This window comes from Anser cygnoides, chromosome 1 (assembly GCF_040182565.1).
Source record: "Anser cygnoides isolate HZ-2024a breed goose chromosome 1, Taihu_goose_T2T_genome, whole genome shotgun sequence".
NCBI classification, from domain to species: domain Eukaryota; kingdom Metazoa; phylum Chordata; class Aves; order Anseriformes; family Anatidae; genus Anser; species Anser cygnoides.
This window is the reverse complement of record NC_089873.1, coordinates 169,268,868-169,340,956: the sequence shown is the minus strand read 5'-3', so window position 1 is coordinate 169,340,956 and position 72,089 is coordinate 169,268,868. Positions and strand designations below refer to the sequence as shown.

Here is a 72,089-nt window from a genome sequence, read left to right as displayed (position 1 = left end):
TACTGAGACCTTCAATGGCCCAGTTGTAGCATGTGCTGCTGCTAGGATTAGTGCCATTTTAATACTTCCATTGTGAATTTTGGAGTAAACTGAGTATTGCCAGTAGAACAAAAATAATCTGTCCAGGAAAGTTGCTGTACTATTCTTCCAAGCAGAGGAAGCCATTTCTTCTTATCTGTTCCATCCAAATGCTGAATGGAACTATCTGATCAAAAGCATGATTTGAATGAGGAATAGTGCAGTTGAACTTTTTTTAAAAAATGAGACAACTAAGGCAACAGATAAATTCGAAGGAAAAGCTGAGTCAAATCAAATGCTGTTTTTTTGCAATCAAAAAGTCTTTGCAGAAGAAAAATAATTCAAGAATAAAAATTGCAACCTGATAAATTTGTTAAAATAAAGTAATTTGAATATCCAAAAATTCCCTTATTGCAAAATGGAGTATCCTTCATCTCACTTGTGAGGCTTTTCATCCTGTAACTTTATTTATTTCTTCAGCAAATTCAGTTCTGCACTTGCAAGCTTACACTGAAGAAATCCATCTAGTTGCACTGTAGAATGAGTACCAGTCTCAAAATCACAAGGGATGGTATTTTTGGTTTTCTTAACAATAGATAGCAAAGTATTTTGCTAAAATATTCTGTATATAAGAGTAAAAACCTATTATTATTCCAAATGTCTCTAGCCCAGTGGAATTCATGTTTTATAAATGAAATGTTAGATCTTATTTCTTTATTGACTGGCAAACGCCAGGTAAAATCCCAGAAGAATACCCAGAGTACATCTTTTCTGACATGGGGCAATTGGCTGTTTCATTACAGGGAAATCAGAGGTAACTTGATTCTTTATTACCTTCTTGTAGGGCAGAAATGGATCAATCTTTGGAAACCAGTATGGACAATAATTTAGATGATGACTTGAAGACAATATTTTAGTGGGGAAGGCCAGATTAAAAAAATATATATATATAATAAATTCTGCTTTAGAATATTTAAAAATTAGAGAAAGTCACTGCTGCATACTTTCAAGCATTTAACATTTAGGAACACTTTCTCAATACTTCTTAAATAAAATTTTACAACATTTTATTTCATTACAACTTCTATAGCACTTTATGGGGGGAGGACAGGGAAATATTTCATGTTGCAAACAGGGATGTTATCTCATGGGTAAATTAATGTGGTTTTCATTCATGTTTAGTCAATATGACAATATATCCCCATATCCCTTTTTTGGGGGGACTTAGGGTCTTATTCTCAGCTGTCTCCTAGCTGTCAAAAATAAACTGCTAAAGAAGGTTCCATCTATAGTCAGTGTGATGTGTTCCCCCTCCACCTCCTAATCCAAACTTCATACATTTGATCTGGCCATTGCCTTGCTCAAACACTGGCCATTGCACACAAGGCCTTGCTCAGGCAGATAGCAACCGCAATATCAACTCAAGTTGGGTGCTGGAGAAACTGACAGATATATTCCTTAGCAGCTGAGGGCCAATGGAGAATGCACTAACTAAAATAAACTATATGACTATTAGTCCATCATCTTACCCCATAAATAGTGAGCAGGCCAAGAGCCCTTTGAACTCTTCCACATGGCAGATGGCTGTATGACAATATTTCCCCTTGAGTAGAGACACTTCTCAAAGTCACACCTGCTGTAGAGATCCCCTACTCCTTGTGAGAGATTCCTTGCTGCAACAGATCCTCAAGCGTTTTATAGCTTGCTAAACTTTGTAAGCTTCACTAAGATTATATCTATGTGCACATATAATCCTCAAACTTTTAGACATAAACAGATGACGAAGTCTGGGACTAGGAGTGGATTCAGCCACACCTAGGCTCCTTACCTCTTCAATTCAAGGAGTCTGGAAAGGAAGAGGGCCCACTCTGAACCTTGTGACTCCACGGGAGGGTCTTCTTGACATGTCTAACTTGCCCTCTCCTCTATGCAATAAATAATCTAGTGTACCTTGCCATCTCAAATCTTGTTAAGTCGCTGCGTTATTTACGACTAAGCTTTGTTAGATCACTACATTATATCAATAAATATGTTGCTGCTTCTCTCTTATGAGTGAAATACATAATTTCATCCACGACAGTCAGTCAAGAGCAATAGGATTTCAAGATGGTGATTCAACCCATATGTTTTAGATGTAATTCTAAGGATGGAATGAATCATGCTTTGGAGACCTTCCTTTCCCCTAACCCTTATTTGGTTACCTAAATTACAAGTGCTTAAGTCTACAGCTCAGCTTGAAATTGGACCATATAACTAACTTGAAATCAGACTATATAACTAACTTGAAATAGTTAAATTAGATGAGAACTATGTAAAAAATACATGGCAAAACCAAAGTGATATCTACTATGTAAAGACTGATATGACACTGAGCAATATTCAAGTAAAATGTGACATATGAGCAATTGTATTAGGTGAAGAGGTTTAATTATTATTAAAACATGCCAAACTTTCCTGACAGAAGTCTCATGAAGTTCAACAAAGGTAAATGAAAAGTCTTACACTGGGGAGGAATAACCCTATGCACCAGTACCATATGACTACCAGCTGGACTACTGCAGCTTCTCTGCATCTTAGCAGAGGAGGACCTAAAGCTCCTGGTGGACACCAGTTGACTATTAACCACTAATGTGCCTTTGCAGCAAATAAGACCAGCAACGTCCCAGGCTGCATTAAGTAAAGTGGTGCCAGCAGGTTAAAGGAGGTGAGACACCTGAGTATTGTATCTGGTCCTGGGCTCCCCAGTAAAACAGAGACATGGACTTACAAGACTAAATCCAGAAAAGGGTCACAAATATAATGTTTTGGAGCATGGATTGGAGCATCTAACATATGCATAGAAACAGAGGGCTGGGGCTGTTCTCCCTGCAGAACAGAAGGCTCAGGTGGAAACTTATCAGTGTGCATAACAAATACGTGATGGAGGCAAGAAAAGAATCACAGAATCACAGAATTGTAGTGGTTGGAAGGGACCTCAAGAGATCATCGGGTCCAACCCCCCTGCCAAAGCAGGTTCCATAGAGCAGGCTGCCCAGTTATGCATCCAGACGGGCCTTGAATATCTCCAGAGAAGGAGACTCCAAAACCTCCCTGGGCAGCCTGTTCCAGTGCTCCGTCACCCTCACCGTGAAGAAGTTCTTTCTCATGTTGGTACGGAACTTCCTGTGCTCCATTTTGTGGCCATTACCCCTTGTCCTGTCCCCACAAACCACTGAAAAGAGGTTGGCCAAATCCCTCTGTCTCCCACATCTCAGGTATTTATACACATTGATGAGATCCCCTCTCAGTCTTCTTTTCTCCAGGCTGAACAGACCCATGTCTCTCAGTCTTTCTTCATAGGGAAGATGCTCCAGGCCCCGTATCATCTTTGTGGCCCTCCGCTGGACTCTTTCCAGGAGATCCCTGTCTTTTTTGTACTGGGGAGCCCAGAACTGGACACAGTACTCCAGGTGAGGCCTGACCAGGGCAGAGTAGAGGGGGAGGATCACTTCCCTTGACCTGCTGGCCACGCTCCTTTTAATGCACACCAGGATCCCATTGGCCCTCTTGGCCACCAGGGCACACTGCTCTGTTGTCACTGCTCATCATCAAAGAAGATGGAGCCACTCTTCTCAGTGGTATCTAGTGAAACAACAAGAAGCAATGGACACAAACTGAAGTGTAGAAAATTCCACTTAAACACAAGACAAAAAATTTTTTTACCATGAGTGTGGTCAAATATTGGAACAAGATGCCCAGAAAGCTTGTGGAGTCTCCATGCTTGGAGATATTCATAATCAGGCTATACACAGTCCTGGATAACCTGCTCTAGTTGATACTGCTTCCCCAGGAAGGCTGGTCTAGATTGTCATCGGAGGTGCCTTCCAACCTTGGCCATTCTGTGATTCTGTTTTATAAAACCTGAGGGTACTCATTTTCTTCAGTGACATGCAAAAATGTGAAACGGCCCCAAGTCATAGCAAAAATCAAAAAGGAGCAGTGTCTCTCATTAAACAGCCCTGTCTCTATACATGATGACCCATGTGAAATTGCAGTCTGTGGACTTAAGTAGAGCTGTTATTAAATACATATCTTACATATTATTGTCAGATCTCTTACTATCTCAAAAAGAGTAAAGTAGTATAGAGTAAGAGTAAAGAAGTCCATCAGTTGAGCAAGAGGTTTGATAACAACTCACTAAATAAAGTTATTAAAAAATACCAAATGCTACAAACTTGTGAAATTAATGAAAGAAACAACGTGAACTAGAAAATATCATTAAACACAAGACAAGTAGGAACCAGAAATTCACACAGTCCTTTCTTTTCCTCTGAAACAAATTCAAGATCATATTTACCAGAAGCCTATTTAATTTGATCTTAAAAATATCCAGGTAGGGGGAATCCAAAGCACTGGTATATAGCCTGTTACACACAGTTTCACTGTTCTTGTAGCTAGAAAGTTTTTTCCTGATACTTCTCTTTATTTGATCAATGAGCAAGGAGAGCTGATCGTCTTTACAGTAATCTTATTTATTGGAAAACTATTATAGAATCATAGAATGGCCTGGGTTGAAAAGGACCTTAAAGGTCATCTAGTTTCAACCCCCCTGCTCTGGGCAGGGTTGCCAACCACTAGAGCAGGCTGCCCAGAGCTGCATCCAGAGTGGCCTTGAATGTCTCCAGGGATGGGGCATCCACAACCTCTCTGGACAACCTGTTCCAGTGCCTCACCACCCTCTGAGTGAAAAATTTTCTCCTAATATCTAAACTAAATCGCCCCTGTCTTAGTTTAAAACCATTCCCCCTTGTCCTATCATTATCAACACATATAAACAAGCATTCCCCCTCCTGTTTCTATGCTCCCTTCAAGTACTGGAAGGCCACAATGAGGTCTCCCCGTAGCCTTCTCTTCTCCAAGCTAAACAAGCCCAGTTCCCTCAACCTTTCTTCATAGGAGAGGTGCTCTGGCCCTCTGATCATATTAGTGGCCCTCCTCTGGACCCGTTCCAAGAGCTCCACTTCCTTCTTGTGCTGGGGGCCCCAGGCCTGGATGCAGTATTCCAGGTGGGGTCCTACAAGAGCAGAGTAGAGGGGGACAATCACCTCCCTCTCTCTGCTGGCCACCCCTTTTTTAATGCAGCCCAGGACATAGTTGGCCTTCCGGGCTGCAAGCACACACTGCCGGATCATGTCCAGCTTCTTGTCCATCAGGACCCCCAAGTCCTTCTCCACCGGGCTGCTCTCATGTTCTTCTCCCAGTCTATATAAATACCTGGGATTGCCCCAGCCCAAGTGCAACACCTTGCACTTGGCTTTGTTAAACCTCATTAGGTTCTCATGGGCCCACTTCTCCAGCCTGTTCAGATCCCTCTGGATGGCATCCCTTCCCTCTGTTGTATCGACTGCACTGCTCAGCTTTGTGTCATCTGCAAGCTTGCTGAGGGTGCACTCGATTCCATCATCTGTCATCGATAAAGATGTTGAAGAGCACCGGTCCCAAGACCGACCCCTGAGGGACACCACTTGTGACCAGCCTCCACCCAGACGCAGAACTGTTGACCACAACCCTTTGGCTGCGACCTGCCAAGCAATTCTTTATCCACCTAACCGTCCATCCTTCAAATCCGTACCTCTCAAATTTAGAGAGAAGATGTGGTGAGGGACCATATCAAAGGCTTTGCTCAAGTCCAGGTAGATGATATCCATCTCCCTTCCTTTATCCTTATGGAGTGGATGCTGTCACTCCATCATAGAAGGCCACCAGATTGGTTAGGCAAGATCTGCCTTTGGTGAAGCCATGCTGGCTGTCTTGGATTATGATAGATGTAACCACTCAGTAGTCTTCTTTTCTCTTTCAAAGAGAAAGAAAGAGAGAAAGAGAGAAAGAAAGAGAGAAAGAGAGAAAGAAAGAGAGAAAGAGAGAAAGAGAGAGAGAAAGAGAGAAAGAAAGAAAGAGAGAAAGAGAGAAAGAGAGAAAGAGAGAAAGAGAAAGGGAAGGGGAAAGGGAAGGGGAAAGGGAAGGGGAAAGGGAAAGGGAAAGGGAAAGGGAAAGGGAAAGGGAAAGGGAAAGGGAAAGGGAAAGGGAAAGAGAAAGAGAAAGAGAAAGAGAAAGAGAAAGAGAAAGAGAAAGAGAAAGAGAAAGAGAAAAGAGAAAGAGAAAGAGAAAGAGAAAGAGAAAGAGAAAGAGAAAGAGAAAGAGAAAGAGAAAAGAGAAAGAGAAAGAGAAAGAGAAAGAGAAAGAGAAAGAGAAAGAGAAAGAGAAAGAGAAAGAAAGAGAAAGAGAAAGAAAGAGAAAGAGAAAAGAAAGAGAAAGAGAAAGAGAAAGAGAAAGAGAAAGAGAAAGAGAAAGAGAAAGAGAAAGAGAAAGAGAAAGAGAAAGAGAAAGAGAAAGAGAAAGAGAAAGAGAAAGAGAAAGAGAAAGAGAAAGAGAAAGAGAAAGAGAAAGAAGAGAAAGAAGAGGAAGAAGAGGAAGAAGAGGAAGAAGAGGAAGAGGAAGAGGAAGAGAGAAGGAAAGAGAAAGAGAGAAAGAAAGAGAAAAAGAAAAAGGGGAAGGGGAAAAGAGGAGAGGGAGAGGGAGAGGGGAGGGAGAGGGAGAGGGAGAGGGAGAGGGAGGGAAGGGGAAGGGGAAGGGGAAGGGGAAGGGGAAGGGAAGGGAAGGGGAAGGGGAAGGGGAAGGGGAAGGGGAAGGGGAAGGGGAAGGGGAAGGGGAAGGGGAAGGGGAAGGGGAAGGGGGGGGAAGGGGAAGGGGAAGGGGAAGGGGAAGGGGGGAAGAGGGGGAGGGGGAGGGGAAGGGGAAGGGGAAAGGGGGCGGGGAAGGGGAAGGGGAAGAGGGGGAGGGGGAGGGGGAGGGGGAGGAGGAGGAGGAGGAGGAGGAGGAGGAAGAGAGAAAGAAAGAGAAAGAGAGAGAGGGAAAGAGGGAAAGAAAATAAAGAAAAGAGAGAAAGAAGAAAGACAGAAAGACAGACAGACAGAAAGAAAGAAAGAAAGAAAGAAAGAAAGAAAGAAAGAAAGAAAGAAAGAAAGAAAGAAAGAAAGAATGGAAGAAAGATCAAAAAGCAACAACAACATTTTCCCCTATATTGTTTTACTAGATCCATGATCCTGTGACCAGTCATTCTTCTGGCAGTCTATGGTATCCCAGACGTCATGTATGTATGTCTTACATATAGCAACAAGAAAGGGAGACAAAGGAGGATTGACTGCTATGTCCCAGAAAGGGCTGTGAATTCATTGGTATGCAGTGTTAAGGACAGAATCAGCACACCTGAAAGGAGCAAGAACAAATTTTACTGAATGAAGAGGCAATTTCAGGTATTTTTTAATGTGCATTATGGCTCAGTAATTGCAAACACAAGATCTAAAATCTGTCATAATGCTGATTTTTTCCTAGTTATGGTATATTTAAGCTTTCACTACACCTTTTCTAGTAGCTAAAGGTCATCCAAGATGTCTGCCCAAATATAAAGTTCTTTTATCCTGTGCTGTTAAAACAAACAGTAGCTAATACAGGTAGGCTCTGTATGTCTTTTCATTTTCAGTTCATTTAACAGAAGTCATGAATCCCATCTAAAATACACAAAACCAAAAAAAAAAAAAAAAAAAAGCTTCTGTTTTGTGAATACAGAGTAACATTAGAAGCAACAGTAGACTTCAATATTTAAAAAAATGAATTTTCCAGCAAAGTTCTTAACAGGTAGTTCATTCAGTCTTTTATACATGGAAAGTTTTCATTATAAGTAGGATATAGGTATGACTTTTATGTCTAAATTTACACAAGAAACTCATGTATTTTCAGTATACTTTTTAACAAATCACAATGAAAATGAAGTTGACATTTTGGTAATTGTTGTAAACACAAAAAGGAGAATTTTTTTCTCTATAACATTTTTTTTTTTCTGGGATCAGAAATCTCATATTCTCTCTGTCAGCATGAAAACCCTTGATGTGATATTGAATTAATAGTTACCTTTTGACAGCCATCTTCATGTAATATTCAAACCCCTTTTCATGATCACGTGTACAGTATAAGCCTGAGATCTTTGCTTGAAGAAGATGGAGAAGTTGATTCATTCCTTTGTCATCTCTAGGTTGGGCTACTGCAATTTATTATTTTAGCTAAGTCAAGCTAAAATGCCTGCTTCAGCATCTCCACTTTTGTCAAAACATCAATTGCTACAAATCTCCCTCAACTCAATATTGTTTATCAACCCACTTATTTAAGTGTTTCCATTTACTTCTGGTAAAATATCACATTTATTTTAAAGGAAAGCTTTCAGCTGGAGAACCATACTAGTCTTGCTAATTTGCAGGTTTATTTAATAGACTAAATTTCTAAGGAGCTTTCAAGTATGTAGGCATAAGCATTCACACATGTAAGTAATAGAGTTTATGCTTGCAAAGCCCATTTTGACAAAAGAGATTTGCTTCAGAAAATTCTATCCCGTGTGTAGGTAAGTGCTAGATCCATCACACACATGCAGAGATGACAATGTTTTTAAAATATATGAACAATTTTTCCCATGAGGAGAAAGTTATGTGCACACCCATCGAGTCAGGCCTTTAAGAATTTGGCCTAGATTCAAAGTAGATTTTCTATTAGAGGTGCCATTGTTAAGGTAGCAAATGAATGACAATATCGTCACAGCTCACTTTCTGTTTAGAATTTCTGAGGGAAGCAGTTTAGTAGTTTACACCACTGTCTCATTTTTTTCATCATAAGCTTAATTAGCAGAAATAGCTAAAATCAGATGTTGAAACAGTGCTAATCTAAATTAATATTTTGCAAGAAAACTGTAAATTTCTAGTCCTTATTTGTGTGTGTAATCTAACAAAGTGTTATTGAAATAGTTTTATTTTTCTTTGACAGATATCTGACATTGATAAAAGGACTTCAAGTGATGGGGCATTCACCATATTTTTCACTAGTCCATCGCAAAGCTGATTGCCCTCACTGTTATAAATGTGTATCTTGCATCTACTCTTTCAGCTGAAATCCCCTGCAATTGCGTGTTGGTTCAAGTAAGATGCCATGACTTTTGTAAGAGCTTAATACATCAATGACTGTTCCAAGCGCTGACAACACAAAATGAGTGAGCTTTCCCTATCCATCAGATCACATACAATAATCTAGTTACAGAATATTTATGTTTAAATTCAAATTTATAAAGCATTGCACAGGATGCTAACCATGCTATTTCATTGACCATAATGGAAATTTTCTGACTGCACGCCCTACAAGCTGCTGATAAAATGTATGTATTAGACACTAAGGGCAAGATATATGAAATGAACTGGGCACTGCTGTGCTGGGATTTGTAATGAAACTTTTAAGATGTTTGACTTCCCTTCTGCTATAGAGATCCTGGATTAGAAGGCCAAGACTCAGAGGAAACAGTATAAATCAGTAGAAGCACATAGTTGCATCACAGCAGACAACAAGTTATTTAGGAAGCCCCTTTATTCTAGCTGTTATAAAGCTTTAGCTATTGCTAAAGAGGAAATATGTATTAACTTACAATTCTGTCCATGGTTTAGCAGTTTACCCTGCAATTAGAAGGCATCAAAGATGCCTTTTGTAATTCAAAATAATGTGTCTAAGAGTTAGCGATACTTATCCCCTTCTGAGTGAGGGGAAGAGGCAGGGGAAACACTTCAAGAGAAGGGAGTAAACGATTCTTTTAATGTAGGGTTCCTACGTTGTCATCTTTCCAGTATGTGTGAAATCAGCAATCAGTATCTTCTTCTACCAGAAGTACATATATTCCACAACCCTCCACAGGGGTGGCCTTTGTGAGAAGAGTCCAGAAGCTGCCCCATGCAGGACAGGAACAGTTATAGCCGCCTCCAAAGGGACCCGCTGCTGCCCAGAGCTGAGCCAATAAGCGATATTGTTTGAGCCTCTGACAGTGCAAACTGAAGAAAGGGAAAAAAAAAAACTGCTGTGCAACAGCAGCTGGGAGAGTGAGGAGTGAGAACTAGCCCTGCAGACCCCAAGATCAGTGCAGAAGTTCCCCTGCGGCCTGTGCAGAGGCCCCTGGTGGAGCAGGCTGTCCCCCTGCAGCCCACGGGTCCCACACGGAGCAGATCTCCACGCTGCAGCCCGTGGAGGAGCCCCCGGTGGAGCAGGTGGATGTGGCCTGGAGGAGGCTGCGGCCCATGGAGAGCCCCCGCAGGAGCAGGCCCCGGGCCGGAGCTGCAGCCCGTGGAGAGGAGCCCACGCAGGAGCAGGGGTCTGGGGGGAGCTGCCCTCCTTGAGGACCCATGTTGGAGCAGTTTGCTCCTGGGGGATGGACCCCGTGGTACGGACCCATATGGGAAGAGTTCTTGAAAAGCTGCTGCCTGTACTCATGCAGGATCAGTTCAAGAAGGTGTGGTGGTTTTACTCGGGTGGGCAGCCGAGCTCCACCACAACAGCTCTCTCACTCCCCCTCTTCAAAGAGGAACGGGGAGAAAATAAGATGAAAAGGGCTCAAGGGTTGAGATGAGGACGAGGAGATCGCACAGTAATTATCATGACAGGCAAAACAGACTCAGCATAGAGAGATAGTAAGATTTATTACCTATTACTAACAAGCTAGAGAAGTGAGAAACAAATGAAAGAAACCAAAAGCACCTTCCCCCCCATCCACCCTCTTCCACCTCCTCCCCCCGAGCGGCGCAGGGGAACGGGGGAACAGGGGTTATGGTCAGTCTATAGTGCTTCTTCTCTGCCGCTCCTTCTCGGTCACTCTCGTCCCCTGTGCTGTGGGGTCCCTCCCACGGGATGCAGTCCTTGCTGAACTGATCCGGCATGGGCTGCGCACAGGCAGCAGCCCTTCAAGAACTGCTCCAGATATGGGTCCGTACCATGGGGTCCATCCCTCAGGAGCAAACTGCTTCAACCTGGGTCCCCCACGGGCAGCAGCTCCTGCCAGCTCACCTGCTCCTGCGTGGGCTCCTCTCCACGGGCTACAGGTCCAGCCCAGAATCTGCTCCGGCAGGGGTCTTCCACAGGCCGCAGCCTCCGTCGGTGCAGGTCCACCTGCTCCACCGTGGTCTCCTCCACGGGCTGCAGGGTGGAACCCTGCTCCACCGTGGTACTCCATGGGCTGCAGGGGGACAGCCTGCTTCACCATGGTCCTCACCACAGGCCTCAGGGGACTTCTGCTCCGGCGCCTGGAGCACCTCTCCCCCTCCTTCTTCACTGACCTTGGCACCTGCAAGGCTGTTCCTCACTCCTCTCACTCTCCCAGCTGCTGTGTGGCACAGCGTTTTTTTTTTTTTTTCCCCCATCTTAACCATGCTCTCACAGAGACACAAAACAACATCACTTATTGGCTCAACTCTGGTCAGCAGTGGGGCCCTTATCAAACATGGGGCAGCTTCTAGATCCTTCTCACAGAGGCCACCCCTATGGCCCCCCTGCTACCAAAACCTTGCCACGTAAACCGACTACAGAAGGACGGCATCCCGTGGCAGGGACCCCACATGGAGCAGGGGCAGAGAGTGACCGTGAAGGAGCGGCAGAGACGAAGCATCAGGGACTGACCGCATTCCCCATTCCCTGTTCCCCTGTGCCACTGAGGAGGAAGATGTAGAAGAGGGTGGATGGGGGAAGGGATTTTTTTAGTTTGCTTTTAGTTTCTCACTGCTCTAGCTTGCTAGTAATAGGTAATAAATTTTATTAATCTCCCTATGCTGAGTCTGTTTTGCCCGTGATTATAATTGTACAGTGATGTCCCTTTCCTTATCTCAACCCTTGAGCCTTTTCCATTGTATTTTCTCCCCCTTTTCCTTTGAGGGGTGGGGGAGTGAGAGAGCAGTAGTGAAGCTCAGCTATCCAGCTGAGTAAAAACACCACATCCCTTCATCATCTTCATGGCCCTTCACTGGACTCTCTCCAGTATGGGCATGTGTCTCTTACACATGGAGGATGAAGCAGCACAGGACAATGTACTCCAGGTATGGCCTCACCAGTGTTGAGTAGAGGGGAAGAATCATCTCCCTCAACCTGCTGGCAACACTCAACCTAATGCAGCTCAGGATACTATCAGCCTTCTTTGTGACAAGGGCACGTTGCTGACTCATGTTCAGTTTGGTGTCCACCAGGACCCCCAGGTCCTTTTCTGTCAGGCTGCTTTCCTTCCAGGTGGCCACCAGCAGTTTTTCTCTGTTGTTTTCATACTTCTCATTTTTCAAACTCCTGCTACACTAATATGCAGGATGTGTCTGGTTCTATGATACTGGTTGCCCATAGCCTTACTTTCGAGCTGTGTGGACTTCTATTTCCAGGAAGCAGTGGCAGTACCAAAACACCCCCCATTCTGATGAGGCAAGGGAAAATAGGGAAAAAAACTGAGACAAGGGGAAGGTAAGAATAATAAGAATGATAATCTAGAACACATTGCTAGACTGTTGGACAGGGAAACACAACTTATGCAGTTTACTTAATACATCACTGGGATTACAAGTCACTTCACATTCAGGTATAAGAGCCCTGACCACTAAATACAACAACTCTCTTCAGTTTTATCTTCTTCCTTTGCTGGCCAAATTAATCCCAGATAATTCTATACAAAAGAACCTTTTAGAATATACTTCAGAAAATAGTTCAGGAGTTTATATGCATTTCTTAGCAAGCAGATCTTGTTTTAAAAAAATCAGATAAACATCCCTGAAATATTTATCAATGTAGGTAGCAAAAACTATGTTTACTGCTTTCACAGTTGCCACTCAAAAAGAGGGTAACATGTTCGAGAAGAAGAAATTATCTGTACTAACCAACTGTATAATATCAACCGGGTGTAAAAGGATATTTCAAGGTATGAATCACCCAAAGGTAAATAATTACAGTCCTGAGACTGAGGCAGAGTTTCAAGTCCCTTGTCCCATGCCCTGAGTATCTTGTTTAGTATTACAGATATAAAATTAGTCACACAGTGAAATTATAGTTCAAAAGTGTGATCTAGTTTGAAGGAACCAGAGCAGAAGTTAGAAGACTTATGTACTATTTCAAATTCCATAATTTCTTTCCAAGTGAGCAATCCTATAACGTCTGTATCTTAGAATTAGAATTATGTATATCTCTTTTTATTAATAAAATAGATGTTGCATGGTCCTTAATTTACTAATTATAAATATTGTTGGTATGAGCAAGAAAGCAAGGCATATCCTGACTGCGTGATTTACATTTTGTGATAATCCTTAGAATGACTTCATTGTATTGAGTGTTTAACAAAGAAGTATTCATAGTCCATTACAACGTACAAGGCTATAGTTTATGACCTGCTGGAATGAACTGAATATCTTATATAACACTGATCTAAAATACTATAGATGTGTGCTTTAAACATGAGTTTGCAGGCTGTTCTGATAGATCCATGACTGGAGCCCTGGAAGTTTTTACACAAATCTCATCACCATATTAGAGATCATTGCTGTTATATACAGAAACTTATATTATTCTTTCTGCAGCTAAGAAGAAAGGTTGAAATATGTTCGCTTTTCTTGCCCTCATTATGTCTGGAATGTGGCATTCACCCTTGCAAGTCAGCAAGGGGATTCAGTTAATGTTTAGCTCTAGGTAACATTACCAATTCTCTTACCATGCTTAACATGAAAAAAACCTTCCTGTTGTTCACTCAGGGCATTGATATATGCTGATGACAGAGAGGTACCTTCTAAGGTATGTGGATTTCAGAATGGCTGCACTTTATTTTACACAATCCTGAGATTCTAAAAAGTCCTCATGGGATATGGCTAAGGCAAAATTAAAGATTCCTGAAGTAACTCTGTAAAACTAAGTATACTAGAAACTTAATAAATCATGTGGACTGCACTTTGGAGCAAAAATCTCTAACATCTCAGGAGCAAGGGACCTCAAATAGCACCTCCAAAACCTATCACTAAGCTCAGTTTTATATTATTGCATTACATTCCATCTGAGGGAACTCTCTCTCCCTGTTTTTTTAATAATCGAACAAAGCATTTTTGTGTCTTTCAGCATTTAAAATTCAATTTGTTAAATGTCACTGAAGAAAAATAAAATGAATAAGACATCAGTTAATAACGTACTCTTTAATGTTTCATCATCCCGTGACTCTCTGTTTCGCCATGTTGACCTAATTTGCCATGACAGGAACATGGTCCTTGTTTCAGAATATTCCAAGTGTAGAAATGACTAAATCTTAGTGAGAATTGTATGCTACCTTAGCAAACAGAGTCAGCTTTATTGACATTATTTTAACTGTTCGTGGTAAAGAAGACATAAATAAACTAAGTAGAACATGATTTATTCAGGTACCTAATATTTTAATCACCACAGTTAGAGACCGATCCTTCCTCATACAGCACTCTGACACTCTTCGCATCATACCTTATTATAGTTTATTTAGGATCTTTCCGGATTAGGCAAAATCGTTCTGTAAATCTAAATGTCTTTAGGACTGTCTGATACTCTAAATGAATATCACAATATAAATCCTTCAACTGGAATTGAACATGTAGAACAGGAGTTTAAACAATAGTATGCTTTCCATTTGGTCATATGTTTAAATCCATCTATATCTGTTATTGATGAAAATCCTTATGATTAACTGCAGTAGCTACTGCAGGACTTTCAGTCACAGTGTATAGAAGTTCACATCACAAAACTGTAAGTTGAAGCAATGTGATATTATAGCACTTAAAGTTCTTAAATAAGAACTGAAAGGCTGCTAAAATTAAGCGGCTCTTTCACCTTTTGGATAGCCTTCCCAAAGCAAGACTGAGGCATTCTGGCCTTACTGTGAGTAAGGTTCTATTTCTCTATTTAATTATCCTGTGAATACAAAAAAGCCTATCCTAGTTGTTACTATTAGGCACTAAATGACAAATACAAGAATTCAGAAAACTGGAGGAGAAGGATGAGCAAAGTGGTGACGACTTAGGTTAGATGTCAGACTGGAACATTCTGCTGAAATTATTGTAAAATACTTGCTGGCAGAATGAATAGTAAATCTGGTGAACCACATTTATTTAAAGTATTCTGTATGCTTTATTTATTTACAAATAATCATCTTCCAGATATTTAAGTATTAGACAGACTGTTTTTCCATAGAAACCTAATTAACTTACCTGTCCCAGTATAACCCATTTATCCAATTTATCTTCTTTTTCATTCTACAAGCTACCTGTAATTTGTACTGTCACATTAATATATAGTGATTCCAGTGCACTTAATCAGGACAACTCTAAAATGAAAAAATTGCAAGGAAATGCATAAACATTTACAAGGTCATCTGCTAACACATCATTTTTGCGAATGAAAGTATCCTATAAGGCACACTTCAGCCTTAAAAGACAAGGCCAAAATGAGTATAATTTTTATATATTTCCAGATGCATAGGTTTCACATGTACTGCTTAGTATCTACCATTCCTGTGGGATAACTATTCTGAAAATTGTTAGCTCTAAATACAGCCCCACAAAGAGAGTAACTCAGATAAACATTTGGTCTTCCATATTTGCAGCTAGTTTCACACATGTTCCTCCTTTATGATCCCAAATTAGTTTTGGCAGCTCCCCATGATTACCATATAGTCTCACTTATGGACATATATTGATTCAGAAAAATGGTTTAATTCCCATTAGTTGAGTTCTCAGAAGCTTGGAAATCACTTCAGATATGCTTTCTACAGCATTCCTTTTTCTTCTGGTTCACACATATGATGGAACTTAAAAGGAGTTCAAGTTACAGATGTCTGATCTGCCGATGTTCCAGAAACCTTTCACAGTAAGGGGCATTTCCTGAGGGAACACACACACAAAAAATGATTTAGCAGTGAAAACACAGGTTTTCTTTGAATGAAAGCACCTCTGGGAAAAAAAGAAAAAAGAAAAAAGAAAAAAAAAAAAACCAAGAAATTAGTTTAAACATAGCACGTGCAGATAACTGTGTTTCTAAATGTAAGGAAGTAAATCCATTTCTTTTGACAAAAATTATAGGTGAGAAAAAAGTAGCCAAAAGAGGAAAAAATTCATAACAATTTATGAAGAACAGGATTTGTTTTCATATACTTGGGTTCCTGCCTATGACACTATTATCCTAAACATAACATTAAGATGTAGCCTGAAGTCCAGGTATCTGCCTTTTCCAGATGACAATGGACCATAGGTAAGAGTGCATCAGTGAAGTATGATTTTCATCAGTGCCTTCTCAGTGTCAAACAAGATGACATCTCTACACTCGAAGGAACTTTAGTCTAGATTCCAATTACAGACAACAGAGATCAACAGACTCTTCTAGGATGCAGTTCATTATTTTAGATATCTATTTTGGATTAGCTCAATCATATCTTGAAAATTCATAGTACCCAAGAGCATATAAGGGCATCTAGACAATTAATTCACATGCAGACAACGTAGATGTCCATATTTGGTCAAAGACCATGCTATGTTTCTGAACACTTTAGTATATGCTTTTCAAAAAGTCAGTGAGGAACCTTGTGAGCATTTAACTCCTCTAATACCTGCATTCCACAAGATGCTCAATCAGTTTGATGATTTATAATATCAGATATTTTGTTATCCAAATGTCTGTTTGTTGTTAGATCAACATCAATAGGCAATACCGTGTCAGAAAAGGCCAGCTGCCTTTTCTGCTGAAGCATTACATCAGAGTTATGCCTCATCAAAGCTTTCACCAGGTCTCTGTTTTCTGAGGGATATTATATTACAGCACTGGAGCCCCTCTGCTCTGAGCACATATTCAGTTAGACTACCACAGGCTCTGGTTTCTTCCTTTTTTTTGATGACAACACAGAAAACTTCCAAGAAAGCCCTTGCCATTGAATATCCAAATCCAAGATACTGGCAATATGCAGGTCCCCATCTTCATTTTCTAAATCTGCAAGTGCATTTAAACAATGAGCAGAGCAATGTGTGTATTGATGGCCTCAAAGAAAGAAGTGACAGAAACTAAGATCAATATTTAAGGAAAATAATTATGATAAGTAAAAATAAGAAAGAATGAATGGCCTTGGAATAGTAGCCACACCTGTTAGTGACTGGGGTTTTTATCGTAAGGCATATCCTTAGACTTCAGCTTCTTCAAGGGTTATTCAGTTTCACTTTCAGCCAAAGCAGGTCTTTTGAATAAACACTTTTACTTAAGATGTTTCCATCTTAGTTCTTTAGTTAAGACTAATGCCTTGCTGTAGTAATCCAAGGCTTCAACACTTCCAAATTAAGTCATGGTATACTCAGAACTACCCAAAAAGGCAGAATTTGGTAGGCCTGCTTTAAGCAACGTATCTGAAAGAGCACATGAACCTTGGCTGCACTAGTTGTAAAATGATCAAAGTTTACAGTTTGCACTTGGAATTACAAAACTGCAAATAGACCTGTTTCTGATTGTGCAGGAGACCCTGTTCCTCACTCTGTGCTAACACTGTCAAATCTAACCAAAGGTGTTTTGTGTATACACTTCTGTTCTATTAACAACAGCAACATTTTCTCATGGGAGTTAATCTACATTTGACTTTCTCTAACTGTTACTATGCTATCAGCTAACATTTCTAATTAATAAAAATATCTCATTAACATAGACTTTTGCTCCTCTGCCTATTCTAGGCTACAGCGGAGACATTAGCATGGCATGGAACACACTTCTGTTCTAGGCAAATTTTCTGATTGTTTTCATTAAAAGTGAAAATGCAGCTATACCTTGAGATCTACTGTGTTCTGGGACCTTCTTTCTCTGTTGATCAGACTGGATCATGTTATCTTTACCCATATCCTAGACTTTTTAAACAGCTCACAGCTCATGAAACTGTGATTGTTTAGTGGGAAGCAACTAAAATATATTTTGATGTTAAAAGGGTTCACAGGTGTTCCCCTTTCCAATGCTTTTACATGTATTTCTGTAACATATCATTTTAAAATTATGTATTACATTTGGAGTGTGGGGAATGTTTATATGGAAAACTCTTTAATATATAAATAGGTAAATGTATATCCTATGAAAGCTACTTAATTCTGTAGCTCCATGTATGAGTTTCATGTCACGGATGCAGTCCAGCTAGTTAGCCGCTTGTAGTATAATAATATAATTACTATAATTTACAATTTCCATTTTTAACTAAAGTTAGCTTTTAAAATTTCCTTACAGCTATAAAGAAAACTTTGATATTTACAATGAAGTCTATTCATGGTACATTTCATCCCCTCTTGACCTGTCAGTCAATGCCTAATGTAGTGTTAGTCTAATTATATACATACAATGCAATTATATTGTAAGAATAAATCCTCCTATTAATATAGCAATGCTTTAGAGATGGGTAGACTAAAGAAACAATGCTTTACAGAGTTGTGTACAGTGATTCTTATCTAAACAAAGAGCTGAAATGACATATGAACATGGAGCACAATGATTGATATGTCATTTTTTGTACTAGTTATATCATATACCATCTGATTACTTTACAATACACTCTCAATACAGAAACTTTGTGTCATAATGCTGTTTAAATATATATTTCTGTTGTTAATTTGACCTGTTTAAATTAGACTATTGTTTTCAATGAAGGCTTATAATGCTTATTAGATGAGTGACATTTTCTTTTTAGCTTTAGTCCTTTATGGAAGAAAAGATGAAGCAGAGAGAGCATCAGATCTAGGAAGCACATGCATCAGCTGTTATTCACCTAGCTCATACTTGTCTCATTAATGTGGCTTCAGAAGAAGGTCAGACCTCCAGCAGCATTACCCAGGTGACTACAAGAACATCAGCAATGATGCATATCACTCACAGAAGCAAAACCTCCCCACTTAGGCCATTGCTACCCAGTCAGGATACCATTACTGTGATTTCAAAATTGTTACATATTTTATTGTCTCCTAAGTGTGTATAAGAGAGAACTGCTATCAGTACTTCCTTCAGACCTACAGCATAGATCTCCTCAGATGTAGACAAAGGAAAATTTTGTACAGGGAAAACATGTTTGTATTCTCTAAGTATGTCATACCATGTGGGTATGTCAAGACTTACAAGACCGGTGCTTTCCCAAATTGTGAAGTAGACAACAAAAGAATGCAGTGGATCAACAAACCCAAGAGTTATTCAGTCTAGGCTACAAAAACTAATCTAAGTGTCTAAATGTCAGTACCTATATTTCTAAGTTCCCTTTGCGGTCAACTGAATGTTAGTTGATACAAGCAAGAGAGCTGTATGCATGATTAAATGTCATTAGCTACTTTGGGGTGATCATAAGAACTCTCCAGAAGCTATTAATTGTATTGATTAGATGGAAGCCTAAATATCTAAGTCAGATGTTGGTGTTTGCATTTACAAACTTAAATTTAGATTTTTGAACTTTGAAGGTAAGTGTCAGCCCTGGGCTGTATTTCTAACCAAGAACAAATGATAATTCTGTGAACACAAGAATCAAAAGTAGAGAGAAATTCTTTCTTGTTAGCTGTTCAGGATGAGCTCAGTACATAAATGCAAACCACAAGACTTAATATCTTGTAGTCAAGGACAGTTTTGAGTACAATCAGTTACAGGATTTTTTGGGATCTCCCTCTTCTCCATTTGTCTGGTCCACCTACTATATTTTTGAGTTATCACACAGCTCTAATGTGTCTGGCAGTCATCTAGGTCTTGCTTCATGACACATTAAAGGTAGTTTGTTCATCTTTTATGAAAGAATTGAATAACCTCAAACTGTCATGTGTTCTGGAGGAATAAAGAACCTATACATAAGTTATCATGAAGCAAATGGGCTGGTATGACTTGCTTCTGTGTGCACCAGTAACCCACTTCTCCCAGACTTATTTGACTGTACCCTTTGAGGAAACTGAGCCCATAGTGTGCCTAGAACTGTTGTGTGAGAATGCAGGACAGACCACAGAAGCTAAGAGGGCAAGAAAATAAGGCTATAGAGGTGGGAATATGTGATAGCAATTTCACTTGGGAAGGCTTGCAAGGCTTCAGTGGCTAAAAGACATATGAACTTGCTTTTCACATTTTAAAATAACTAAATCCCAATAACAATAATCCCAACCTGAACTTCTGCAGAAGCCAAAGTCAACTTATTTGTGAGTTTCAGAAAAGACTACAATTGACTCAATATATTACTACTTAAAACATTTATTCTTTCCATCATTTGCATCTCTCAAAATCTTTGAAACAGTCTTGAATACACCTGGGAATTTTCAGATCTTTCATTTTTTTTAAATATAGGGATACTTGGGATTTTGTTGTCAGACACCTTAATATCTGTGGCATATTTGACATACAAGATGAGGCAAAGAGAGATGGGACTGTTCAGCCTAGAGAAGAGAAGGCCCGGGGTGAATCTTATCAGTGTGCATAACAAATACCTGATGGAGGCAAGTAAAGAAGATGGAGCCAGATTCTTCTCAGTGGTATCCAGTGAAAGGACAAGAAGCAATGGACACAAACAAAAAGGAAATTCCACTCAAATTCCACTTAAACACAGGAATCTTTTTTTTTTTCTGTGAAGGTGGTCAAACATTGGAACAGGCTGCCCAGACAGGTTGTAGAGTCTCCATGCTTGGAGATATTCAATATCTTACTGGACACCACCCTGAGCAACCAGTCATATCTGACCCTGGCATGAGCAGGTGGTTGGACTACATGATCTCCAGAGGTTTCTTGCTTCCTCAGCTATATTCTGTGATCCTGTGATTTCTCAGTTTCATATGCCTGGCCAGCAGAAAGTTATGAAACAGTAAAGGATTTTGAAGAACTATGTCAAACTTCCCAAAATTTTGGAATCAGTATTGTATCCACTTATTACACAAGACTACTTAGAAATTTGCATGGCATCAGATGTTTAGAATAAACACAACTTTGTTTAACCTTTTAATAAGCAAAAATGAAAGGTTTAAAACACTGGTGACTTTCATATTCATTGTTCCCTTTTTGTTTTTCTCTTCAAGCTTTAATTTCCTAGCTCTGATATTTTTTGTATTTTTTTTCCATTGATTTCAAAGAGCGTGTTTGAGATAAGAAACCAAATCCCTTTGCATGTTCCGTGGTTGCCAGCTGATAGTGACTAGAATGGAGATAATCCATTAGTGGTTACCTTTATCTACAAGTTTGATGTACTTTTTTCACAGACAAAACGCACTCAGGAAGCCGTGATCTCTTATAACCCAATCATGCAAAGCTTTGAGCATCAGCTGAAGTGCAGTCCCTGCCCTCTGCTTTCATTTATATCCCCAGCTCTCTGCCTCCTTTGAGGGCATGTAGCATCTCTTGGAGGTGCATCTTGGTGCATCTTGAGACAAGTCCCCATGGAGTAGTGTTAGTCCACTGAGCCAAAACTGATCATCCCCCTTTCAGCTGCACAAAATGTGGCTTGTGTCAAAATCATTCACTGAATATATTGAAGTATTGCTTTGAAAATGTATCCCTGTATTTTCAAAGAGAGGTGAATTTCCGTGTTCAGCAGAAACAAGATTTAGAGAAGATCAATGAAGCCTCTCATAGCTGATACAAAAAAAAAAATAAAAATAAAATAAAAATAAAAAAGATCGTGTAGACTTTAGAATAATCAAAGATTTAATCTAGTTTCATACCTACATAATTAAAACTCACTGGTAGGCTTTTATTATGTTAATTTTCCAAACTTGCAAAGCAAAAACTCAGTAAACTGAAAGTAACCAAAGGGGCTGTTTGGTAGAGACAGAAATGAACTGTGTCTTTTGAAGTGTTCCAGAGAAAATGTGTTCAGAATATTTAAGTCTCAAGTGAGTTACCAAAGGTTATTCATTCACAAGTGAGATAAATTCATACCTGTCAAATTGTCTGGATTCTCTGTGTGATCACTAGGGCCTCAAATCATTTACTTTTTTCCCCAGTGAAAGTTCAATATTTTCATGTATCCAAATTTAGTAGCATTTCCTCTGTCTGAAAATAAATTAATTCATTTTCCTTTCATCTCACTTTCCACTTTTATTAGACTAGTGTGGAGAAAAAAATAAATAAATACAGGTTGGCTTACTTACATTGTTTTTAAATACAATTTCACCATCCAAACTGCCTGCAGCCTTGTTACAACAGATACTATATTTCCAAACAGTCTTTTTCATAAAATCCTACAGCTATCATTGATTTAAAGTGAGTGTATAAAATACTATTTCGAACTAATTCAAGATCTGCTTAACTCTTGAACTCTTTTCCACTGTGTAAGCTCTCTTATGTGCAAAAGAAGGATATATGAACCCAAAAACTTTCCTTCTTTTCCTTTATTTTTGCTACTTGACCCAGACAGAATAGTTATCTGCAGCCTAAACCTGCCTTGTTGTAATAAAATGAAACATATTTTTCACCATGCAAAGCATGGACTGAGTTGAAATCAGCCCAGTGGAGTGATGTGATGTTCTATGAAGTAGGGTTAAAAAAGGAACTGAGGGACAAGCAAGAACAGCAGAAACCTTACATTATGTAAGAAAAAAAGAGATTGTCAGGGCAAACAGCAGAGAAACAGTTTGCTCATGAAATTAGAACAGTAAAAATGGTGGACAAAAGCACTCACCAAGAGTCAATTCACTGTGAGAAACAAAGACTCATCCTGTGGACTTTCACTGTATTTTCAGTAAATGTACATAACACCAATTTAGATTGTGAGTAGATTCATGGTCATAGCCACTGCATATCCAAGTTTTTGTAAAAAAATGTTACAAAAGATTTTTTTTTTAATGTTTTTAACTGCATTGCAAATATCTTAATTTTATTTGCTTTCATGAAGAATGAAAAGGAGGAAACAAGTTTCATATATCTTTTACATGTTTAAAGGAGGGAATGAGTTCCATATATATTTCATGTTTTAGGCTGATTAGGTTGGCATAAAAGAAAAAAACAAGAAAATGAAGAATGTAGTTTCTCAGATAACACTAACTTTTTGCATTCTGTACTTTTTCTATTTTTGGTGAAGTACCCTTTGCTTTGTTGCATTTCATATCACAGTGCAGTGGAGGGGGATGGAATTTTGAATAATGCAGTACAACAAAATTTGGAAAATTTGGAAAATTTCTGTATGCTTTCTCCTTCCTATATAAGTAATTTCAGAATTCCTATTTCACCATAAATCATCATTCAATATCACAAATATATCTTTCATTGTTTAAAATCTATATTTTTCTGGATAAAACTGTAAATTCTGTTACTCAATCACATAGATGGGGTAGGATTTTTTTGTGTTTTTTTTTTTTTAAGGAAAATCCATGCATAATTTTTATGTTGAAATCTATGCAGTACTCCTCAAAATTCCACTATGATATGTTGGTTCTGAAAAATGCATCTAACAATACCTACTGATTTGATGATGCCTGATTCGTGATAGAGAATCACTGTCAGAGGAGAGTTAAAACAATGAAATATTTGATCAAAATAAAAATGAAATATTCAGTCTCCTAAGAGCCAAAGACTACCTTTGGATAAGATTTTTTATATTTGCATGTGTAGATTAGAATGTCTGTACAAATGAAATATAAAATGTAATTCTGTTAATATTAATATTACATAGGAAGTTATTCTTTATCTGACCTTATTTTATTATACTAGAATGCTCTGGCTACAGTACAAAACAAAAATAAAAATAAAAGTCCATAAATTAACATTTAATTTGCCGGGCTGTAATAGTACTAATGGTATTCTATCTACACTATTGTAATCCAAGAGCAGCTCCATAAAATTTACAGACCTGACATACTCTGATCCTGCCGATGGGAGAATCTGGCCCAATGGGGTCAAAGAAAAATGTAACAAATATGTATACTGTATGCATACAAACCAAATAGATCACAAAGTACTCAGAAAAATCACAGCTATTTTCATTCTTAAAGGGCTTAGATTTCCAGCCCTTTTAGAAATTAGGAAATGAAGAATAACAAAAAAACAACCCCCCATTATTATCCAAGCACAAGTGGTATAAGATCATTTATCTTGATGGATGTCACCTTAGAGCACATATTATCCCTATCTCTCAAAGTGTTTTTTCCCCCTTATTTCATCTCTGACATTCATTGTAAATTTAATGATCCACATACGATTTGCTGGTGTCTCAGTCTGGTGTTTTGAATCATGAAACTAGTGCTAAATTTATGGCACTGCAGTACCACTTAGTGAATCATTAAGCAGTACAGTGATTTTAATGATTTGGATCATACTGGACCTCATCACTGTATAATGAGGTTCCATTTAGTGTAAATTTTATGTAAAAATTCAATTTGCAAACCAACAACATGAAACTACAACATTTTTTCTAACCTGACGTATTTATTTATTGTGATTTCCGCTAGTGTTTCACATGGGGAAAGAAAATGCTAGCTCATTACAAAAATAATTCTTTACAGTCCTTGCACCTCTGAAAAATATGCACGTTCAGAATGGAATTTTTGTAGAAGTCTGTAAACCTCTACAGGGCTCAGATATGATTATCAGAGTATGCTGTTGATTGGGATATTACTGATTGAGCTAACTACCCAGAGATGTGATTGTCCAAAGGGCTCCCAGAGTCCTTCTATGCTGTCCTAGAGGATCCATGAACCCAGAGAATGTTCATTACTGTCCAGTGTGGAAGAACTGGGTCACTCCATTGCTGTTTCTATTACAAACTCTGTTTCTCAAGCTGAAGGCTTTCCAAACCAAATGTTCATTAACTTTCTTCTCTAAAATCAGTTTAAAGAGGTAATTAATGCTAGCAAACCAAATACAGATCACTTTGGAGAGGTTTATACCACAGAAGGTGTAATAAGCATAGGAGTCGTTGTCTTGGTAGAATAACTAGTAGTTTCATAGCACTTAAAACTCAGAGGACTGGCTGATACACCAGAGGGTTGTGCTGCCGTTCAGAGGGACCTCAACAGGCTGAAGGGATGGGCCAAGAGGAACCTCATGAAATTCAACAAGGGCAAGTGCAGGGTCCTGCACCTAGGGAGGAATAACCCCAAGCACCAGTACAGGCTGAGGGCATGACATGCTGGAGTGCAGCTCTGCAGAGAGACCTGGGACCTGGGAGTCCTGGTGGACAGCAGGCTGACCAGGAGTCAGCAATGTGCCCTTGAGGCCAAGAAGGCCAACGGTATTGTGGGCTGCATTCAGAAGAGTGTTGCCAGCAGGTCAAGGGAGGTGATCCTGCCCCTCTACTCAGCCCTGGTGAGGCCACACCTGGAGCATTGTGTCCAGTTCTGGGCTCCCCAGTACAAGAGGGACAGAGAACTACTGGACCGAGTCCAGAGGAGGCCTACTGAGATGATTAGAGGACTGGAGCACCTGTCGTACAAGGACAGGCTGAGAGAACTAGGCCTGTTTAGCCTGGAAAAGAGAAGACTGAGGGGAGACCTCATTAACGTATAAAAATATCTGAGGGGAGGGTGTCGAGAGGATGGAGCTGGTCTCTTTTCATTTGTGCCCAGTGGCAGGACAAGAGGAAACAGGCACAAACTGAAGCACGGGAGGTTCCACCTGAATATGAGGGGGCACTTCTTTCCTGTTAGGGTGACAGAGCACTGGAACAGGCTGACCAGAGAGGTTGTGGAGTTACCTTCTCTGGAGACATTAAAAACCCACCTGCATGCTATCCCGAGCAACATGTTCTAGGTGATCCTGCTCAGCAGGGCGCTTGGACTAGATGATCTTCAAAGGTCCCTTCCAACCTCAGCCATTCTGTGATTCTGTGATTCTGTGAACTTCATTCGTTTACAAACTAATTGCTTTAGATTTGTTTTGTTTTGGCAAAGTTTTCTTCTCAAGTAGGTTTTCAACAGAGGAAAGCAGTCTAAAATATTCACAAATAATAACTTGGGTCACTCTCTAATTCCATTTCACCTGGCATATTGGAAATATTAACTAATATGGTTCAGACAAAGCCTAGAAAAAGAAGAACCCTTAATGAGAAGGAAAAAGAAAAGTTCTTGAAAAGACTGATGATTTTTATGTTCTTCTGGCCCAGATGACATGCATCTGAGGAGGCTACTATTTAGTTCATTAAGTTATTGAATCACTGCATTATTTTTGAGGTGATGTAAAAAAAAGGGAGCATACGCTAAAAATCCTTAAGTGATTTGCTCTGTTAGTTCAGTAGTACTTAGCATCTCAGACACTTTAGGTAGTTATAGATGTCAGAGGGAAAAAAATGAGCTGAATAAGATGAGATTTTTTTCTTTTTTGTCAAAAGAAAAAATGAAAGTAATGAGTAATAGTCACCATACGGTAAATCAGATGTATATAACTGGCAAATAAGCAAAGTAACGCAATAATCCTAACAAAGTCTCCAAGAAATACTCACACTACAAAACCTCCTGGAATGACGTAACCCCTTTTCTTCATTCCTACCCAACTCAGATGTCAAGTTCCAGCCATAAAATGGAGAAACTTTCTCTTAAACAGCATCATTGGGTAAAAATTATGTAATAATACCCACATGTGCATTTTCAGAATGAAGAGGAATAAAGCAGACGGAAACTTCCCTCAGCCTTTTAGCTTTCTTTTCCACTGTGCAGTTAGAGGCACAAAGGCAACCTGTGTTTTGAACCAGGAACTTTCAGCAATGTGACTTGAGAGACAGTGAATTTTGCTATGTGAAGTTGCATAATCACTGTGAGTTGAAAAGAATAACAGAGGAAATGCAACATAAGAAAATCTCAAGCAATCAATTTGAAATATATCTTCTAAAATATTTTACAGATGAATCCATGTTTACTTGTGAAAGTGGTGCAGTCACAGGACTGCAAGCTCTGCAAAGCAAAAACTGTCATTATCCCTATGTGCAGTGCCCAGTGCATTTTTACTACTGTAGAATTAGTGAATAATAAAACTTGCTTTGATCTAGCTGAAGGAATCTACACGTGCAAACTATTATATTTAAGAGATTCAATAATACTCTTACAGGGAGTTTTAAAAGTACTAGAGATAAACAGGCCTTGTTTCCTATAGACTTGTGTGTTATAGTTGATATTCTCTCCTGTTACAGATGCTACATTTTCAACAAAGCTGTCAGAAAACACTTCTACTTTTTGTGGATTCTGTGATGTCTAAAGAAGTTTGAGGAGTGGTTGCAATCTTTTCTCCGATTAGGTCACTAAGAGGGTCTCTCTCTTCAACTTTGCAATTTACTTTATACATTTCCACAGATTTTTGATTTGTTAAACTTATACTTCACTGTGAAATTTCATCAAAACTAACTAAAAGGTATTAAGAGAGGAGGGGTCAAGGGAGATAGTCAGACAAACCTAGATAAAGGTAGTAGAAATGCAAACCTGTTTCCTTTGTAATCAAAATAAATATAGAAGGGTGGGTTAGCAGTTCAAAGGCTGTGGGTTTTTTTGTATGTGTTTGTTTTTTATTGTTTGTTTGTTTGTTTTTAATTAGTTGGAACATTTTAATCTGATCTTGCAATGATCTCTAAAGCGCATAACTAGGAAAAATATTTTTTAGCATGCTATGTCAACCCAGTTCAGCTAGAGCATTCAGATAAATTAGCCTGCAATATTTCTTTAAAGCAGTTGCAGCAAAACCACAGAAAGTCTTTGGAATCCCTAAAAGATGTTTTTGTTAGAACATAAGCCAGAACAAAGTACTTTTTAAAGACAGAAAAATCTGGTCTGTTGGGTGAGACAAAATAAATCACTAGGGTGGGCAAAGATGCCCCAATTGGTGTCTCTGCCTGCCCACTCTGCACTTTCCAGCTGCTTATCACAGAAACAGAATGGTTAAGGTTGGAAGGAACCTCTAGAGATCATTCAGTCCAGCCTCCCTGTTCAAGCAGGGTCTCCTGGAGTGCACTATGGATTGTGTCCACATGGCTTTTGAATATCTCCAGGGAAGGAGACTCCACAATCTCTCTGAGCAACCTGTTCTACTGCTCAGTCACCCTCTCTGTAAATAAGGTTTTCCTCATGTTCAGCTGGAACTTCCTGTGTCACAGTTTGTGCCTTTTGTCTCTCATCCTATTGCTGGGCACCACTCAGAAGAGTCTGTCCCCATCCTCTTGACACCATCCCTTCAGAAACTTTTACATATTGATCAGATCCCCCATGACCCTTCTCTTCTCCAGGATGAACAGGCCCAGCTCCATCAGCCTTTCCTCGTATGACAAGTGCTCTGGTCCCTTAATCATTTTAGAAGTCCTTTGCTGTACTTGTTCCAGTAGCTCCATGTCCTTCTTGTACTGGGGAGGCCAGAACTGGACACAATACTCTGGGTGAGGCCTCACCCAGGCTAAGTAGAGGGAGAGGATCGCTTCCCTTGACCTGCTGGCAACACTCTTCCTGGAGGCATTCTATCCCTTCATCCAAGTAACTGATGAATAAGTTAAGCGATGGTGAACCCAGTATTGACCCTTGGGGGACACTGCTAGGTACAGGGCTCCAACTAGACTCCGTGCCACTAATCTCAATCCACCTCACCAGCCACTTATCCAGCCTGCACTTCCTAAGCTTGTCAATGAGGATATCATGGGAGACAGTGTCAAAATCCTTGCTAAAGTCCAGGTAGACAACATCAATTCCTTCCTCTCCATCTGTCCATCCAGTTGTCCCATCACAGAAGACAATCAGGTTGGTTAACCACAATTTTTCCCTTTAATGAATCCATGCTGACTGCTCCTGATCACCTTCTTGTTTTACACATGCTTAGAGACAGCCTCCAGGATGAGCTGTTCCAACACTGTTCCAGGGACTGAGGTGAGACTGACTGCCCTGTAGTTCCCTGGGTCTTTGTTTTTGCCCTGTTCGAAGACTGGGGTGACATTTGCTTTCTTCCAATCCCTGGGCACCTCTCTTAATTTCCATGACCTTTCAAAGATGATCAGGAGTGGCCTAGCAATGACGTCCACCAGCAGCCTCAGCACTCATGAGTGCATCTCATCAGGGTTCACGGACTCATGAATGCCTAAATGATCTCTAACCTAATCCTTCCCAACCAAGGGAGAGTCTTACTTTCTCCAGACTTTCCCCCTGGTCTCCTTGGTCAGGGATGCCTCGGGGTTTGGCCTTGGCAGTGAAGACTGAGGCAAAGAAGGCATTCAATATCTATGCCTTCTCTGCATCCTTTGTCACCGGATTCCCTACTCAGTAGTGGGCCCACATTTTTCTTAGTTTTTCTTTTGTAATTGATGTATTTGAAGAAGCTGTTGTTGTCCTTGACATCCCTAGTCAGATTTAATTCCAAATGGTCTTTGGCTTTCCTCATCACATTTCTATATACTCTGACAATGTCCCTATATTCATCCCAAGTGGCCTGTCCCTTTTACTTATGCTGGCTCTCTTAATGAAAAAAGGGTTTGGTGTATGAATAAAGTTCTATTCATCCATCAATCCTGGTCAGTTCCTGGACATTGATAAACCTCTGCTTAATTTTAGCAAAACTTGACAAAGTGATAGAAGAGCCAAAGATAATTATTGGGAAGTTTTTCAAGAATTAGCATGTGGGCTACAAATGGTCTCCATAGTAGTAGATGCTGATAAGCAGATGGCCCACCAGCCCATGTGCAGCCTGGAGTTTGGGAGCCCTTTATGGATATTTGCCCAGTCAGAAGTTCGAGTGTACAGGAGATGATGATGTGCACTACAGCAAGAGAAGAGGAACTGCTGTAGGACACATGAAAGAGAACTGAAGGTGCTACAGTAGAAATGAAAAAATCTTGAGCATTTACAAGATGTAAGATTCACACCCACAGGTGACTAAAAATCTCCACAACTCAAAGAAAACTTCTTTGCTCTTATTCCAGTGTCTTGTCATATTAGCTTTACATTGTTACACCTTTACAACCTTAGAAATGAAATCATTGATTTTGTAGCCTCTTTTCTTTTTTGCCTAAGTGAAAGATTATCCTTTAAAAGCAGAAACCACAGGGTAGCAACAACACCAGTTTGAGTTGTGTTATTGCAAGGACCTTCTCAGGTCATTCAGATTATCCAAGGCATCTGGACCATATAAGCAGTTTGACCCATACAAGCAGTGTTTGTAATAAATAATACTTTGAGTATTTCCTTAGCAAAGGTTAGCTAACTGACAGGTTAGCATGACAGCCTTTTGTTGGTTTCCTGAACAGCTTTGTACCAGCTTATATAAAGCACACAGTTCTTCCAACACAGAGATTAGATATCTAAACAGATACCAAATAAAGCTTCAAAGCAGATAACCTGACACCATTCAGAAGTACAGTTGTAGTGTTTGGGCTGTGAGAAGGGAACAGTATTCAGAAAGAAAAAAAAAGAAACAAAAAAAAACCACAAACATAAACAAAAAAGCACAATTGTCAAAGGTGACTTCTTATTCAAACCAATAGTCTAAAACATCTCAAGGTTAATGTATGTTTCAAAATATTTCATTTAAAACAGACACTCTAAAGGCATTTTGAATTATCTGCCATGTAGATCAACATTTTCTTTTAATGTTGGCTGGTGTCTATCTATCTGAAGCTTGAGTTATTTCTCTTATGAAGTATAGATCAATCATTTATAGTCTTTATTTTAAGGGTAGAACCAAAGCTAAATATGAAAATACCATTATGTTCCTGTGAATTACAAAAAAAAAAAAAAAAAGAGACCTAAGCGAACCCTGAAAACAAAAAAACAGACAACTGCTTCCCCCCAACACACTGCTACACACACATACAAATCCAAGGGTTGTCACAGATGAGCTGGAGGATGAATAACATTTGAATACTTGAAAGTCTGTGTTCTCTTTGATTTCAGACAGCTTTGTTTTGCCAACTGCATTTTCGAGCAGCCAAGGACAACAGTAATAGAAACAGTAAACTTGGTTTTGGCATCTTACCCACAATATGACTAGCTAAACTTGTGTTTTTCTAAGTTTTTATACAGTCAGTTGTTGTAATAACATGTAATTCTTCTGCTTAAAATTTAAATTGTTATGTTGTTGATTCTTTAAAACACTGTTCAATATTTTGCATCTTAGTTATCTTGGACTATCTATTTATCAGAATATTGTGATCTCTAATATTTGTTTAATGTGCTTTATCTAAGTTCATAATGTGTTGTGGCATGACATTTTTTTTTTTTCAATTAGACATTTAATTGCTATGTAATAAAATTCATAACATAAAAAGAAATAAAACTTTCCCGTGGGATTAATTTCCTTCTCTTTGGTTATCTGCACTTTTTCAGAATGCCTCTCCCTTCTACACGGGACAGCACCAGCCACTTTGCTTACAGTGCTACCTCTTCAAGTATGATCTTAATTTTATGCCTTAGTGGCAACTAACCATATGAAAAACAGTAACAAGAAGAAACTTGTTTGAAAATGGCATGACTTGTATCACAAGAAAGCCTGAATGAACAAAGCAAAGCAGGATTCTGCTGAAGAATATCACCATCAATCGAGTAATCCAGGGAGGTATTTTGATAAAGTGAGATCATTGAAGGATTGATTTCATAAGAACATGTGGCTTGCAAAAGAAATGCAAACTTTAGTACTTTTGAGGCTGCAAAAGACTTTCTTGTACTTCATATTCAAGACCTCATATTTTTCCATTCACAAACATTTGCTTTTCACAGTGCTTTCAATGCAGGCCCTTTTGTTCCTTTCTTTCTCTGTGCACCCGCCATGATATTTATAAAAAGTAACAATATAGACATTTGTGTTATAAGTGCTGTTACTACACACATATATGTGCATGCATTTGGAGTATTATGTTGAAACAATGACAGTAGTGGAAAATTTCTGGAGATAGTATGGTTTTTATGAGGAGAAACATTTGCTTTACGGACACAGTAATGTACTTAAATAAATTGTTTCCTATATTGTTGCTAGTTGTTTACTTTGACACTGAGTTTGAAAATATTCATTTTAACATTAAGGAACCTGAGATGATTACATACAACATGATTTATTCCAAATCTCTGATATTTGTTGGTAGCCCATTGTTGATCTTATCATTCAGATTTTAAAATATCTGATCAGGGATTTTTTCTGCTCCAATAGTTTTAATTTTGCAGGCCACTGGACCTTAATGTGAGCTAATCTCTTTACCTATTTTGTGGGGAAAAAAAATCCAAGAAGGTTTTTTTTGTTTAAAATAACGAGTTTATGTGCATGCACAGTAGTTACTGACATTTCATAAAGTTCATATTGCTGTTCTGTACATCTCAAATGTCTACATCTGGGCAACAGGGGAGAAAAAAAACACTTTGAAAATACAGCCTGAATGAGACGTTAGGTTAATACAGGAGTGAGTCCATTTTAATAGCACAATTTTTTCTTTATTGCACTGTACTTCAAAGAGACTTGAACATAATTGGTTTGCATTTTCTTCTTCTTTTACCCTAATAAAGTCCTTTCCAAGGATATTCTGCCATGGAAAGTAAATATATCCTTTCTTGTACTATAGAGAAGCTACAGAAAGAGTTGCTGTAGGAGAAGTGGGTGATGTACGGCCAGCGAATCCTGAAGATAAGAGGAAAGTCAGTGTATTAATGCCAATAAAGCTGTTTAAAAACATAGAAAATGGAAACTATCAAGTGCAAGAGTATCAGAAAAACATACTGTGGTGTTAGATATAAGGTATGGTCTATATCTGGAATCTTTACTCAGCTCTTACTTCTACATAGCTGTCCGTTAAGTTTCTGAGAGTTGTGCTTGAGCCTAGTCTTGAGGTCTGTGTTCAGCATCATGAAGACATAATGTATATTATTTTTTCTTAGATGCTTTAAATTTGTCTGTATTTAGCTTCATTTGCCAAGTTTTTGCCAACTGACACAGATTTTTTTAGGTCTTTCTGGAGTTCTTTGTCACTGATGTAACATTTTACTCAAAATGTTATGATTTGCAAACGTGAGATTTCTTGGTATAGTCATTTCCCTGGGTCATTGATGAAGATGTGCAATAAAACTGGTCCACCTACCTGTCCTTGCTGGTATTTCAGTATAGATTTATCTTTATTCTGAAAAGTGGCTAGTAAGACTTACCCTTTGCTATCCTTTAACCACCTTTCATAAAGGAACCTTTCTTCCAACTTGTTTGAATTCTATTTCTGTAATTGGCAAAAAAAAAAAAAAAAAAAAGTCAGAGATGTTTGAATATAGAAAACTTTCCAGACTTTTGTAAGAAAATTGATGTATATCTAATGCAAATAGCTATTGCAAATTCCAAAGATTTTAGGTTGTTGGGGTATTTTGGTTCATTTTTATCAAAAGCTATAATCTTGGCAATCTTCCTAGAAGACCAAAATAGCAACAAAAGTTTCCTATGTTTAAAGCAGTTGCCAGAAAAGAAATGCATGGAATTTCATACTTTTACTTGAAATGCACCATATGTCCTCTAATACCTATGCACAATAGGGTGCAAGTTTAATGATTTGCTTTTTGTGCCCCTGTTGTTGTTAGGTATTAGAGGACATATGGCATGGTGCAGCCCTAATAGTGATTTTTCTTGTTTTGATGGTTATCTGATAACATTACTTCAGTGATGATATGGTTGAGCAAATTCATTCATATGACAATAAAAACAGCATAATCAGTTCAAAGAGTATAACTTTAGACACCACAGTGAATGCTGCATTTATTATGCTTAAAATTGTTGTCATAGTTCAGCATTCATCGTTGAAGGAGTAGCTGGTTCTTTCCCTTTCAAAATCTTCCCTTCTTGTCTCTCCTTTTACATGTATGCTTGGTCCACAAGTAAGCATCTAGCACCACATTTCTTTCCCTGGTGTGTAATCCTCTGTTCTCCCTCTCTTCCTCAAGCCCCTGAGTTACATTACTTTCAGTATCTACTTTCTTTTTTATGTACTAAGCCTCTAAGCCTGACTGAGCTCAGATTTTTTTTATTTTTTATTTTTTTTACTTTTGGAATCTGTGGTTAGCCAAATGATACAATCATTTAAAATAATTATTTTTCAGATATTAACAAACTATGTATGCACCAGGTACTGTAAAACATGACAAAGAAAACACATTGGTATAAATATATAACAAAGGATTTGAACAAGCAAAGTCAGACTGCTCTGTACACATTCCTTACTGTTGTAATGTCATTCCCAGCTAGTATATGAAATGCATTGCTAAAGATGATAAAAAAGCATGTACTCTATTTAAAATAAATAAATATATAAATGTATAAAGCCCAGTATTAGTCCATGCAGACCAAGCAATTTTTTGTTGCTGTTCTTCAGGCAAGATGAATTTGCCATGTGTTTCAGAGGACATATGGTATCTAAGTAATTCATACTGCACCAACCTCCTAAACAGATTAAAACATTTCTTCTTGCATGACAAAAGATGACACTGTTTCTCTGGCTGGTAGTCTAAGGGAACATTATTAACACGCAGCAGTAGAAAACTGAATCAACACTTAATATTTCACCAGTACACAAAACAGACACCAGTTTTGCCCAGAGTCATGATTTTATTGTGAATCTTGTAGCAGTTACATTTTTACTTAGGGTACTAGTTCTTGGACTTCAAATAAATTATAATCTCAGTTTGTATCTATTTTATGAATATGTGGCTGTCTTTTCCATGAGCACTGAACCATGATCTCAATACCTCTGAAAAGCTCAACATGTAGAAAGAAAAGAACCACTGTTTTATATACATATATATTTTCCCCTATGTTATTTGCTACAGTTTAATATCTGCAGAAGGAATGTTTCAAAATCTTTTAGTTTTGGGAATGTCATCACTGTGTTGAATCACTGTTACAAATCAATAATATCTTAAAATTAAAAAGAAAACATCAATTACTTCAAAATGATCATAATCTACAAAAGAAAAAAGAAAAAAAAAAACTCGAGAGAGAACAAATATTGAAATCTCTAAAATGTCTATTGTCACTGCTTCTTTTGCTTGATGACATAGATTCAAGAGTGGCATTAATGTTTGTACCCATCTTTTCAATTTTTCCTTTAGAGTGAATTCTGGAAATAGCTATTCTAAGGGATATAGAAATGCTAGGAAAACAAAGCAAAACAAAACAAAACAAAAACTCTGTACAAGTATCCTACATTTGACATCAAATCTTTTAGGTGGAAGTTGCCAAATGGTTAGCTCAACGTGGAGAACTTGCATTCTTAGAAGTGCTTATGGTTGCCTGCCCATGTCCCAGTAAGCACTGGGAGTAGATAACAGTGTAGAAAGCCTCCCAAATGAGCCATGAAGATTGATAAAATACAATCTCAAGTAGCTGCTGGCACCTCCCTGTCAAGCTTACTAATGAGTGCTACATTACTGCTAGAGTCAACTGTCACATTATCTCGAGGCTAATAAACGAATACTATGACAAACAATACACAAACAAAAAGGAGCTGATGGAGGATCTTTCCTTTTAATTCCACCTCTGCATGTTCATAAGACACAATCAAATGGTTGGCAGAGAAGATTTTCCTGTTGCAGGAGGAAGATTTTACTGTTCACTGATTTATGCATTTATTTACTTTTAGTTATTGGCAATAGAAGCCAGTAAGTAAAAATCTTGCAGTTTATTATTATTATTATTAATACTACTACTAATAATAATAACTTACATCCAACCGATTTGGGAAAGTCATCTATTTCCAAAACCAATTTTCATGCTTCTCTCAGGTCCCTGGTTCTAGTGATGACAGGAATCAGAAACGCCAAATCTCAGGACAAAAATCCTAGCTGAGGTATTCCCCACACTAAAAAAAAAGAAAAAATAAATAAATAAAAGATTATTACCTATAAAAACTGGGTCACAGAAAAATTAATTCCCAAAGATCCAGGTAAGATGGCAAGATACTTGTGTAACCTTAATTCAGCAACTTTGCTGAGGGTCATTATATAGCTTGAACATTGGCAATTCTCAAAGTTCTTCTGAACTTTCTTCCAGCTAAAATGGAATAAAATGTATTTGTGTAATATCAAATATTAAAGAAAATTAAACTAAAAATGTTCTAAGTAGCTGTCAACTACCTATTTTGCCACATCTCTGGAACTCAACAGTGCTAATTTTTGAAGTTATTAATTTTGAGAATACTTTATCTTGTGTTTTTCATTGTGCTCAGATTGTATAATAGAGAAGCTCCAAATTTATTTTAAAATTCTCTAAGTATGCAATTTCCCGTTTTATTTATTTAATTATTTATAAGGAAAGGAAAACAACAACAACAAATGAACAAAGCCAGAAAAGACATCATACAAAACCATAAGGACAATTTCTGTCACGATAGGAGGCTCAGGATATTTAGATCCACTTCTCTGAAGAGTGAAACCAAGTTCTTCTTTCTTGAGAATTAAACTCCAGTGGGCGTGAGATCTGTTTTCTCAGTCATGTAGCCATGTCCCATAAAATCAAGGGACTCAATTCAAGTTGCAACTCAGTAACTCTTTGAAGCTCTGGAGAGAAGTAGCCTGTAGTGCTTACAAGCATTTCTTCACCATTCTTGGTAATATTCATCCACCATTCGCCTCCTGCTTTGCCTCTGTCAGTTCTTTCTCTGCTATTCCTATTAAACTGTCCTTCCTTTGTCCACCTCTGCACAAGTTCCCTCCAGCCTGCCCTTTTACAGTTCCTGTTCTCTCTCTTCTACATTGATTCAAACCACTTCTGACGTTTGAAAATGTTCGCTTATTTGTTAGAGAAACAATATGACCTTCCGTAAGGATAACTTTAAATGTTAAATGCGTATTAAAAAGACTGGCTTTTTCTGATACATCCATCAAGAGTGGTCCATCCCCACATCCACGTAAGCACTAGAAGTAATTAGGCTTGCTTTATCCCAGTAAACACCACTTCCTTTCCAAGGTATATGTTTACAAATATTTCTTTTGTGTACTTACCAGATACAACTCTGAATTGTCTGAAGACCTTTAAGAATTCACACTGGGCAAGAAATATATGGATGTTGCTTTTACTAGTTTTGTTATTTGTTTGTTTTTTCATTGTCAGGTGAGACCTACTCTGGTTTAGGAAGTTAAGTTAAGAAATTCAGTTGCAATTATCACAGATAACAATTTTCAGGTACAGATTTATCTTTTTTCAGATCACTTGGATCTGAAAAAAAAAAAAAAAAAAAAAAAAAAAGGAATTTGAACAGTAAGTAAGTTCACAGAAGGTACCAAAGATGTAAAAGGATTTATGTTACTGACACCCCTTTACCCCCTTACCACAGGAAGAAAAGTTTAGTGTAAGAGAGTAATTCGAAATGTTATAGCATGAAGTATCTGCAGAAAGCATTATTAAACCTTCAACTCATACCTTGCAAACCTGAACAGAACCTGAACGCACTGCTTAAACTTACAAAACAGCACGTTGTGTAATGACACATCACAAGCAATGTTACAGTGAAATAGAGATGCTTTAATATATGTAAATCACTTCACTGATGTGTAATAACAAGAGGCCCCCTCCTAAATCCAGACTTTCTTCCCCAGTCGAAGTCTAGTGAACTGTATTCTAAAACTGAAATGGAATAATGTGTTATGAGTCATGCATGTAACAACATTGCACGTATCGTGGTGCGGCTTTCCCCTGACTCAGTGCATGAGAGGAAAACTCCCCTCACATACTAATAGATAAAGTTCTTACTTTAGAGATAGGGGATTTTTTTTTCTGCATAGTAATTAATACAGCTTTGTATTTCTGCATCCTTAGATGTTGGGAAGTTCAGGCTATTTATAGCGGTTACTTATAGCGGTTATTTATAGCGATTTATGGACTCAAATGATTTCCTCTAAACTTACGTATATTTTGCCTCAAGTGTAAGTCAGTTATAGCTCAGTATAAGTCATATTGTTTTAAACTTCTGTCTTAAGTCACCATGATGCTATTCCCAAGCAGTAATTCTCTTTCAGGTCTCAAATATCCATGTAAACTTCTAGATCACAATCCAGTTCCTACCAACTGTATGACAAAAGAGTTTGTAACAGAGGTTTGTATGAACATGTTTGCTGGAACCTTCAGCATGATAAAACTTGCTCCCTTTCCTCTAAGGAAAAGACAAAGCCACCATTTTCTTCCTCCAAAGCACATTGTCCAAAACTGTAGTCAGGCACATTTTGTGGAACAGTGTGAAACATTACCATTGCTCTAGAAATTATTCCAGCCCTTCATTTTTCAGCAATTCTGTTTTTCAAAAAGAGTACATGTACTATAATAAATAAACAGATATTTGCATAAAATATGTGAACAGCAAAACAGAACTTAGTACATTTTCTGTCTGGAGATCTTGTTTTTGATTTAAAAACAGAACAAAACAAACAAACAAACAACAAAACAAAAATAAAATGCATGAAAGCTAGGCAGCTTCTGTAAAAAAGCAACAAGAAATAGTACTGCTGGCTATCTCTGCTTTGTTTTTATGTCCTGCAGAGAGTGACATCTGTGTGCAAATTAACAACAGATTTGTGTAAGCTAGCTGTGAATGCAATATTTGAAAAAATAAATAAAAATAGAAACTTACCCATAAAATGATTAACGTAACAATGAAGTAATTTAATTCAATTTTGAAACACTCATACTACCTTCCTGGTGTATATATTGCTAACAAATCAAAGTATTAATTAGTGCCAAATCAAAGCAGTATGTTTGATTAGAATGGGTGGCTCCTACAAGTTTAATACTTGGGTGTTTAATGGCTACATTAAGTTGTGCAGGACAGAACGAGTGTGTCTTTAAAGCAAAACAGCTGGTGTTAAGGACCTGATGTACACAGAAATGTTTTGGTGGGATTTTATTTTCTACCTGTACTAATCTGGTCCACAAGGTGAACAGAAATTGGTAATGGAGCTCATTAGTGACTCCTAGACCACTTCTCTAGGGCTGGTTTCATTCAAAAGGGAATACAATTCATACTCTCTAAAGCTACTCTGCAATACTAACCACAATATGGAAAGCGGGAACAATCACAATACTGACTTTATTCCTCATCTGAATTAAAACATTAATGTAGTTACATCTACTAATTTCAGACAGCTCAAAGTGCTGTCTATCCACAGAACCAGAAAAAAAAATAATTAAAAAAAACTATTTCTTCAAGAATTAGGACTGAGAATGTATTTTTCTTCAAAACACTAATAACTTTTTGTATTTGTGTTTTAGAAACTCCTCAAAAGCTAGAAATCCAGGATGTCAACGTGTATTAAACACAGAAGTGGTCCTTGGAGTAGGAACTGGGAAGTAGTCCCATCCTATCGCTCAGCTAAGGTCCTGCCCACCACACCAGGGAATTCTGTTCCCCTTTCCACTCAGTAAAAAAATGTAATCATTGATGTAACAAAGGTCTTCAGCTAGAGAACTTGTAAATACCTCTGCATAGTCCATCATCTCACTTAACCCGGACCAACTAAAATCTAGTAATCTTAAGAGGGATTCAGTGTCCTAAATATGAGAGTCTATTGCCATTTGAAATGTCTTAGAGGCACGAAGGTGTATAGGACTAGCAGGAGTAACAGATTCACAGGAGACCTGCACCCTTCTCAAGTGGTACACAGAGGCCTGAAGAGCTCTCCTCTAGGCACCTGAAGTGATGTTAAATACCTGGGAGTTGTTTTATTATGAGTTGCATTGGCCTCTCAGTCTCTCTGCTGTCTTAGTTGTTGACAAGGAGAGCAAGATGGGTAACTCAGAAGAGAGATGCAACACCTGTTGATGACTGAAGTTCCGGGCAGAAATGTCCTCCACAGCTTGTCAAACAGTCCCCCACTGGAGGGGACATTTATTGCATTCACTATGGCAGATACCTGATTTGCACTTTGATCTCCCATGGTCTTTGAGTGTTTTAGCCTTTGAACTATTACAATAATGGCACCAAGTCCACTGGCTGCATTTTTAAAAGAACATGGAGCAGAAGCTACTGCTGTACATTTTTGTAGGAACTGAACTTTGCCCATCAAAAATATCCACTGACACATGCCCCTGGAAAAGACAAAGTAAAAAAAAAAAAAAAAACAATTTAGTTATTCCCAAGAAAAATATGAAACAGATACAGCCTATCCTGACAAAAGTGAGGCTGCCAAAGCCAAAACCAGAACGGGAAGCCCTAGCAAGCCTTCTCTACCAAAATCAAAGACACTACTCTAAGTAAGAATGCACTTCTTCAAGACTCTTAGAGTTAGACAGCAAGCAGATGTGAGCAGGACCAGGATAGCACAGGTTTCTGACTGAAGTGACTAACTTTCACATGCTTCCCTTTTTTAGATTTGCAGTTTAAATCACTCCTCATTTAATTCCCATATATACCTATGCAATACCACAGGTGTATACATGAATGTACCAGATATAATGCACAATATTGCTCCTAAATCCCATCTTTACTGACCCTCCTACCTCCAGTGTTCTAGCTTTATACATTATCTTGCATTTTACTTACTGACCTTTCCTGTTATGTTTCTTAACTATCTTCCCTTTTTATTTTCCCCTTCATGATTAGCGGCAAAATAGCAATTTAGATGGGAGTCCTTTTTGAAAGTGTACCTTCTGTTTAAAATATCTGAGCCTTTGATAATTATTAATACACACACAGCAGCAAAGGGTTTGCTTTATTCACGATGTCATGGTACAGCTATTAATGATGTTCAAAGGACTGAAAATTACCATTTCGGATGTGTCCAGAGCAGTAAACTGGTAAACAAGCCTGCAGTTAGTGCTATGGATGATTTGAATCAACAAGGGTGAAAAGATTTGGTTACTCTGTGTATTAGTGTTAATAGGAATAGATTATAGAGGAATATTTGTGATGTGACCTTCTGTGCACTAATTGAAATAGTATTCAGAGTCAGCAGTAGAGTAATCAAGTTAAACACTGAATCATAAATCATCATGAAAAGTGCTGTCACAACTTAGCCATTAATGCCCTGTATTGCTGGGCAGCCTTACGAAAATATCTGCTATGCCGATCTTTAGGTTAATAGGAACAGAAATGGCATTTAAAGACTATTTGGATCAAATCTGCTCTGAGGTTGAAAGTGTTACTCTGTTAATTTACTGGTAATTTGAAGCGATGTAGTTAGGGTTGGAAGCAACACAGCTGAGCCCCATATAGCTAAACAAAAGGTGGTAGGAATTCATCTAATATTTATTTAATTGCTATAAAATGCAATACTGACACAATGTTAATACATATGTGTACTTTCCCTTTGTCCATCAGATAGCATTTGGTATGGAAGTCAAAATCAAAACACATAGAAATGAAGCTCCATTTTACAGCTACGTTACTAAACGTTCAAGAAGAGATTCCTATGTCTTTTATACATAGATAGCAAAATCTGATTTTACTGTTATTATGAAAGATAAGGGACTTTTTAACAAAAGGTTTGTATAAAACAAAGCACTTCTGCATTATTTTTTAAATGCAGAGTTCTTTTAATCTTGTATTTGCAAGAAGGAGAAGTAAAGCTTACCTTCCAGAAGCACAGAGAAATGGGGTTTCCAAAGGCAGTAAATTTCTTTAGAGTAATTTTGTGATGCAGGTTTGATCAAAATAATAAGCATTAAAAAAAGTCACAGCTGGAATGATGTATACTTCTTTTAATAAAGACCTATGTCTCAACACTGGCAAAGCTTGTGCTAATTTGATTCGTTACTCATCAGATTACTTAGACAACTAGATGCATAATGTTTGGGGGGCATCTATTTATCATGATTTGCTTCAAATACTGTTAATTAACATTAACATAAATTATACCAGGCATCTGGTACAAAGGAATTCATTTTAAACAACAAGTAAAACCAGTCCTTTAAAAATTTCATAGATACTTAACTTCAAGGAAGCATCAAAATGTACATTCATGTGTCAAATGCAGCTATAAAATCTTAAAATCTGGAAGCAACAATATTTTATGCACAACTACTTTTCATGAAAAATTAAAAAGTATAGTTTTCTGTAAAATTTATCTATTCACAGACAAAGCAGAGTGTTGGTGGTGTTTTTTTTTTTTTTAAATTTAGTGATGGATTGTAAAATGAACACAAGCGTTCAGCTAACTCCAGTTCACTTTCCTACATTTCTTTTTTTTTTTATTGTCATGTGCCTGTGAATTTCTCCACATTGCTGAGTTTACATTCTGTGTTCTAGTTTACCAGTATAAATTAGATTGATGTTATCCCAGAATTTCCCTAAGCAAACTGACAGCAATATTTAGTCATAGAATCCTAGGAGTTTGTCTTTTTAGTGATAAATGATAAAGAAAAGAAATTGAAAGAGCTACAAAAGTATAAAGACGTACAATTTATTTCTAAGCACAAAATGACTGCAAACAACTTCTAAATAGAACTGCCATAAAATCTGTCTGAGTTTGCAAGGACCTGTCATTGCTTTGTGCATAGCTCTGGGAGATATTCATAGCTGATTTATTCTGAAGTGCGGAAGGGTGTTGGAATTAGGCATATTTTCAACATTCAGATCCCAGGTACAATACTACAAAGGAGAGATATGGTGTTACCTCATGTAACTAGCTAACTTTCTGAGATCTAACCTAAGCTCTAAAGCCAAAGATGAAAAACAGGCACTTCAAGGAAAAGATTCATTCACTTACCCTAGGATGGACTGAGTTGCCCTACCGAAGTGTCTAAATTAACTACAGATGGTCACATATAAGAAAAATAAGTCAGACTTGTCATCCCAAGATGTCAATTTTGTCATCCAGGACAGCTAGAGTGAAATTTGGTTGCTTTAACACAAGTGCATAATAGCATCTGAGAGAGGAAACCCCAAACATCTGCAACTGTCTGGGCTGACAGATGCAGTACAGAAGCCATGATCTGTGTGAACAGCAGCTTTAGGCAGGGGAGATACTGCAGGGCATCTCACATGACATTAGATTACTCTGACTAAGCAATTAAATCATGCCCCTACTTGGGCGTGATGAATTCCACCCATAAATTTGAAACAGATTTCATGCAAACAGGTGTGACTGCATACTACGTGAACAATTACATGAACTCAGAATTGTTGGGAGAGTAAAATGAAACCTAAACATGGATGTCTACCTTTTTCACTAAGCTAAGTTATTAACTGGTTCACAAGTCAAGGTTCCAACTGCCCAAAATTATAAGCAAAGTGATCCTGTATTCTTTTGCCACATTTTTCTTTACTTTTCTCTATTCTTTGAAAGATAACTTTAAACACCTCTTATTTTTGTATTTTTATTTTTTTAGCACCTGGTCATGTGAAGGAAAAAAAAATGTTTAAGTTTTGTTTCATTTAAGATGAAATCTTCCAGTATTTGTTTAACAAATGTTTACGAAATGTTCCAGGACACTGTCTAAAAAGCCAAACAGCTGTTTCCAATTTGTATACATTGTAAGCCTAAATAAAATACCCAGAAACAGCTTCTTCCCTCATAGAACATAAATTTCAAAGCGCTAGCTTCATCTGAAAATCTTCTTGGTATTTCTGATACATATTCATTTAGTGCCATGAAACTGTATTTCAATACTAAATTTTGACCACACACACACACAAAAAAAAAGAAAAAAAAATAAAATTTTGAAACCTCACTATAACCTGTTCCTTAGTATAACCTTGCTGCAGAGAATTCCTGTATTTGCTTTATGATAAAAATACTTGCAGACAATGAGAAATCAATGTTTGTAACAGTTTTACAGGTCCTGGCAACAGCAACACACCCCTTCATCCTGAGATCCAGCTCAACTGGTAAATGAAACAAAACAGACTTAACACAAACATAAACTTCAAGGTAAGCTAATTTCCACGGTCTTAATTGCTGTTAAGGTCTTTCTGCAAGACGATTTTTGTCTCATGATATGATCCTTTCCACCCAGAAGGTCTCTTACCATCTGGACAATATTAACAAACTATACTTGATACAGTACAATATACTTACACACACACACATATATATAACTTTAAGTAATAGGAGATTCCAAGCAATTTATTTCACAGAGTTTTATGAGAAATTACAATTTATTGCCTTTTCTGGATATGTTCATTTTTAGCTGTTATTGCCAAATTCAGCCTCAGTATAAAAGGGTATAATTCTATTGAAGTCAGTGGTGGTATATCAGTGCTGTATATTCCCTAGCTGGACAATGAAGCAGTAAATAACCAAATACATCAAAAATAAAAATTGATTACTCTATTTTATAGTCTCTTAGAGTGAATAAGTTTATGATTTAAAACCATGTCATAATAACACCATGCTGGGAGGAAATCAGAGAGAGAATGCAACATAATGGGCCAAATCTAGTTCTCAGCTAGAACAATTACATTAACTTCTGCAAAACTGTGCCCATTTAAGAGTTTGTTTTAAAAACAAGGGGATAATGTTATTGGTTTGCTTTCTTGCTTGCCTGTGGAATGGGAATTCAGTATATGCTTTAAATTTAAACAATATTCTTAACAAAAATTGATTAATAAAAAGAACAAGTTATAATAGTATTTTGCATTGTTATAAACATGCATGTTGTAATATGCACATTACAAGCATTTTGTGTATTTTGAGTACTCATGTCAGAAGATCAGAATCACTCTGGGAACACTTTGAAATGATACCTAGATCTCTTGGCAGAGAGGAGCCATGGACAGAAAAAGTAAGTAGCATATCCAGAACAAACACTAGGTCTTCAGAAGTACAGAAGGTGGAGAGTTGCCGTCCAGTAATGACATTTGTGATCCCTAAGTGCCCATGGTGATTTTTTATTGTTTAGTTGTGCTATTTCATGGATACTGCTTTTACTACTGTCCTTCAATTCTGATCATTTTATTTATTCATTATTGTATTTATTGCATTTAATAATATTCACATTCTTTGTGTTTGTTTAGTACTCCACTGTCCATGACATTAGATAGGTTTGGTAGAGCAAGAGCCAATGCATGGCCTCAAAGACTTTGAAAATTGCTCTAAATTATTCACAGAGTTCTAACTGGAAATCATTCTTACATATTTATGCTTACATAAGTGTATGTATTTCTGAACATAAATAAAAACAAAATAAATAAAAAGTCAATGCAATACAGATTACGCAGTGTAGCTCAATGTTCTGTTTTGCTTTAATCTTATATAAATCCAGCTTGCACAAATTTAGCAGGTGTTTTTAAATTAATATATATAAATGTAAATCATATATTATTATGCACACACAAATTACATTTTCACACAATGTTCAGTTTACCTTATTTGATGCTGAAAAATATGTAATTTCATTCTAGGTAATGATAAAGTAAAAGAAGGAAAAGATATATATGTTCATTTAAATTGTTAAAAGCTGATTTTTTTAGGTCTGAATTAAGTCTAGTTAAATTAAATCTAGTAGTGACCCTGTCTTGCACAGTATAATTCCCTGAAACTTCTAAGTCAGTCAATGATAAGAGGCTGATCTAAATGCTTCCACTGCATTAATCAAATACCAGGTCTAATTAAAAGAGCCATGCACAAAGCTTTTTCAAAATGTTGCTCAGGTATTGCAATAATTTCTGATCACCCAAGCCTGGAAGACAAATAATTAGAGCTGCCAGAGCATTCTGATGAGTGATGTCAGCATCTCCAAGTGACCTTCCCTCCACTAATTAATTTTCATCTTAAGAAAAGAGACCCTGTTGTTGCACATTATTAATTGAGTTCACTAAAAGATGCGCCTGATTAATTTTTGTTGATAATACTTGTCATTCTGTGCAGCGGCTGTAATCATTCTATTGGGTTTTATTTTTTTAAGTTGATCTAGGTCTTTTACAATGTGACTGATACAGTATCTTCCATACAGAATTCCGTGCATAAGGGCATAGTCTATAATGTGAGTACACAGTTTTCATTGTTGTTGATAGTTTAGGTCAAGTGGAACTTCTATGTCTAGTTTGCTAACTTATTTTCAGTTGAATTAATAGAAATTTTTCCCCACTGCCTCCTTCAGTTTCCCAGTTTAAGGGTTTCTCACCTTCTTCCCATCTCTCACCTATCTTTGATCATCCTGCTAGACAAAGACAGTGTTGCTGGCTCAGAGAAAATACCCCAGAAACCCAACAACTGGTAATGCCGTGGTGGTCCAAGACAAAAAGTTTTGATCAGATAGATGAATGACATCTGAGACTTGTCCACATCAATATCATGCGATTGATCTCAAGCAGAGCTCTCTCAAGTAATGGTCAAGTGTGTTTTGTCAGACTCAAGGGACTTTGCCCATCAGTACAAAAATAGTCACTTTGGGGTTTTTGGTATGGCACAGGAAGAGAGGAGATGTATTGGCACATGGATGGAAGTCATACTGCAACATCAAGGACAATTTCATATATTAATTTAGACGTGGTTACAGAAGCAGAAATTGATATTGATTTCTGGATCTTCCAAAATAACTGAAAAAAAAAGCTATGGATGCATGACCAGATCTGCCATTTTCTGATCTCAATGCATTGGTTTCTCCAAAATTTGGATCTCTTAAACTCTTCTGCTCATTTACTTATCTAGTTCATACAGATAAGTGTTTGTAAGACAAGGGGGAGATGAACACAACAAGCTCTTGAAAAGTTTCTTTCACTGCCTTAGATTGGGCTTCAAAGATTCATATGCCCAATTCATATAGACCAACCCCATGGACTTCTGTACATGAAGAGAGAGCCATGCACTTGAACATGTTGAAGATCTTAAATGCTCATGAATCCCATACCTATAATGAACACAGCTGAGCATGATGATGTGTAATAATAAGCAGTACATTACCACGGAATTTTCAGGAGGTGAAACTGATTTTCTGTTGAACAATCTTAAAATGTATATGCAATGTAAGTCATGAAAATATACATATTTTTCCCTACTTTGAAGAGTATTTTAATCATGTTTTAATCAAGACAGCAGTGATTACCAATTTATCAAATATCAGTTTAACAACAAAGATTATGGAAATTTTCCACAAGCTGGTGAACAAAATATGATTAAAAGAGTTCTTCAGAGCACTGTGATGAAAATATGCATAACTCTATTCTTCAGATATGTTCTAGCACATGAAGGGATCGACATATTGTAAAAGCCGTAGGCTATCTAGACAGGAAAAAAGGGGAGAGTGTGTTATAAATTGCAGTAAAAATAATTATTTTACAACAGATTCGAAGGTCTCTCTTCTTGTGTATTCAAGCCTGGGTAACATTTCTGCACCTCAGACTGTGAGGAAAGCAACAATGTACCTTTACTTATTTTGCAAACCTTCTTTATTGAGCAGTCTGGTTCCAAAGTTTGATTGATAGGTAGGTAATAACATTATCTGAATGTGGGGAAATGTTTGATGCCTTGGAAAATTTTAAGTCACTATGTGTACTTCAAAACTAGCATTGAATTTTAAATCTGTGGTTACTCTTTTCCTAAAATCTTCCTCAATGAGAATGTTAGTTTCTTCTTTCTCTTTTGGTACCCCAAAAGCACTATTCCTACTGTTGCAATAACAACTTTGATTTCGCATTAAAGAAGATATTGATAAATGAGCAAAGATGTTAGTTATTGGTTTCATCTCATTTCCTTTTGCTTTCCTTTCTTTGGTTAGACACACAAACACAGATTGCAACCATTAGATTGCTTTTGCTACAACAAGTCTCTTTTCTCAGGTTTTCTTTGATATCTTCTTCAAATAGATTCTTAAAACACAGCTAAGCTATTTGCCACAAGACCTGAAAAGGAGAGGGACGGAAAAAAATAATGTTTTGCTGCTTGTATTCTTAAATCCTTCAGATACTGTCAGAATGGAAACATACATAGAGAGGACAAAATTATTTTGATATAATATTTTGAGCTTTACAGAATTTATGGAAAAGATTGATAAAACCTTTAAACTATTAAAAATAATTACCTAATATATAAAATATATCATTGATGAATAAAATGGTTAATGCAATAAAATTGACTTTATTTTAAAATAATCTTCTTTATAATATACATATATATCTGGTGATATGATCACCAGGAGGAAGAAATATGTTCAGTAATCCGCAGATTCATCCTGAAGTGAACGCACAAGCACACACACATACATGCATGCACACTGGCATACCCACATGCTCTAGCTTACTCAATAAGCTCTGGAAAAATAGATGCTTTTCTTGGCACTTCTAAGGGATAGTATTTCCCCTGAGATAAATACTGACTGTGTATGAAACAAAGGAAAAAATGGGAAAATGCAATCACTACATACAAGCAATAGATTTATCTAGTGTAATAAGTTGTTCTTCCTCCATCCTCTGTGCCTTAGGCCAATGCTAACACTACTGTTAAGCCAAAGTAAGTCCAAGCTCTTGCAGCAAAGGCTGTAATCTCCCCTTCCTTCTTTTTCTCTCCCTGAATAATCAAGAACCAAGTGGCTGCAGGATGAGCTGTTTCACTGCATGCTGATCCAGTGTAAAACAAAATCTTAAAAATAAAAATAATATAAAAACCTGTTCTCCCAGCTTGCTGAACCAATTCCTTCTGCAGAAACACAGTCATTTGATTCAATTAAATAAAACAGTAGAAGCCCATGACATGGTCAGGGCCAGGGGAAAAAGACTATCCCTTTCAGAGAGAGCCTGACATTACAATGTGAGATCGCAATCAGTTTTGTCTTCTGCTTGTGTAAATATCACTGAGTAATGTTTCTTTCACAACAAAACTACATTCTGTTCTCCCCTTGGACACCCTAGCTGGTAAATTTCCAACCCAGCTACTAGTTTCAAGAAAACCTTTGCCTGATTTTGTAAAGGGAAATCTGGGATGGAACTAGGCTCCCAGCTGTAACCACCTACTTTAAGCATCTATGTATAAACCAGGAGTCAGATCTCCCAATATATTCTCAGGAGTAAAAAGACTTGATTTGTTTTCTTAAACAAAATGCTTGTGGACACCATACAAAGCCCACGACAACTGCTTGGGATTGGTAGATGTGGAATACGACCTATGGGAGACCCATACACTTCTGGAGAGACAGCCAAGGACTGCTGGAATATCTTAGGTTGTCTCAGATGCCATTAGATATCATTGCTGAGTGATATCTAATGATATTGATATATCATTAATATCATCATAAATATTGACTGTAGTGATAGTTTGGCTGGTTTACATAGTAGCTCAGACATCTCACTCCTGTTTAACTACATTTAGCTATCAACTTGTGAGCTGAATTCACTCCCCTGTTGCCAGCTCCAAACTCTCACTTTATGTGCCACCTACTCTAATCAAAATGTCAGTTTTGTATAATGCAATGAAGTCATATAACACTGCCACCATCTAGCTCAGTTTTTATATTTTGCATCTCCAGAACTGCTGGGTACAAGCCTGTTATAAGTTAGCACTGTCTCTGCTTTGCCATTTCTCAATGTCTTTAGCTACAACACCACCACTGCTTTTGCTGTTTTAGTCTTTTACAGCTGTTGGTCAGTAGCCTGATACACAGATCTTTCCTTCCCATTCCTCCGGCTTCACTGTATTTCCCCAGAATTAAAGCTGGAAGGTCAGTATAAGTAATCTGCTTTCAAGGGTTAAAGAAACTACAACCCCATCAGCTTGCAGACACCATTTATCAGCCGAAATATCCACTTATTTACTCCTGTGCAAAGTGACACATTAGTTTAAACCACTGTACCTCACGTTTACTTCCCACTGAGAGGAACCCAGAGTACCTCCATGTAATTTCACTTGATTAAGTGGAAAAGGAAAAAAAAAAAAATCTGTACAGACCACAAGATGGCCTGGCAAAATAAAAAAAAATGTTCAGTCTCTCCCATTGTGCCTTGCCAATAGTCTCCTCGTCTTGTGAGATGGTCAGTTTTTATTTCAGTTTCCAAAAGAAAGGTCTAACTAAACTGCATATTGTCATCCTCAGTCTCTCATCCTCTGGGACTTCTCATTCCCTAGACTCATAGATGCTTGGAGCCACTGGAATTTTCAGTCAAATTTGATCTAAAAGAGGTAGTTCTGGAAACATTAATTTCCTAATCAGTATTACAGCTTGCACTAAAAAACAAAACAAAACAAAAGTTTATAAGGGGAACTTATCCTCCTTGAACACTAGACAGCCCACATTGGAGATAACTGCAAGGATGGCTCCAACCACAAGAGAAGCAGTCAGGAGAGCTCTCAGGCTACTGGGTCCCAGAAAATCCAGTCAGGAGCCATAGATCTGTAGAAAATTAGCTTCATGAGGTTTGCCCTGACTCCACCTGCAGATACTCTTAATACCACATCTCAACTACCTTATTTGTGCAGTCCTTCTGATTGTGGTGGAATTGTTCACATTTTCAGATGGGTGAGGCCAGCAGGGTTTGACTTACTGGTGATGGGTTTTGTTTTGCATTACTGAAAGAACGACTTCAGCTTGTTGTAGACTGACTAACAGAGAAATGTGTCAAGTGACAACTTTTGTCTGCAGCTGACCTGGGCTGATTGAAACAATGAGTTATGGATGAGAAACTTGGCTGTCTATTACAGATCCCCTGAGTCTTCCAGTCCTTCAAATAGTCTCCAACATTAGCACTAATCTATCTTTTGTCAATGACACACAATGATGAAGTCTTATTATTATTGTAGACTTCCAATTTAGGATATTCTGAGAGTCATCTTTGTGTGTAACTTTATGCCAGTTGTGCATGTACACACAGTATATGTGTAATTGTTTTGGATGATATAAGCTCCCATCAGAAAGAAGATAAGCTGAAATTACCAATTGTGCTTTCATCAATGACCTCTTATTAGGCTCAAGAGTCACTGGGTTAAATGTCAATGATCTGATGTCTACCCTGTAGCAAAGCAATCTCTTCATTCACAGAATATCTACTATTAGACCAAGTACAAATCAGAGCAACTGTTTTCCCATTTATGAGATTTATACAGCCATTTAAAGAATTTTTTCTTGTGAAACCACTGATAATATCATCTCAGTAGTAAAGTGAATGGTGTGGAGTAAATTTCCTCCAAGCCAGGCACAAGTTTTGTGTGTCAGCAGAAACTTACATGTGCTGGCTTACAATGTGCTGGCTTATAGAAATGAAGATAGATATAGGCATATTAAACCTGTCTTTTTCCAAACTATGAATCAAATCTCCTATCAAACTTTTAGGTTACCTTGGAAGGGGGAGAAAGGAAAATAGCATTAAACCAAACCAAACCAAACCAACAAAAAACAAGTCTAAGCAGTCCCATCAGAACTGAAGAAGGACTTTGTAATACCTCTGTCCAGTTATCTTTATTTCAGAGCTATTCTTACAAGGTCCCAAAGATAAAAGAGGAGGCCAGACCTGCCAGCAAACTCTAAAATGGTTTGACCAACCAGCTGATGATTCCCATTCCCTCTAGAGCCAGTTCCCTTTCTCCTGCTGATCACTGCCCCACAACTATGAGACTCCTGCGGCTCATCATGTCTACCCTCCTACTTAGAAATAGAAAAATGTGCCCTGCCGGTGACCTTCTGCACTCCTGTCTTTGCTCTCCTTCTGACTGGGGTGCGTGCAGTGGTGCCTGTGACCCCCTACTCTTTTTTGTTTTCATTTAGCTCTCTCCCAGAGATGTTATGAGAAACAGAGGGCATGACGTGTCTGACATCCTGAACTGCCTCTGCTCCTCTACCTTTAAGGATCACATTGTCAAGTCAACAATGGCTCTGCTGGCCATTCTTTTGCTCCCTGGGATACAGTCCCATTTGAATTTCTTGCATTCATGAGCTTCCTATTACTTGCTCTCCAAAGTTCATCATAGACAGAACTTTTTCCATTCTCAGTCTGGGAGATATTAATCTTGTTTCCCAGAGTAAGTGAGCTCACCCATTACCATATAATATAGTTCCTCTCCTGGGCACAATAGATAAATATTCCCAACATTTCTTTTAAAGCTAATGATGAAAATATGTTAGAGTAGAGTCAACTAACATTCAACAACAGTCTCATTAAGGTCTCAGTGTGGAGATGGAAGAGGAAGGTGGGGAGAGAGTGTTAAAAAATTGGTATAAATAATTAAAGGTTCCAACCATGTCCCTTGTGCCATATAATGTTTTGTCACTCATTATGTTGTAATCATAGGCATGAAGAACAAGCTAGTCTACACAAACTAGGATTGCAGCCATGAGAAGAAAAGGTCTTTAATTAGCTGCAGCTCTAACTTTTAACTATTGAGAATAATATAAGGATTCTATCGATCTGATGTAAAAACATATTTCCTTCTCCACTCCTGCTGCTTCTGTGTGCTGTGGGTGTTCACAATGTTCGTTTTCATACCAGTTTCATTTTCCAATTGATTTCCATTTGTTTCATTTTCTCTTGACATATCAGAAGTCATCAATCACATAATTAAAAGGAGCTGCAAAATAATGATTAATTACTATCCAGCGCAAAGGAATGTGAAATCTCCACAACAATTGAATATGCTCTGTGAAGGGGTGAATACCTCTCCAAGAAACAGGCATAACTGGTTATGCCAGCTTCACCCATTTCAGTGTTCAGACAGTGTTTAGAGGGTTATTTTTCTGATGATAAATTTTACTTCAAAGTTCCAAAGTGAAATCATCAAAAGCAAGGAAATTAATTCTAAATATATATATATTAAAAAAATAAATAAAAAAAAAGTATTTTCTTCATTTGGCATCTTTATTTTTAATGAGTTTTTAATTACATAATTACACCGTATAGTTCCACTGGAAAAATTGCCCCATTTGGTCTACAAGATGGACAATGCTTTATGAATGAGACAGTTTTTCTGTGTTCTGTTAGCCTCATATATCAGAACACAGTCCAAAGCCTCATCTAGTAAGTAACATCCAAGCCCCACCTCAAAAACATTTCACTGATAGGATTTGTTTTTATGACAAATCTAAAAAGTGTCAGAATACCTCACAAATATTTATGGATGCATGCATGTTTACAACACTTTGGTGAGTAGGAATGCAATCTGCATTTTGAATTGTTTTCTCCACAGAAACACAGTGTCTGCTTTATTTCGGATGGTCCTTTTGATGGCAAGTGCAAAGAACGGCCTTCCTTCATAATGCCACAGCTGCATTCTTTAGGTCTGCACATTTTCAGTAGTCAAAGATGGAGCAGAACTGACACAATTCCCCGACAGCACATGTTTATTATTATTACTAATGTAGCATTTGTAGTAAATGATAAATCTGTTGTAAAACAAAAAGTACATTTTGAAGATCCTAAAAAGCCACAAAACGTGACTCATTCTTTTCCAAATGTCAACTCCCATCATCACTTACTGACATAAGACATCAGTCCACTGAAATTGTAAGATTGTTATCTTAGGCAATGTATTAAAGTATTATACTAAACTATAAATAAAAATTCACTCTCTGGGTTCTTAAAGATGTCCAAACTTTTTCTTCTCTGACATGCCAGACAAACTGGCTTCTGGTTAAAGAACAGCCCAGCAAATTTAAGTCTGGTATAATAATCAATTGTAACTAAGCATTGAAAAAAAAAAAAAAAAAAAGAAATATGGAAACAATAGCATTTGTTGGAGTGAAGCATGAGTTTAATAATGCCTATAAATAAAAACTTCATCCAGGAAAAATTAGAGGCTTCTGAAAGGCATTTAATCTTCTACGATTCCATGATTCCATGGAAGTATGTGAAAATATTCTCTGAATAGACTATTTAACAAAGTTCAGCCAGACACCTAGGTCCAGTTACGTTAAAATACAGAATCTTCAGGACTGAACTAAATGGCAGAGCCAGGATATAATGAATCTCGCCTCATCCCACAATCCAAGATGCTTCATTAATTAGCATTTTCAGTCCACTACCCATGACTATGCTGTTAATTTTACAGGTTTCTGAGTAACTCCTCTGCATCATTTGTGGATAGTAGTGTATCTTCTGGTGAGACACAGACTTAAAAATGTTTTTGTAACCCAGAATTTGCAGGAGAACCCACTGCTCTCAACTCAGAAGACATCTTTTTCTTTTACAAACAATACCGGATATTAAAATCACAGAACTTAAAAGTTCTGCAACTGTGGCAAAGCAAACACTGATGTTTACATCTGTGTTGGAATTACTTTTGCAACTCAGAGAAGCAAAAGGAAGATCTATTCCATATACATAAAAGGTAGCAATACGCTTCCAAGACTCATAGAGAAGGTGATGAGGAAACCAGTGTGTTTGTCCAGGATGCCAAAAAGCTTTGCTGTGCTTCTAGATATCCAATTTCATAACACAGTATTGATTTCAATAGTGTCCTGCTAATAAATAAATGCAAAATGCATAACTAAATTCACTTCCTTAATTATCAGCACAGTCACTAGAACCATTTTTGTAAACTCAACTTACATTTAGTATATAAAACACGACCCTTAAACATTGCCTAAGTAATATCACTTTAATTTTACTAATACTGCCCCAGTAGCAGTGTTCAAGCTCACAGAATGATCTGTACATTAACTATCATACAAACACCTATAGCTGTTTGTTCCAGAGTAGCTTTATCAGCTCTGATGTCGCCAGTCTGGAGATGTCATTTTACATAGTCATCATCTTCTGATCCAGACAATCTCATTAAGCTTCAAGAGTTTGTTATAGCTGATCCATCTTATATTTCGATTTTATCTATAGCGCAAATGGCATTTTGGTATATTCCTTGTTTGCAAACAGATGATGAATTTTGAGCTGTTCATTGTTTGAACAATTCAAAACAAACAAAAACTCTCAACACAAATAACTAAATAACTTCCTGAAGGTATGGTATATTAGTTTTCTTACAAATGTACTATAAACATGAATAATAGAAGATGTACATATAAGTGATGTTTTTTCAAGTTTCATTATGTTTTCAATCTAATTTTTATATTCCCATGGATATTTTCATATTGAAAACCAAATACCAGGTATGCAATCTGAATTTTTCATCTAAATGAATGACTGTGTAATCTAAATTAATTTCACTTATATAATGACCATCTTTTTGCTATTGTTATGCATTTATAGTAATACTGTAGGATAATGTGTCAATCTACTAATTTAATATTTTTTTTTTTTTTAATTTTGTGGACTGCATTAAAATCTGCCCATAAAGGGTAGAGTCTAATTACAGCTACAGCACTATAAATTTGAGGCAATCATCTGAGTGTCTGTGAAGTTTAACTGTTTAACACTTTTACTGAGTATCCTATATGTTTGCAAGAAATGATCCCAATTACAATAATAAGGAATGCAATATCAATAAAACATGGCAAGAATTGAGACAAGCCCAGATGCTTAAAGCTCATTTCTCCTCTTCCCAGTACAAGCAGATCATTAGAAAACTCAGAGAGTCAGTGCCACAATTTTATCTCATGCATCAACTCTCTGATTAAAACATATGTATGGGTTTTGGCATCTGACTCAAGTAAGGCCATTCTTGAATCTTCATAGAGGGAACACAAGCACCATGGGGTGAATATACAAGAGAGAATGGGAAATGACATGATCCATCCAGTAGAGGGGAATGGGGCAAGGAAGTATAGCCTAAAATGGAAGGGTCACATTAACTCCAAAAGTCCTATGTGGATCTATGCAATGAGAGACAACCTATACGCCTTTTAGTAGGGCAGAATTTGAAAGAATGCACTGCACAGGGTTCCTCATTATTCATTAGGGCTGAATCCCCATTCTTTCTCCTTTATATGCCTTCCTGAATCTGCCCCACAGTCTTTTACAGGGAAATAACAATAAACTCTCTTATCAACAGCTTGTTGTAGCAGATACAATACATGGGGTACTGAGATCAAAAAGAGCATGAAAAGCATTTCTGCCAACATCATACAAAATATTGAACATCTGCTATATCTGGGATCCTGGGAGTTGTAATTATAATTTTTGAAATCTGCACACAAGAGTTATAAATATTAGAACTGTAGCCTGTGAAAACCATGAAATATTTAAGTTGTTTGGCAGGCTTAAGAAAAACTCGTAAACTTAATTTAAGCAGCCAAACACTGTATTTTTACAGATTTTACATCTTTCATGTCGTTAGTCATATAAATTAAAGCAACCATAGAGCAGCACAGAAGTTGCAACAGCGAGTCCTGTGGGTAAAAAAAAAGGTCAGCTTGAGATTTAAGACTTTCACCAACACTTCACCTTTCCACTTACACTGTATTTCAATTCTTGTATTGAATTTGTCATAGGTATTTTTAAGGCATCCATTATCTTATTGTCTATTAAGTTCCAGTTGTGTTCTTGATGCTGTATGCATGTATAAAGGCAATGGGCTGGATTCACCACTTATTTGGCATGAGTCTAGCAATGCAAAGTAGTGCGTTACTCACCCTATTAAGCCTGTCTGTTCAGGTCAATGGATCCTCTGAGCTATCAGTGAGACACTCAAGAGTCTTGCCCACCATTACTGCTCTGAAGTAGGAGACAAGTATATCCAAACTGTGATTTAAACTTGAGGCAAAGCCGGTAGCTTACAAAGACCAGTGATGAAAAGCACTGAAGACGGAGCCTAGATAGTTTGGTAGGACAAAAGAATAAGGTACTGCCACACACAAAGGGTATCATGAACCAGAACAACATGATAAGATAGGGAGACGAGAAGAAAGGGAAGTAAGAAACATAAAGTTGTGCAGTGGGCTTGTCAGTTTGTTACTTTATTGGGCTTGTCAGTTTGTTATCTTCTAAACTTGTTCAGACACATCAAAAATGTGCTGAATGAAGATGAGTAAAACAATAACCAAGATTAGAGTAGTAAATGCAACAGCCAAATTCACAGAAGCTGAAGTATGAAAAGACCCAAAGGCAAAATCTCATTTGTACACTGTCTGCTCCACCTGCTAGATAGCCATATGTTACTAGTGAAGATATTGTTCTGCAAAAGGATTCAGGGATCACCAAATGCGCCACCAAAAGTGAAGTAAAATGTTAATTTAAAATAAAGAAAAGAACATAAGGATGAGGGGCACAATTTTGCTCTCCATAAATCCACTATTCGTCAGAGAATGCCATTCTCTGGACAAGAAACTCATCTGACATCAGAGATGTTACAATGGATTACTGTAGGGGAAACAAGGGAGAATGTACCTCAGGGGGCACAAATATATACAACATGTTCACAGAAATTCTCCTTTGAACTACTGAACTATGAGTAAACAGACAAATACATCCCCACCTTGACTTATCTAATAAAACATGTATCAAAGTGCCAGATGCCATGGGACTATGAGATGTTAGGGTAGCTATTAGTTAATTTAATGAACCTAATTATGATCTCAATTATATATATTTCACACCAGTATAATACCATTACCTTTAGTAAAGTCTTTCATGAACAACCCATTTGTGCTGCACTGCCAGCAGATTGTCTTTGCAAAGGTGCTGTATCCTGATTGAGTCAAGTAATTAGAAGAGGGATCACTGTGATTTTAGAATTAAAACAATTTTCCAAGCTGCTATTTTAGGACTAGAGGAAAAAGGTGTGCCTTGAATGTCCACCATGCTGCAAAAAATCCATATCTACATCCTACAATCCATTTTGTGCAATGTAGCTGCGAATCTGAACTGTTAATTCCCTTCACAATAAATTCACATGACATACAGCAACTAATTCATTAAAGATCACAGTGTGAAAACATATTCCACATGCAAAGTATTTAACAAAAATTTTCTTAAAACCAATTAGTTCAAAACATATTTCAACAAATGTCACTACTTGTTCCATTTTTTTCATGCACACATTAAATATTATCTTTGTGTTACAAAATAAAGCACAAGGACCCTTCACAATCCTCATTTTTACATGTAAGAATGAAAGGAGATTTCCTGCCTTTCTCAACACAGGCAATTTTAAATCCGATCATATGCCTGATATACAAATGTTTTAGGGGAACAAGCATGTCTATTTCCCCTGAACAGATACACATATATGCACGTACATCTAGCCAGTGATGAAAATGAGTTGGGAGTCATCCACACTGTTATAATCATTCTCATTCTCTTTTCTGAAGTCCTTTCTACAATAACTGGTGAGGTCTTTTTTGTATTTTGTTGTGTGTATGTGTGTTTTTGTTTGTTTGTTTGTTTGTTTTTACTGTTCTATAGGTATGCTATCACAGACAAACCGAAAGGATGCTTATGAGGAGAAGAATGTGTTTTGTGTCTTCTTCCCTCAATTTTTGTTGGTATCTACAGGAAGCAGGAATCAAAATCCAGGGAAGAGGGAGCCTATCAGGAAGAAACATAGTAGACCCTAAAAGAGCTGGAGATAATGGCAGGCCTCAGCAGTTTCTTGCCTCTCTGAATTGCTTGAGCTGCATGCTCATTTTAGGCCAAGCTCTCTAGCTAGTCTGTGGACTGGCAATGAGACAAAGCCAGTGTTCTTCAAATCAACTTCAACTAGCGCACCAGGTTGTTGTATCTGTATAGTCATAGGCAAGTACTGAATTCACACCTTGGCTTTTATGTGGAAAAATTTCTTCACCAATGTTTTGAATAAAAGTTAGGGTCAAGTTAAAATAAAAAATATAGCTTCATAAGATAAGTATTAATATATTCCTAACACATTTCTAAAAGAAAGAATAGAAGATGATTTAAAATAACAAAGAATACTTCAATTTTTCTGTCTAAAAGTGCATAAGAGGTTGGAATCATAAGTTTGAGCTTTTCAGACAGCATTAGTGTTTTATTTCAAATAGTGAAGGGCTGCATTTTTACCAAATGAATTTCTCAGTTTTGCCACAGATATTAGTAAACTGATAGCTATGATGTCTTTCATTCATCTCTGAATCTTAATCTTTCACCTACATTTCTACATCATTATCACAAGATAACTATGTAATATTAGGTGTTTGCAAATACTAACCATACTGATTTTACGACAAAATAGATATATCCCTAAAATTCCAGGCAAATTATTAATAGGGTCCCTGGAGTTCTAGGGAAAAAAAAAAAAAAAAAAAGAGTACCAATTTTTTAAGCAGAGAACTGACAAGAACATCCTCTTTTTTTCATGCTTACCTTAATGTGGCACTGTTAATTGGTCACAAAATTAACCAGGACTGCATTGAATAGGTCCATGTGAACACAGAATTCATCACTGGCTATACCTGCCACATTTTATGTGGTTGCTATTTCTGCATTACTGTCTATTCTGAAATGAAATGAAATGAAACGAAACGAAATGAAACGAAATAAAATAAAATAAAATAAAATAAAATAAAATAAAATAAAATAAAATAAAATAAAATAAAATAAAATAAAATATAATTCCCAAAGGATACAGTACATTATATTATTTGCAATATGGTGTGGCCTTGACTGTCGCATGTATTGAAAACTTGCTGTGCAGCCATGTCCAAAGGGTAGTGATCAATGCTTCAGCATATGCCTGGTATCCAGTAACAAACAACGTACCCCAGAAGTCCATACTGGGGTCCATATTTTTCTACATCTTCATTAACAATTTGGATGATGACACTGATTGCGCCCTCAGCAAATCTGCTAATAAATCTGGAGAGGGTGGCTAACATGATGAATGGCTGAGCTTTGGTCCAGGGGCTCTTTGAGAAACTTGAGGACTGGCACAACAAAAAGCTCATGAAGCTCATTAAGAACAACTACAAGGTTCTGTACCTGGTTGAATAACCCTGTGCATCAGTGCAAGACACGTCTCAACTGCCTGATGGTCAGCCCTGCTAAAATCTGACACCAAGTTAGTTTACAATAGACACTACCACTATGAGCCAAGAGTGCGGTTCACCATAAGTAAGGTGAAATGCATCCTTGGCTACATTAAGAGAAAGGTGCCCTGTAGCATGCCCCTTTGTGCAGCATGGGTAAGGAGGCTGTGCCCAGAATGCAGTATCCAAGAGACATGAAGAAACTGAGGAGGGATCCCAAGACGTTAGCAGAGAGCTACCATCAGACCTACAGCTCAGTTTACGAAAAGAGATTGAGGGAATCACCTTGTTTAGTGCGGTGAAGAGGAGATTATGGGGTGATCGAGCAGCCCAAAACTACATGAAGTGTAGTTATGCAGCTGATGGAGCTGAACTGTTCTGTCAGTGGCAGACAATAACAAAGGCCAAGGGTCACAGGTTGTGTTTTGGGAAATTCACAATGGGCATTTGGAGGGGAAAAAAAATGGAAAAAATAAATAAATAAAAATAGAAGGAACAGGTTCCCCTGAGTGGTTGTGGCACATTCATCCTGGGAGGTCTTCGGCACTCAGTCAGACAAAGCCCTGGCTGGTGTCTTTCAGTGTTGGCAATAGCCACACATTGAGCAGGCGGTTGCATTATGGGCTACGAAGATGGTGAAGGGCCTAGAGGGCAAGATGTGTGAGTAGCAGCTGAGGCCCCTCGGTTTGTTCAGCCCAGAGCAGAGCAGGCTGAGGGGAGGCCTCATGGCGGCCTGCAGCTCCCTCACGAGGGGAGCGGAGGGGCAGGCGCTGAGCTCTGCTCTCTGGGGACAGCGACAGGACCCGAGGGAACGGCATGGAGCTGGGACAGGAGAGGGTCAGGCTGGGGGTTAGGGAAAGGTTCTGCACCCAGAGGGTGGTCAGGCACTGGGACAGGCTCCCCAAGGAGGAGGTCACAGCACTGAGCCTGCTGGAGTTCAAGAAGCGTTTGGACAGTGCTGTCAGACACATGGTCTGATTTTTTGGGTGGTCCTTTGGGGACCCAGGAGTTGGACTCAATGATCCTTTTCGGGTCCTTTCCAACTTGGGATATTCTGTGATTCTATGATTAAATGATCTCCAGAGCTAACTTCCAACCAGTGTCTGTGACTCATAGTTGCTACTGTGACTGCTGAAAGTGTACATCAGCTGGGAAGACTGCAAACACTTTACTAAGAACTCAGTGACAGCAACAGTTTAATCTGTGTTTAATTATTAAACGTGGCACTGTCAGTTAAAACAGAGTGGGGCAGGGATAAGAACAGAAAGGATTTGCTCGCACTGGCATGTCCACATACAGCAACTTGTTTATACTGTCTGTATCTGTAATCTGAGACCTCCGCAGGGACCGTAAACACATATATAGTATGTATGCACAGCATGCATGCAAATCTGAGGAGGTCTCATACAATAGTCTTAATCACAACAAAGCTGCAGGAGTTCAAAATGAACAACCCAGGTAGAACAGTGAAGACAGAGGAAGAAAGCTGACAGATCAAGGGGGAAAACCCTTCACACACCCAAGCTTCTAAAAAGAGCCTTTAGCAGACATAGGAAGCAGGCAAACACAGACACATGCACACACAAATCCCTGTCTGAGCAGGTCAGATTGAACAAGGGCAATCATTTTAAGTGCCCAAATTGCCTGACTCCACATGGTGCTATCAAAAGCATTTTCATTTTTATCCAAATCAATGTCACCATTTTTCTGTAAAAATCGATGTGGAAAATAGAAGTAAGTATAGAGGAAGATGCAGTTACTTAGCCTTTGGAAGCCATGACAAGGCAGGGTGACTGTAGGGACTCCAGACTATTGACTTTGGCAGCTATGTCCAACAACTTGTAGATAAGGGGTACTAAAAACACAAATAGGAGAAATTTGGGGGGGTTTACATTTAAATAAAAAAAAGAATGTAGTTTCATTATTCTTTGTAATTACAACCTCTCTTATCCCCAGTCTCATACCTAAAAGCATAATGTTCAGTCTTGCAGATATTTTTCCTTCATTTTCCCCTACCTGGTATTAGACAGCAAAATTAGTCTAAGTGAAAATTCAGTGAGTTTCTGTCCTATAACACATGTAAGGAACAGACAAGGTAGGGTACAATTATTATCAGACTGCAAAGAGTTAGCAAGAGCACATGCTGCAAAATTTGGGGAAAGAAGTACCCTTCAGTCTATCACCCTGCTTGTACAAAGTAGAAAACTGAGGCATACTCTGCAGACCCATAATGTGACCAATAGAAACAAACTCTGAAAATCCATTTAAAAAAAAAAATTACCTTTCTGAAGAGATTTGCCATAAACCTGATCTGCTAAAATTACTGCAAAACACCCAGGATATTAGTTCAGAATCAACGTGTTCCCCATGCTGATTTTCTTAAAAAATATCTTTAATGGTTCTGTTTTTGGAGAAGAAATATGTATCTGCTTCCCTGTGCTGAGGACTTCCCTTCTATTTTCCAGAAGCCATCCTGGATAAAACAAACACAGATTCAGCTGGAGCAGTCTGGGATCTAAAGATTTCTCCCAGAAATACCACAAATGTACCCTGTATCCCCAGATCACACCACACAGTCACATCTAGCCAGTTGTATGATAGCTATAACTAAATGGGAGCAGTTAACAATCCTTTAAGAAACACAGTCTGACTTAATCAAAAGTCACTTTGTTTTTTTTCCCCTCAGCAGTATATCCTCATGGTATTTTTGACAAGTTTCAAAGAAGAACTGACATTGAATACATGGCAAAATATCCAAATCATAAGAAATGTTCCTGTCACAACCCAATGATTCTGAATTGGAATACTGACATTATTTTGGGTTGAAATACCTGGGAGCAAGTGCAAAAAAAGACACTTTTCACCATCACTAGCTTGCAGGTAGTTCAGAAAATCCTGCTGCAATTTACCTAATGTCAGACTTCTCAGATGAACAATCTAAATCCTCCAGATAACTTCCCCATTAGAGGATTGTTGTTGCAAATCTATGTAACTGAATAAGGTTATTCAAGAAGCACCACATTTTGATAACAAAATCCTTTGTGATGATTACCTAATAGCCAGCGTTTGTTGAAACAATTTTAATAGACCCTTTTTATCACATGCAAAAAGAATTTCAGTGCTAGTTCAGTCTCCTGTTTCATTCTGTCATGAATCACTTTGTAGAGACATTTAGAAGTCAATAATCCACTGTAGCTTTGATGACAGGTGATTAATTTCTACATTTTAGAGACATAATAAGATTTAGCAATAAAAAGGCCTTGAAGTAACCTACCAAACAGCTTTAATCTCAGCCTTGGGACTGTTGCTAAATATGAATGCTTGTACACAAATGTGGATGATTTAAGTTAGTAGGTTTTATTGCAGACTTCTTGCCTTTTCATATTAATCTTGCTTTACAATCAGGCTATCTATACAATCAGTTTATGCTGAATATTGTTTCTAACACAGTACCTGGGGGAGGAGAGTTAAATTATTTACCCACAGGGGCTATATTCTGCTGAAAACTAGTTTTACGTGCTTTCCATTATGTGGCTTACCAGCACTCTCTGTGTGGCAAGGTTAGATGGGTTTAAAAAAAAAAAAAAAAGCTAGCAGATGCACACAACTAGTCAGTACCTGACTGCACAACCACACAGAGCCCTCAGGGCTCAATCCATCATGCAGTGAAACCAGTGGGAGTATTTTGTTAACTTCAGTTGGCAGATCAGAGTAACAGACATAGTTGTATAAAAGATATTCCAAGTTCTCTAGCCATGTTCTGGGGTAAATAAGGTATAGCTATGTGGTTCCTGATCTGGCTTTTCTGAGCTCTCCACAACGTTGTCTAGATTCTTTTACTTCAAAAGCAATTTTGTACTGAAAACAGTATCTGGGAAAACTGCAAAATTATTCTTTTAAGACTTCAGTCTCCAGTGTTTTCTTTGTTTTCAGAAATTCTTCATTTTTTTAGTCAAAGTATTCAAGTTTGAAATCTTTGTGTCTATGAAACACTAAATCTTCACTGAAATTCTCTTGGCCAGAAATCTCAAGATAAATTCACAGAATGGTTCTATAGACCGTTTCCATCAGGGAAAAGAAAAAACAATGCTGCAGCAACTGCCTTAGAAAACCCATTTGCTAATACTGAATTGTGAAGACTTTCCCAAAGTAAATGGGGGCCTAAGTGCCTAGTCTAAGCTTCTATTTGCTGCTGATTATACACTTTCCAGTGTAAAAATACACAAAGATAAAGCACAACAGCCCTGGTAGCTGGGAAGACAAAACAAGTCAGAGAGCTTGCTTGTCCTTCTTGTTGTATGCTAGCTTTGAAAGGTGGTAGAACACCTGAATTTCTCTCATCTGGGGAGAGCACTAAAATGCTTAATAATGTTATAGCGTGCTGTTGCTGCTCTGAATTTTGTGAAGGGCAATGCATTAGCAAAGAAGGAACAAGTACTTAGAGGAATGTAACTACCTCTCTCAGTCTCTCAACATTTGGTGGGTAGACAGAGGGGCAGAACTTCCACCCCTGAAGAAGCACCTCCCTCAGACATCATCTGAGCAAGCCATAAAGCTGGAAAAAGTAAACAATAATAATAATAACAACAAATAATGCAATTATCGAACACAAATAATGGCAACATTGCATTTCACTAGCATCTATTAAGAAGCTATTTGAATTTAAAACTCTTTGAAATTAAAGGAAGTTTTGGCGTCAGGAGAGGTGGGTAAAGATGTTTAGGACAAGTGCCAGATGTGGGGGCAATGGGAAGGTTTGGGGATGGGTGACAAGTACTTGTGTTGGTGATGAAGACAGCAAGACATTTATGTGAGGGTATGGGTGGTCCTTTTTGTCTAAGTATAAAAGGGGATCCACGTGTAACTCCATGTCCCAGCCATATTCCAGGCCTTTTTAAGGGAAAGACATGAGTTCATATGCTTTATTCCTTTCATTCCCAGTGAACGTTTTTTTCTGATGGAAGAACTCCCAGGCGTCTTTGATGGAAGGAACTGCAATATGTTCTGAGTATGTCCCCAGTCTAGATGATCAGGAACAAGGATACCTTAGTTTAAATGTACCCCTGGCTTTCTTTGTAGACTTCAAGTTTATACATTCTTTAAGTTGCAATTTTCAGTTTTCCTCTGCATTTATAAGTGCTGAAAACTTACTACTTTAATTCCTTCATTTCTCTTGCAAAGTAAGAGGAATGAAAATTAAGATCTGCTCGTAAGAGTTTGAATCTAAGAACTTGACTTAAGAAAAGCATTGATTGCTTCAAACATTTTGCTGAAAAACACAATTAACATTTTTCAGACCTGTGAAGAAAGTAATACCTGAAACAGATAAACAGGCAAGGAGGGAAACAGAAGGAAAACAAGCAGATACAAGTTAAATCTGAAGTCAAGGAAAGTCAATCCATGATAGAAGGTTAACTGCAAAACCAGCATTCCACCATGATATAAAAGTGGAGGGAAAAATGTGAATCACAGAGCTACCCAAACCTCCTGTATGTACTTACAATGTATAAAATCCTAACGGTTCTTACAAGCAAATGAGATAACATGCTATATTAATTTCACTGTTTTAGGATATAATTTTTGCACTTGAGATTTTCCAGTATTTGTATCCCAGCATGGGGAAAGAACTGCTTCTCTATGTAAAGTAGCAAAATTGTGTGTGAGGGCAAACACATATTAAGGAAATGAATCATAGCAAGAGACTGGACAGTTGAGGCAGATTAGACATATCAGACAGCAAATGGCAGTGTGAGGTACTGCAGTGGAGCTGCCTGTGCTACAGAGCACAGGAAGAGTTACGACATTTATGCATTTTCATTTCCACAGGTGGGGACCTCAAATCATTCCGTAGGTTAGGCTCTTAGTATCTCTAATCTAGCACTGCCGAGGCACACAGTTGATATACTTCTGACTTGTCAAAAAAAGGCACAAGACACACTTAAATCTCTTCATGGCCCTAGCATGAGACATTAAGTTTGAGCTACTTGTGAATCCAACAGTTATTTCAGGATGTTATGTCCCAGGCAACACATTGCATTTTCAGTTTCCAAAATTGACTTCTCTTTATAAACTATTCTTTTCATTTCTTCTGAATATTTCTTATGTAGTGGTCCAATATGAAGTAGATTATTTGAATTTCTATGCAAGAGTATTTCTTATTGATTACTCTGCTGAATCAGGTGATTCATGATACAAATTGCCTAAATATTCTCTATTTTCTAGATCTAAGATATTGATTCTTACCTTTTCTCGGGTAAAAGAACAAATAAAATGTTTTTATTAGGTGCTAAAAAATCAGCATATACCATACCTTTCCTTTTTCTTAAAGAAAAAACTAACCACAGAAAATAACCTGGTGGCCTGATGGCTGAGGCCTGTTCCAGGAATTGTACCTGTTTCTGAATTTTCAACCTACACCTTAATCCAGGGTCTTTTATCTCAAAGGAACATCCTACCTAGCAAACACTCTGCTCACTGTCATGAGCTAGGAGGAAACTTATTGACAGAAGTACTGTAAACCTTCTGCAGTCAATTCTGCAGGTTCAGTTTCTAGGGGGCAGAGTAAAACTCTTAAACAGCATTGGCTCACTCAAGTCCTCTTAGAAAAATAAGCCTGCCATTAGGCTTTCACAGAAAACTACTCGCAGGCTTTTCCATCCTCAGGCTTGGAGCAATTGGACTTGCATTTTAGAAGATCCTGTCTAGTAGAAGACATTTGTCCACTAGATCTTGTATAAGATGTCTTTTCATTCTCTCTTTTTTTTTTTACCACAAACTTTACTCTTAGGAATTTTTTTCCCAATAAAAAGCATTATCACCATAAGATTGTCTGCCCATGATAGACTAACAGCTTTTATCCCCCCCCCAAAAAAAAATATCAGGAAAATTTCAAGTCCTCGGTATTCACAGATGTAACTTCTTCTTTGAAAATCACACAAGTGCATCTTTAATGTGCTTCTTTCATGGCACTGTGTATTGGAGAGCTGGATGTTGTGCAGAAGGCACACTGATCATGCAGAGCAATTCCTTCACCAGTATGTTCATATATGATCAAGACCAGACTGATATGATGAGCAGTCCTGCAGTATGCTGTGAGTCTGTCTCAGAAACAAGGCCCAGCTGTGAAAGAATGGGCTTCAAAGAAAGAGCTTCAAGGTTACACTTGAAGGCATGGTGCACTGAGAATGACTTACTTACCAAATTTTTGTGCTTTCAGGTGTAACCAGACAGTGGCAGAACAGCACATGAGGGAAATCACAGGCTTTACAAGCCCTCCATCAGAAAAAATAAAACAAGTTGAACTGCACAGCAGACTGGCATGTGCTGTAAAAGTTGCTGCAAATACTGTGACAGGAAGCACTGACCACCGAAAAGTCTGCACAGTCCTCTCTGTGCTGCTGTGCTTGATATATCCAAACTAACTGCAGTGTCACCCTAAACTATATGAATCACAAAAACTAGTATGGAGATGAGTGCATTCTACAAAATGAATGACATGGCTGAAACAGGAGCTAAAGTGCAATGAGGTACCAGTTACAGAATGTGTTGTTTGGGATTGGATTCTGTAACAGAGGCATTTATGCATCCAACATATCAACATGCCTATCTAAGCAAACATTTTCAAACAGCTTCAGATTTAGTTTACAGCCATCTACCATCCCTGGGTCTCTTTGAGTACTATTTGCCAGAGGCTAAGTATTGGCTGAGTTGACTAAATGGCAAAACTCCCACAGAATTCAGCTTTCTTAAGATTTTATCTAAATTGTCTTCTTACCAGTATATTTTAGACTTTTTAATTTTAATCTTTCAAACTATTTTTTCCAAGAATAATTCCATTTTAGTTCCTGGTGATACTTGAACCACTGTAAGGTTCTTTTTCATTGTTTTCTGTACATACTGATTTTCACATGGCATCTCCATTTAGTATTGTCTGTGTATTTACACACCTTCAGATGCAGCAGAAATCAAAGGTAAGAGACATTATTGCAATGACTAAATAGTCCTTACTACTAGTCATGTGTGCATATCACTAGTAAATTACAAAGGAACAACTACAATTATTAAAAGCTGGACTTCGAGAATAAAGCAGTAAAATAATTTTAATTTTCTACTAGATATAATAGAAGGCTGAGCATGTCATTGAAACAGGCAGGAGAACAGAACTTCAGTATGCTGAGAAATTGCTGTAAGAAGAAACTTAATATGTACATCTGCTGTTAAAGCAAATAACAGTAGCTTCTCTGCAAGCCAAGTCTAGAAAAGCTAATGTTAGCAAGATGTGCAAGACTAAATAACAAGCATCAGGGTCATGCATCTTATTAAAATAAGTATTTTAAAAACTGCTTGCTTAAAACATTTACCTTGACATTGTAGATTATCTTTAATACAAAGCCAGCCCTTATTCAGTTGACCTCTATTTGATGCAGCTAAATCCCAGATATATGATTGATTTTTGGTCTTCTTTATTCAAAGAAAAATGTAGAGCAAAAATAAAGTTTCAATATATTTAAAATTTATGCTTGCAGAGACAGATTGTGGTGAAATTCAGCCAGCTTCTTTTCATGCTGAACTAGACCAGAAGATTGGACAATATATATTTTGAGGGATCCATCACCAAAAGATAACCTACATGGTTATAATTAGCAATTTTCCCCCATTTCAGTTGTGTTTAGTACAATTCACAAACTCAGGATTCTTCCTGAACTGGTAGCACTATTTAATCCATTGTTGTTCTCTGTAACCCAGAGCCTTCTTTTGAGATATGACTATATACTTTGTATCATTATTAAAGTTAACAATCATAAACAAAGAAACCTCGGATTCTTTGCATAAATCTGTGGATTTAGTAATAAGAATTGTTGGCATAAAAATAAATAATTTAAAACTATTAACTGTCAAGCCCTCTAACATTTTGCAGCACCCTGAATTTGGGCACAATAGAAACTCTTAAAAAAAAAAAAAAAGTAGTTTTCCTAAAACTAAAACTATAGTTTCTCTTGGTATCAGATGACAATGCAACAAAATGCTTACTCTAATATAAAAAACAAACAACAACAACAAACAAAAAAGATGTCAGCTATGACTGGTAACTGAAAGGTCAATTTTCTTTCCCCCCTTCCTTCTCTTCCTCACTTCAAATGATTCAATTAAAACAAAACAAAACAAAACAAAAAGAAAAAAAATAAAAGAGAGAGTGAGCAAAAGTAAAGTGTGTAATCTCATCAATGAGGAGCCAGGGACCAAGTTAAGAAAGCTAAAGCTAAATTGACTGTGGCCAGGGAAGTCAAGGGCAAAAAGAGGAGCTTCTATGTCAGTAATTAAAGGAAAACTGGAGGAAACATAAGCTCTCTTCAGAAAGAAATGAGAATGAGTATATGGAGAAGGCTGTGGTACTTGATGCCTTTTTTGCCTCAGTCTTCACTGGCAATTGTTCTAGCCACACCACCCAAGTCACAGAAGGCAAAGGCAAAAAAAAAAACTGAGAGAATGGAGAACCACCAACCATATGAGAGGTTCAGGTTCAAGACCTTCTAAGGAACCTGAAGGTGCACCAGGGACTGGATGAGATGCATCCGAAAGTCCTAGGGGAACTGGCAGATGAAGTTGCTAAGCTACTCTCCATCATATCTGAGATGTTGTGGCAGTCTGGTGAAGTTCCCAGTGACTGAAAAAGGGGATACATAGCCCCCGCTACTCAAAAAAAAAAAGAATAAAAGGAAGACCTGGGGAACTACAGGCCAGTCCGTTTCACTTCTGTGCCTGGGAAGATCATTGAGCAGATCCTTCTGGTAACTATGCTAAGGAACATGAAAAACAGAGGTCATAAGGGACAGCCAACACGGCTTCACTAAGGGTAAATCATGCCTGACAAAGCTGGTGACCTTCTACAACAGGGTTACAATGTTGGTGGATAAGGGAAAAGCAATTGACACCATCTACTGGGATTTGTGCAAAGTATTTCATGCTGTTCCACACAACTTTGTTTCTAAACTAGAGAGACACAGATCTGATGGATGGACCCCTTGGTGGATAAGGAACTGGCTGGATGATCACACTCAAAGAGTTGTGGTCAATGGCTTGATGTCCAGGTGGACAAGTGGTGTTCCCCACGGGTCTATCTTGGGACCAGTAGAATTTAACATCTTTGTCAGTGACATTGACAGTGGGATCAAGTGTACCCTTAGCAAGTTTGCCAATGACACCAAGCAGACTGGTGCAGTCAACACACTGGAGGAAAGGGACCTCAACAAACTCAAGACGTGGGCCTGTGTGAACATCGTGAAGTTCAATAAGGTCAAGTGCAAGGTCCTGTACCTGGGTCAGGGAAATCTCAAACATGAATACAAGCTTGGTGGCAAGTGGAGAGAAACCAGCCCTGTAGAGAATGACTTGGGGATACTCGTAGGTGAAAAGATCAACACGAGCCAGCAAAGTGAACTTACAGCCCAGAAAGCCAACCATATCCCGAACTGCATTAAAAAAAAAAAAAAAAAAATATATAGTTGGCAGGTCAGAAGAGGTGATTGTTCCCCTCTACTCTGCTCTCATTAGACCCCACCTGGAGTACTGCATTCAGCTCTGAGGCCCCCAACTTAAGATGTGGAACTGTTAGTGTGGGCCCAGAGGAGGGCTGTGAAGATGATTAGAGGACTGGAGCACCTCTCCTATGAAGACAGCCTGAGAGAGTTGGGGTTCTTCAGCCTAAAGAGAAGGCTCTGGGAAGATCTTATAGAGGCCTTTCAGTGTTTAAAGGGGGCCTACAGAAATGAAGGGGAGGGATTTTTATTGAGGAGTGTAATGATTGGACAGGAAGGAATGATTTTAAACTAAAAGTGGGGAGATTTAGATTAAACATGAAGACGAAATTCTTCACTCAGAGGGTGGTGAGGCACTAGCACAGATTGCCCAGAGAAGCTGTGGATGCCCCATTTCTGGAACTGTTCAAGGCCAGGTTGGATGGTGTTTGAGCAAGCTGGTCTAGTGGGAGGTGTCCCTGCCCATGGCAGGGGGGCTGGGAGTAGATGATCATTTTTACATCCTTTACAACCCAAACCATTCTATGATTTTATAATTCTAATCTAAAAATCTCAACAGAATATTTTTTTAAAGTTTGCTTTTTTTTCTCTCTTGATTGCTATTGAGCTGTTGATGCTCAGCAATAAAACTTCAATAATATCAGCACTAAAGTTTCGTTTTACCTGTCAGCAGATAAGTAACAGTTTAGTAATGTTTTAGGGTGATTGATGACAAAGTACCAAAAAAATAACTAGTACTATAAACCCTATTTACAACATCTAAGAAGAACCTTGAAAAGATAATACTATGGATTACCTTTGTGTTATTTTCTATACTCGTTATAAAATTTGTCACGGGGTCTTTAATTGTCTCATTTTCCATTTTTTATGGTCTTTGTCATGACAATAAGTTTTCACATAATTCAGCATCATTGCTTCAAAGAAGATTGCTTCAAACTATGCAGCAGAGGTCTGAATGTGTTAGAGATGCTGTAGCATGATCATCCAACTCTTCAACCCTTGTTCGCCTAGTGATAAAATTCACAGAAGAAGAGCGACAGACATTTTTGACATTTTTATGCCCTCCAAATGAGCATCCTTTCCCTACCTGCTGTTTTCACAACTTTATTCCTTCTCTTTCCATGAGCTGTTTGCTCAAGGAGTAGCTAATTAGATTGCAGAGGAGTCAGGCCTGCGTGGGACCCTTTGTGCTGCCAATAAGCTCCATACTTTTTACTCCAACCTTCAGTATCCTGAGGTTTTCTCATGAACTCAGATGATCATAAAATAATCCTCTTCTTTTTCTTTTAATGAAATCCAAGACCCTTAAAAAAAGTGAACGGAAGTGGAATCACAAAAGAACCTGGAGGCTTAGTAAGATGTATAAAACCCTTTTTTTTTCATATATCATTATGGATTCCAAGTTGTTTTGGTGTCTGATTCATGATTTTTTAATGCCTGTGGTTGGCAGTGTGGATTATGATTGAGAAGGGCTACTGTGAGCTCCCCAAAATCTTATCTTCCAGCAAAGATATTCATGGCTCCTGGTGCAGCCGTAGGGAAGCTTCCTTAGAGCCTACTTGGCAAAGCTCATGAAGAATGCTTTTTGTCATCTCCAGCTGGCTCATTGACTCCGTTTCATCCCCCCAAAAATGTGTCTTGGCCTCAGTTATTCACATTTGTCACATTTTCCCTTCACTTCAGCAATGTAATTCTTGGGCATAAAGACATCGTCATCTAAGTTCAAAAGGTATTTAACAACATGTATTGCATATTACTTACATGATACTGATCACTGCAAATGTTTCGTATTTCTGCTGTTTCCTACCTTAGTTGATGAGACTCCAGCATACTAAAATATTATGTAAAGCAAAAGGATGAAGGCAGTCTCTTCTTTGGCACAATCAAACTTACTCAAGTATAAGTAAAACTTTGGTTTTTTGGAAGTCTTCAGGCAGTTTCAGAAGAGCAAAACAGCATCCGTGGAAAAAAAAAACAATCACAAATCTCATCTTCTTCGGTTAAATATGCGTTTCTCTCCACAGAGGTACTTCTGACATTAATATAAACTAATATACTTATGAATAAATGTCTTACTCAAAAAAAACC

At 37.9% G+C, this 72,089-nt stretch overlaps 1 long non-coding RNA gene across 2 annotated transcripts; it reads right to left on the bottom strand.

Moving 5' to 3' along the window:
- Positions 1-31,897: 31,897 nt before the first annotated feature.
- LOC125184696 (uncharacterized) lies at positions 31,898-57,005 on the bottom strand. 2 transcript variants are annotated; one of them, XR_007169050.2, is made up of 3 exons: positions 56,119-57,005; positions 32,919-32,983; positions 31,898-32,397 (listed from the first exon to the last, which is right to left on the bottom strand). It is a non-coding gene; the product is annotated as an uncharacterized lncRNA (long non-coding RNA). The 2 variants fall into 2 exon arrangements; XR_010827466.1 differs by lacking the exon at positions 56,119-57,005 and adding an exon at positions 35,474-35,775.
- Positions 57,006-72,089: the final 15,084 nt, after the last annotated feature.